We start from the raw sequence: 72,089 nt of genomic DNA on the forward strand, positions 1-72,089 counted from the left end.
TATTTCTTCAGCTAAAAATTTTCCCCCAGAGGAAACAAAAAGAGGTGATGGACTTTGCTATCAAGGTTAATAGAAAATTCTTTTCAAGTCAATGCAATGATTCAAAATAATTGTCTCCAATTATTAGTTATTTATGATTCTGTGTTGGTAACATCTGACACTATTGCTTCATGGTTCAAGAACTTTAAAAATAAGTCTAGCGTTGTTTCTGTGATTTTTTTTTTCCTGCAAATAGAGAAAAATTCATCTAAAAGAAGTATTTCTTGAAAGTATATGAAAATTTCTCAAAACCAGATTGTAATTGCCAGAATTATTTATCGTGATATGCTAGCCAATATTTGCAGAATATTTTTGTAGAATGGAAGAAATTCAGCTGGAACCATAATAGAGAATCATAACTGGATTGTAAAAATACAATGATTTCTATGGGACATGAAAAGTCCTTAGAATAAAACAATCTGAAAGCAATATAAATGTGCAAAAGGGAATCACAGTTCTGTATACTTTTGGCTATGTTCATACCTTTTCAGTAGATCCTAAACAACCATTGTAGGACAACCTCCATTTTGTTACACAGTTTCTCAAACATCTCAGTGCTACTACTTTTCATTAACCTCTGTTTACCATATTATCTGTATATAGGTGACAAAAAACTTTGCAGATACTTCTCATCTGAAAATTATATGTCATTATATATTTTGTCATTCAGCATGTTAGTGCTGAAAGAAATATGAAATATGTATAAAACTAAATCAGAAAATACTGAAGGGCTGTGAAAATGACAGATAAATCCCAAGAACTACTTTGTTTTCAGATGAGAACGTATGTCCAAAAGCAGCTAATGTGCTGTATAGTCCTGAGGTCATGATGTATGGTCCTGAGGTCATCACTAATACCTCAGAGATTTGATCACATTCAGCAGTCTTCAGCTAGTAAGATGTTTTTATAGATTCTGCTTGTATGTTAATTAGCTTACATTAATTGATGTATTTTCTACCCTATCTTCTGTTAAGCACCCTAGATAGATCTCCACAAGAATTTCAAAGGAGATTACACTTAATGACTCACCCAGGAAGTTAACAGAAGTATCTCTTCCTTTCCTGAATATTGCACTTCTAATCACTCTGCAAGGACTCTTTATTAAGTTCCTTGCAAAAGCTCTGTGCAAGAGAGAGCTTAAGAAGGTGAACAGGATACTTCAGCAACACAAAAACCTCTAGGAACAATTCTGCAGCCAGTCGGTATCCTGAAGAAATCTTTACTGTCCAGAAAATTATTTGATAAGATTTGCTTTCTGAACTAAGTAAATTGCTTTAAAACAGTTCAGCTACAGTACACCTATGTTCAACAGATTGTAAAACATGTAGAAAACCTTTCTGTTTCAGAGTATCAAATGGTTTTATGTTTTATTGTCAACACTGTGTGCAACTGTGGTAGCTGCTGATTAATCAGAATGTGAGGTTTAGGAGTATGTTCAATAATATGTATATGATTAAGATATTTCACTATCCATACTGGTGTCCTCTCACATTTTTTTTTCTATTCCCAGAAGCATCAGCACTGAAGTATAATGCTTGGGTTGGTGACATAGTGTCAGTTTTTTAAGGTCAGAGTCTCATAGTGCTGTTTAGAAGACTAGAAAAATGTTATACTTTCCTGTAGAATAAATCTGTTATGATCAGTTGTGAGAAATGAATACTCTTATTCATAAAGAGGTCTAGATAATTTTCTCAGTCATGATCTTACTAGTTCTGATTTATTGAAACTTCCTTTTCCACAGGATAATTTCTGAATCCAATGATGAAACAGCTTGTAGATAACAAAGTATTTCCTAAACCCTCAGGTTTAGTTCTCTTTTGTGAACTACATTTTGCCACAAAGTTAAGACTATTCATGGAAAAAAATCTACATATCTATATAAAACCACAGTTGTTATGATAGGTAATGACAATTGTAAAAAAAAAAAAAACCAACAACAAAACAACAAAAAACCCCACGTAATTGTATTTACTTCCTTTATAGAATAAAATAATGTTTGTTCTTTTTGGAACTGGCCTTTATTTTTAAAAGAAAAGTGAACTTTAAGATAAGGCTATATTTTCAAACATAAAAGGGTTTTCCTTATCTCGCTTCCTGACACTCTGTTTTAGTTGTCTTTTCTTTAAAAAAAAAATAAATAAAAAAAAATCATTTGACCTTTTAAATTACCAGAGTTGGAGATAAAACATTGTGGAGCTCTGTCGGGCTGACAGACAACTGATCAAATAATTTTCAGTTGTTCTATCTGTATCTTAACGTAGTGAGATGTACCAAAAAGCCACGTTTGAACTGTATCAGTCTGTCATTTACGTACAAAGTTTTCTGATGGTCAGAGAAATTCTTGGTAAAACTAACAGACTTGTAAATTATTTTTTTCCTAATTATTGTGCTTTCTGGTTTTGTTTGTTTCTGTTTTTCCCTTGGGATTTTCACGCTTATAATGCCATAAAAGCTATGCAAAACCTGGATCTTTTTTCAGAACGTTATTAAAAATCCCCAAAACAGAGCATGGGAACTTAGCTTATTAGCTTAGAAATTAGCTCAACCACAAATCAGTGTGCACCTGCTAAAATAATTGTCTCTTTCTGGTATTTCACATATAACACTCCCTTACTATGTAATACAGCATAGGTAAATCAGGTATCTTCTTGGTAGACCTGATGGCAATTAAACTTGATGAATAGCTGCTGTGATTCCAAGTTATTAGTCTTTGCTTCTTTTGACCTTGCTATTAATATGAATTTTCAGCCCAAACACAATGTTTTAAAATGTCATGGAATCTGAAGACAGCCAGAAGATGTTTAAGAAGACAAAATGAGAGTAAAGGTCATAGATATCCTTTAAAAAAGTTGAATAAGAATGAATTGAGGGCCAGGAAGAGCAGACAGAAGAGCTTCATCTTCTCTTTAACCAGAATTGGGGGTTAGTCTTTTTCAAGCAGTGATAAAAAGGATTAGATATCCTGGCAGTGTGGCCAAGATTATTCAGGTCTTCCTCCTGTGACAGATTCCTGGGATTTATGTTACATGCAAAATTTTTGTTCAGATAAACTTCATTAAAAACACAGCCTCACAGTTTAATCGTGCCAGAGATATGCAATATTGGTTAAAATGTATTGCAACAAAGAGCAGAGACCACTAGGGGTCTGAATGCTCAGTCAGTGGCCTGTTATTGTCCATCTACAGAACCTCCAAAGGAGTTTAAAGGAAACACCTTGAGACTTGTGTGGATTTTTATTAACCCTGCACTGTGAATTGATGGGGTGCTGGTGAAAAACAAACACAGGCAGAGAAAACATGAGGTCTGCTTCACACAAGAGCTCTTTATTGACAGTTTATGACATAGACTTGGAGTGGCCTGATATTGCTCCTATGACCTTCACCTCCCAAACCTTCCAGGCATTTTGAGACTTTGTTCACCCCGTGAGGGCCTGCCTGGCCTTGTCATTGCAACTTTCTCCTCGGTGTCATTCTAAGAATTAATTGTGAGCACTGGATACAACTACACAGGGTTTTGCCATCTCTTGACCTAAATTTCTGCCAGTGTCACTTTCCTAATCTACGCACAGACCTAGCTAAGGATTGTGCCAAACTACATATGGCAGAATAGTAATGGGATCTACAGATAACTGAAAGTCTGAGCTGGCACTGAAACTCCACACCCACATTGGCCCAAATTCAAAATGTGTTGCAAGAGAGGAAAGGACAGATTTAGCCTTTTTTTTTTTTTTTAATTCTTTTTTTACCCAAGGATGAGTATCATAAGCAATAAGGTTGCTAATTGTTACTTCTACAGCTCTTGAACTCCTTTGGTTTTCTGCTCTATGTTATCTTACCATTAAAAAATAAATTGAGAAGAATAACTAATCAATTAAAAGTCTGCATATACGTGTCTCTTAGTAGAGGGAACATAGAAGTTTTGTTGCCTATATTAGTATTAAATTTGTTAGTAAAGTTATGTCCCTTGATCCCAGTGCAACTTTCTATATTAAGTTCTGTCCATTTTTTTGCAGTATCTTTCTTTTTAATTTTTTTTTTCATCTTAAACATAACTTTCAAGAAAGAACACACAGAAAAAAATATTTTGGCTACATATGATAAAGCTAAGAGTAGGTAAAATGTAAAAGATCAAAATGAAAATTAAAATTGCTTCAAAAGAAATCTAACATTACTACTAGATTTCACATTATCTAACAGTACTCATTAAAACAAAGTTGAACAGAGCAGTAAAATAGATAATAAGTACACAGTAAGTTCTAGTGGTAATTTTTCTGAGTGATCAAGTTCTTCAAGAGCTTGCAGAGATTAAAGGCCTGCAGAAAAAGTCTATTTTCCTTACCAGAGTCCCACTAATGCATCTTGCCAAATCCGTCTTGAGAACTAGAACAGGAAATACCCTCCCAACAGCTGTATCTGGAGATTACTCAGCTTGGGCTTTTACTCACAATCCACATTATGCATTTCTGGGGCACGGTCACAGTTTTCCCTCTATTCAAAAAGTTCTCAAATACAGAAGTTTGACAATGGATCTAATGGAATCTAATTCGAAAGAGCCTATAACATACAGAATTTCGCCAAGTTGTTGAATATATACCAATCAAGGAAGGACAGTCAGAGGCAACTAGCATCTTTTGAATTATCAATTCCTGCTTAATAATAAGTCCACACAAACTGCTGCATTCTTCTTCCCCTTTGTTCTTGCCTTTCGCCTCCACATGACAATATTTTCAAACACTTAAAATTGGTGGCATTGTTGTTAGAACAACCAAAAATCACCTGTCAGATGATTCTGTGAAGTGCTGAAGTACAATAAAATAGTGCTAGGTAGACTACCTATGGTCCATGTAGTACACTACCTGGTCCCCAAAAGTGGCATGCATAGAAAAGATTATAAAAATGAAGGTAGCTTGAGAATTTTCTCATTTTTCAGTTGAGGGATTTTCTGAACCAGAAGTCATTTTTAATGCATAGTCACACCAAACAGTTTGTTCCTCCATGAACATATCAAACCTCTTCACAAACCATGGACGTTTTTAGCATTTACAAATCCTTTAACAAAAAGTTTCACAGCTGAACTACCAAACTGCACAAAGATTCTCTTCTCCTTTAGTTTGCTTTGATCTCCCTTAGTTCCAATATTCAAATAAATAGGAAATAACTGATGTCTTTTTAACTTCTCCATGCTAGTTATAATTTTATTGCCTTCTTTCTTGTTCTGCCTCTTCCATTCTGTTTCTTTTCTAAAATGTTATTTTCTCTCTTTCTAAGGAAGTCTCTCTTTGCTTTGATTCAATCCTGTCACCTGTCTCTTAATATTTTCCAGACCTACTCTATCTTTCTTTGAGATTCAAGGTACCAGTTGGATTTATTACAGTAGCATAATGAAGTAGAGGATGAACTGATCTGTGCAGAGCTATTTATTCATGGTGTCTTCTGAAATGTGGGAAAACTACACCACAATGCCGAGATCTTCCAAAAAGCTACAGTAGCAATATAGCAAACAAAACACTAAGTCCAGGTTTTCACTCGGGAAAACAGCAAAAAACAAACCTCAATAAGCATAGTTATTTCATTTGGAAGTACGAAATACCAAATATAAACAAACAACTTTGAAATACCAGTAACTGACTTTGAACCATTCTGTTTTGGACTTTGATAAGGTGCATACTTGAATGGTACTCAGGACAAGTCTGAAAAGAAATAATACGGTCATATGAGAGAATTATACAACTTCCACAACATTTCCACAGCACTTATATCTATTTTTTATATCATGCCATTAGCTTCTGAATGGTATAGTGAAACAAAATCGAACACCAGGCTCAGTTTCTCTTTTTGTAAGATGACAAGTTAGGAGTGCTTCAGCTAATAAGCGTCAAAATGTTCCAGGACCCCATAAACACAAATGCTTTGATTTTCACAGAATTTAAAACACAAGAAAAACCTTGCTTAGGGAACAGCCAGGCTCTCCAGACTGTTTAATACTGCTACTGCTCCTTTCTACTGCCTGCATACCTCAAAGGCAGCAAATTAATCTTATGTGTGAGCAGATAATGGCTGAGAGTCTACTAAAAAAAGAGCTTTCCAGAGCAGCCTGTGGGAAGAAGCAAAAACTCCACTACAGGAAGACAGAAACAGCAGTCACCACAGCAACAGCAGATGTGAAGAGGAAGTAATGAAAAAGTGAACTTGGAAACATGAGCAAAAGACTAGAACCCAGAGTACAGAGAAGGAAAATGTAATGGAGAACAGGAAGAATTTTAAAAGTAAGTTTAAAAGCAGAGATACAGAGTCAAGACATCAGAAGAGCTAGAAACTTGGCTATGCAGTAAAAAAGAAGGGAGATACCTAAGATGACAGAATGCCCAACTCCTGCCAAAAGTGAAAACCAAAACACGATGGATCTGCAGGAAGTGTCGGTGAAGGGCATGTGCTGGGCATAGAGATGTGAACTCAGAGGAATGATCAGGAGCCTGGGTGAGTTTCATTGCTCAGGCTACAGAATCAACATTCAGTTCCTGTGTCATCCCAGTCTGGTGAAGTCCTGAAAGGTTCTCTTAATTCCTTTGGAAATAAATAAGCATGGGAGGCCAGCTCTTTTGGAAGGGATGAAAGGTGATATACAACCCAATGATCTCCCTCCTGACATCTCCTTCTCTCCCCTATGTCATAACTGTCTCTTCTTCACAACTCTTGGAACAAATTGAAAACCATATGATTGACAAGGTGATTTTATAGTAAATGCCTCAACTTACTAAATACAGGGGTGAGTGAATATAAAAGAAACTCCCTTGCAACATAAAAACTCGTATTCCTTGTCAGAAGCTGTGAGAAGGTGACTTAGAAAGATAATACCTCTGTCAGCCTGTGTATACAGTGTAGATGCTAACTTTGCAGCAACGTCCAATTTCTCAGCACCTACTGTAGCTGAGCCACTATAGAGCACAGAAGATGCTTGGGGGACAGATGCCCATGCTGCTTTGTGCATGTAGGAGAGCTGATTATATTGCCTGCTAATGAACAGTTCTGTGCTGAAGAAAATGAGTGCTTGAGAAAAATTGCCTCACCACAGAAGTTGCACTGAAGATGGCACTTTGTCACAGTATTACTTGTCTTTGGCCAAGGTGGCCTTTATCTGATGACCTGTATGTGCACATAACAGTTACCACCTGAAACTTTTGAGATTTAAAGTGCCGGACAGTAGCTTTCTGCTGCACACTAAAACACGACCCCATATTTTGAAGGTGGAAGTTATTGAACCATGGAAAATACAGGAAACAGAAATCACTACCAACACAAAAGCACTACTTTCACATTATATAGAGAAATTTATTTGGATGTCACAAATCTTGAAGAAGTACCTTTTAAATGTCAAGCAGTCTACCAAATTTCAAGGCTAAAAATACTTTACATGACTCAGAAGTGTTGCAGAAATGCAACTGAATAATTTAGACATTGCAATTTCAAGTAGCTGGATAGCACAGATGGATGGACAGCACTACTGCTCTGCCAAATGGCTTTATTGAGTCATAATATATAATTTTAGGAATGACTATCACACAAGCTGTTAAACAAAGTTGATATAGACAACTCAGTTAGTTTTCCAAACATTGTGTTTAGTTGCCTAAATTGAATGTTTATAGCCTATCATCAGTTGCATACATTATATTGGCTTCTAAAAGGTCTGGAAGAACCTACTATAGCTACGTAGAATTTAATCATTAGGAAAGTATTTCAAGTCATTAAAAATATCATATGTGTCTTGGAAAACTTGATATGTTGAATTCTAGTGGAGGGAGGGGGGAAACAACAATATTTCACTCATTAAATAACTTCTCTGATGTTGTCTTCTGAACTGTGCATGGAGACAGAGCAGTTCACGGAAAACACATTTGCATCAGATTCCAGGAATTGAATTCTTTTTAGTATTCTTTGGTGGAAAATGAAGGCTTGGCTGCTTACCAGATTATTTGCTCTATGATAAATGTAAAAGTTTTACAAGCTCTGATGGATTGTGGACAATCATTCCTGAGAAATTTGATCATCACTGAGGCTATTGCAAAAACTGAACTGATGCTACCACCTCAGTAACTCATATAACTGAGATATCAATGTAGAAGTTGCATGAGAAGACTAATATTAAGCACATTTTAAAACAGTGAATAGGAATTGCATGCCTTCACGGCAATCAAGGCCTCTTGGAAATAACATGACAGTGGCATATTTTCAGGAGATCATTCACTTTTCAAGCTGAGCTATCAGTTGCCATGCTCAAAGTACACTACACAGACAGAGTCCCTACAGTTAATATGACTTCCAAAGTTTTATTTGCACCTCTCTTTCTGTCCCTGATATCTCAGTATTTCACAACAGGCTTAAATACCTTCTCTTGACATTAAAATAGGGAGGGATGCTAGCTTCATTATTTCCAGGTTTAATATTACTGAATGGTACCAATGTTTCCAGATCTCTGTGAAATGCTACATAAACTTGGCTGTTCATTCCAGAATCTGAATTATTTCATTCTCAGTTTATGCTGATTTCTATTACTACATGGCACACTTACTTCAGGGTGGCAATCTATGCACAATGATAGTGATATGGTCAGTATACACGTAGTTTGAATCTTCCTGACGGTTCTTGCATAAGTGGATATTCTGACAGCTCATGGTGAGAATCATTTTTCTCAGTGGGACTGATAAAAACTTTGTTTTCCTGCTTTCACAAAACTGGGAGGTATTTTACATCTCTGAGATCTTTCTCCCTCTGTAACATTTTGACTGAAACAGACAATATTGAAGAAGTAGAGGAAATAAGAGCTTTTTTGCTGACAGAGATACAGACAGAAAACAAGCTAATAAGACATTTCCTTAGGAAAATTCCAGCCCCTTTATCTCTCACTGAGTCACTTTTGCACAAGAATGTTTGTGTTTTCTCTATAAGCATTTAGGTTCTGTTATCCTCATATCTCTCCTGAAAAGATTTACTGTTGCAGTGGAAATTTATAGAGGAAATAGGCACCCTAGGAGGGAGAGCTTTCCAGTGGAGGCTGTGTGTCTTCAGATGAATGGTTTGCAAGATGGTGTCTTATCCTAGAAACACACAAAGTAATCAGTTCTTCTGCTGAGTCAGGATAGTAACACATGCTAGAACCCTGAACAGAGAAGGCAGTAAGGTGGTTTTTTTTTGGCTGTTGGGTTTTTTTTAAGTAAACTGAAGAGACAGATCCTAGATCCAACCAGAATTCAGGTGGGTTCGAAGTATCTTACTCTGGGTTTTAGTGGGTCTTACAGGAAAAAAAAATCCTGGACCAGTTGAATCAGGGGAGCTAGCATATATTAACACTTATTTTATAATTCTTGCAATTAGAATGTTCCAGTTTCCTTGTCACACCTGAAATGAATTCTAGCTACCCCCAGTGTTTCTGACACAGTTTCATTCTAGCCAAAGAAGGTAAAAGTATGTCTGGCATCCATGCAGCTTGGATTATCATCTTATGGCAGCATAGCTGACATAACTAAATTAATTTGACTCAAGAAATCAGAGAAGTCTTGAACTGTGGTCTTGTAGATGGCAAACCAGTGCCTTATCAGCCAGGCTACTCAGGTCCAGTCTACAGCACTCTTAAGTGTGATTTCATCTAAGTAATGTGTTGGTGAGTCTAACGTCAGATGAATCACTTTAAATCCTCTTCTAATTAAAGGAAAAGAAGAATAAATCCATATGAACAGTAATTTAAAGGCTATAGCAGATTAATATTCAGTATTTTCCTAACAATTTCAAAGTGACTTTATCATTATTCCTTTGAGTTGGAACAAATTTCTTTAAATAATTTTTTACAAGGTATATGAAGATAGGACAGACTACTTTTCTTTCTTGCAAAAATAAACTGCAGCTCAGCGTCTAAGTCTATCCATTCATTACACTGGTTCTGTTAGAAGATTAATGTCCAAATTGCACCAACTTAATCCCATGTAAAACCTTAGTATTTCCCATTGGCTGGCCACAGGCCAAGTTATACAGCATTCAGTCCATCTTAATTTGAGTCTTACCCATTAAACCTTTTGAATGTGGGTGAGTAATCCATACCATGAAAATTTCAGTATTTCTTTGAAACAGAATCTATTCCTCAAGTGTATTTTTACAGGAACCTAAAGAACTCATCTGAACAGTTTTCCTTGAAGATATACCCTTTGGATTTTCCATTTCGGATTTGTAAAGACTTTATCACTTGATGATGCCAGGTCCTGTGCTTTCAAGAAACATTGCCATGGAAATGCAGTACACCTCCTGAACTGCTGACTTCTGGTCATCCAGAAAAAGTTAGTGCTCTGACGCTATGGGTCAGACCATCATTTATCATCAGAATTAAATATTTCCTTGACCTAAAAAGGCTTGTGAAAACTATATGTAACCTACTCTTTGCTGAGTTTCACGTCTTTCCCATGCCAAATTCTTAACTTCTCTCTTTGATATTAAATATATATATATATATTTAAATTACCTAAATTATTTTTCCAAAGGGCTCTAGACACTGGAAATTACATTTCCCAATGGAAGTTACTGGAGTTTATGCTTCTCTTTCTCGTGTGACAGTGTAAACTGGGCTCCCAAAGCTCTTGAGCAGCCATCTAGCACCAGATATGAGAAGTTAATGCTTCCAGCTCTTGAGGAGTTGGGGGGTGGAAAGTGAGGGAGGGCATGTCTTAGTTATGTTAGTCCCTTAACAGCTCAAACCTTAATACATATATCAAGCATTATGGCATCCATGCAAGGAAAATAACCTACTGTATTCTAATTTTAAAAAGGAAAAACTGAACAAATCCAGCAGAAGTTCATTGTCCAAAACCAACATTAGAGCACAGGTTAATATCAGACTTTAGAAACAGAGCTGCCAAAAGAAAGTTTTTTGTCATCTCATTACATAAAGTAAATTACATTGTTTTTTTTTTTGTTTTGTTTTGTTTTTCACTTTAGCAGGCTAGTCAGTATGTTTTCTAAATCACTATATAAAGTACAAATCATTGTGGATTTTAAAAGCCAAAGTAGAAATAACGGAGCTCATCCTATCTCAGACAGATGTTGGAAATGTATCTTAGGGTGCCTGTTGAAAACAATTTGTTCCTTAGGTAACAAGAATTCATCAAGCCTTACATGTTTTTTTATAAAATAAAAATTTAGACCTAAACAGGGCTGATTGTTTCTTTACATATTCAAGACAGGCATTTATTCGCATACAAGACAGAGATTTATTTAATTGTTTTCTGCAAATACATGATCAACTACATTTCTTTTGTTCATGTTTTTTTCTTCTTTATTTTTTTTTAGTTCCTAGTCATATTCACATTTCCTCACGCAGAAAAAGTATCTTTATGTTTCGCTGAAATGATTGCATGTCTCATTCGAGTTCAGCACATCTTTAATTACTACCAGATCTTGAAATATTTTCAGAAGATTCCCATTAGAAAGATCATCATTTCTATCCTTGTTCTCCAAAGGAAACTTTGAGCAGACACTCTCACCCAATAGTAACATTGACACATTAACTTTCCTCAGCCACCTCGCTCAGACTACTTAGTCTGGCTCCACCATGGCTGGGAGCCTTAATCAGATATCATACTAACGAAAGCTATGTCAGTAATGATGTCAGATGAATGGTGGTCACATGGCAACAGTCTCATTTGAAGCAAACAGTGCCACACTTGTTTTTAGGCTACTTTATGAGTCGGCTGAAAAATGACTTTGTTCACAACGAAACACCACTAATGTATGAGCTGTTACCATAGGATTTTAGCACGTCTACTATTTTCTTAACATTCTTTTAATATACCTAGTTGGACAAACAGCGTAAATATCATTAAACTACACATATTATCAAACTCATCAATCAGCCTGTAAACTAACCAGATGAAAGCTTGGCAATCCTTTCTGGCGTTACAAATCCTCAAAGAAATGGTATTATGGAAAAAGTATAAAGAGGAAAACATTTTAATTTTGCACACTGATTTGGCTTATACCAAGTTTACACATACAGGAGAATAGGGAGACTCAGTCAGCTCTCCTGCTGGGTCCTAAAAGCATGTTTTTCCCTTCCCTGCTCAGGACTCCAGTGGGCTGGTGGGATATACAGAGGGCAGGAGGGAAACATTTGCCCTCTGGCTCTACTCACACTGCAACAAAACAGAACCTTTAGAGTCTCCTAGCATTTTATTTAAACACTCTTTCCTTCCCTGGCTTCTGAGGTAAAAAAATTTCCTTCCTCTTTCTCATATGCATCATTAGTGCTCTTACTCCCAGCATGAGATTACAGACAAGTGTGACTTTTTCAGTGCAAAGCACTGGAAAGACCACCAATTTCTCAGGGATCCTGGTGTGGCTTGGAAATAGGCAGTGGCAACACGGCAGTGCAGCTTTGCTAAAAAGCATAGTCTAAATGACTGGTCATTGACCCATAAGTAGAGAAGATAAATATCGAAGTCACCTACCAGAAATTACTGTAATGGAGAAAAATGGTAAACAGCCAGTCCTGAGGCAGGCAGCTACATTTTCCTATTACTGTTACTCAGCCTGCAGACTCATGATCAGCTTAAGATAAGAGGTTGCCACTGCTGTTGAAAAGTAAAATCCCCGTGCCTCTTCTTGGCTGTTCCTCCTCTGGTCCCTGCAGAGCAGGTAATGGGCATGACTGCCAGATGCTAGGCACGGGGTGGCACGGATTTGTGCCACCAGACTCAGCACAGGTGCCGGGACAGTGGATGGGAGCCACAGGAGAAGCGGGAAGAGCAGGAGTCCTTCTCACTGACATTATAGGTTTGTGCAGTTTAAATTCATCATGAAGTTGTGGTATTGGCTTGTAGTGAGAGCCTGAAATCCAGATGGGGTCACAGACTTCTCTGTTTGGTCTGTAGTGCTTCTTTCATTTCAACTTACTGATCAGGAAGGTGGTTAAAAATTTTTGTGTTTATCCAACCAGGGAGCAGGAATAATGGCAAAGACAGCAAAGAGAAGCTAACGGACAAAACCCCAAATCTGAAGCATTAAGTAGAGAGAAAAATAGGGGAGGGAGGGAAGTAAAAAAAGAAAAAAAAAAGTAAATCTGTATTATGGATGAATGTGTGGAAATCAAGAATTCTCAAACAGAACATAGGAAAAAATATTCAGATATTTGCTGAGAATTATTCAGTTATCTCTTTCTACTATTATTCCTAACTATTAGTATATGAACTACAAATGTCTACTATAGCATATTCTACCCATAAGGGAGAATTAGCAGAATTTTAACTAGTTCATGACCTAGAGCCATGCTGACCTAGTCTTTGGACTAATATAAAGGTCCAAAAAATCTATCTTTTAAACCCTTAAGTTCCGACTAACTGTAATAGATTCTGGACGCAAACTGTGTATCATTCATACAGCTAAGCCTTTAGCACTGCTATTATTTTCTCTTGCCTTCTGGCACCACTTAGCAAATTTCAAATGAATGAATTCTCTATCCATTGATACATACAGGGGGAGAGTTGGGACAGAAGAATGCAGACTCTCTGCACTGAAAAACAACATGCATGCTTCTTTTACCTTCCTCTCTTAGCTTCTCTGCAACATCAGTAGCCCTCAGAAAGATGCACTGATATCACAGTGCTGAGAAAAAAATTGCTATATTTCTACAAGGCATTTGTTTTTCATTTATGTTTTGCCCTCTTTTTTTTTACAGACTATTTGAAAATTTTTGAAGTCAGAAATGACCAGTCTTTCCCATGAAGCCAGTGCATAAGCTACTTTAACTAGATGCGTGTTTGGCTGAGTCCTGGTACACAGACTGAGTGTGTGGCACAAAAGAACAGGGTCCAAGTCAATTTTATTTATATTTTTTTGTTTGAGGAAAGAACTGTGGAAATCAGGAAAATAGATTTGAGCTAATAGAGATATCAATTGATAGATCACTCAGAAAAGCTTGAAGAAGGCCTAAGGATGGAACAAGTGCCATCCAAAACCCACCCAGAATGAGTGGGATCTGACCAAGTAATTCAAAACATTATAATATTATTAATCCATACAAGCTTTGAAAGATTGTGATCCTGCTGTAAGAAAAGGAAGATCACTTACAATTCTAATAAGATTTGTTTGGTGAATATTGTCACTAATGCCAACAGGAAACGAAACCCCAGTGACCTTTTGTTTGAAACTACATCATCATCATCATCTTCTCCTAGATAAAATACTTTTGTCATCAGTTTTGGATCTTAACTTCAATACCTAGTTCTATCCCGCAAAGTTAATGGAAGCAGCTGCTTTTAACAACAACAACAACAAAGAAAAAAAAAGGGCAAGAACAAACATATAAGGATCAAGAACAGTCACATCATGCCAGAGATTTAAACTAGCACAGTATATTGCCTTTGACAGCAGACAAGACAGTGAGAGATGTCTAGTAAAGAACATAAAAATAGCCATAAACATGATGTTGTCTTCCCAGAATATTTTTCCACCTTCCATTAAAGAGATTTATACATACAGTGGATATAGGATGGCAGAACTTCAGTGCAGTGATGCAGAAGGCAGTAGAAAAGGCTACCATGAATAGGCTTTATATTCATTGCTCTAGGGATACTTTCACATATCCTATTTGCACTTGCATAAGTAGCATTGCTAATGAAGGTTAGTGGAATTATATACTGTCTATACAGTGGCTTTTTTTTCCCTTTTAATGTGAGAAGCATATAGCAGACTTGAAATTAGGTTTATGCTTATGCAGTCAATATAATTCAATTAAAAATACATAAAGTATTACTGATTAACAAGAGCATTATTATATGTATGTTTTATGTGATCACTGGCTGTTCCTTTTGACCAGTACACCATATAAAAATCGTTTTTTAATGGAAGAATACTGTACAGAGACCAAAATAGAAACTGCTAAAACAAACAAGATAATTATCTAAATTTTATAATATCACTCATAAAACGTCTGCCTTTTCCCTTTACGAGCTTGATAGATTAAATTTAGGGCAGATGTTTCATATAATTTACTCAGAAAACAGGAAAATTATTTTTAAAAACTCATAAAACTACAAAAACACAAATGAAACTAATCTAAAACATATGCAGTCTACAGGTTTTAAGGAAAAGTTAGTTATTCCTGAAGCCATGAATGGGGATGCTTAAGAGATTAAACCATCTCCTCCACAAATTTCATAGTCTTAGATATTCTGAACTGCTTTGGACAAGCAGAGACTCATCTAAATTTAGGGTGCATGAGGTAGCTCTGGCTGCTTTCCCAAAGACAAAGAGAAACTTAGAGAAACACAAATACTGTTCCTCAGTGCACAGAAGCCACTCTGTGGTGTCTTAATTGAATTAGAGGGGTACCTGCTGTACTGTCAATATTGTGAAAGGATATTGGGTAGAAGTAGCACACATGATCTGTCTGTGCACCATAAAAGGAGGAATGGAAGTAGGCACAATGTCTTTAATGCTTCAAAGAAACACACTCTCCACTGTCAAGAGATACCAAAATAAAGTTGTTGGGGGTGTTTGTTTGTTTGATTGATTGATTGATTGTTTGTTTGTTTAAAGGAGACATTTATGGTCAGCAATGTGGAGACAATTTTCACAGAAATTTTGAAACATTTTGTTCTGAAGCCTCAAAAGTCTCCATGTCACAAAAGCCCCAATATTCAGGACACTTCTGCTGCAGAAACCCTAGGAAAAAAGGAAGGTATCATGCACCAGTGTGTTATACACTCTCCTAGCCCAAAGCTGTCTATTAGTCCAGAGAGTTTATTAAGCTCTGTGCTTTGAGATGCAGTTAGAAGAGCAGAATGTCTGGCAGTTCCACTGCAGAAGTTCTCTCAGTGCTGGCACATACCATCTTTAGTTCCTATGGGAATGGCACCTATTTGCTGTGCAAGGTGAAGGGCTCTAATTTTTGGAGCATGAGACTCTTGTCATGTAGGAGGCAACAGAGGTGTACCTGTGCTGTAAAAATTTCTCAGATTGTCTTGTTGTAGTGTTGGTTCCTGCACTTGATGAGAGCAGGAATAGGAACTGAATCCATACATTCAACAGAAGGTTCCTCAGTTATGCCCTTGGTTAGCAGTGGTAAATAAATTAACAAACAGAAAAAAATCCTAATAATAAATAACCCCAGTGTATTTTACTTGCAAGATTATCAGAAAGTATGAAAATAAGGAATCCACATACATATTACTCTTCACACATATGAATAAAAAACACCAAACCAAAGAATCTGTTTCATGCACAAACTGTGGGAACAAGGTCTAGACATAAAATAAATCCAGCTACTGTTTTGACAATAGTCATGTTTTTCAGGGTCACAAGACAAGGAATAAATATTTTAAGCTAAACTACATGCTTAAAAAATAACCAAAACAATAGGCCAAACATCAGCTTCACAGTCTCTGAAGTTCAGCGATAAGGTGAACCATGGTTCTTCTGCCTAAATGCCACCCTGCCTCAAAAACAGATCAGCTACAGAGCAAATTCTGCTGGATCTGAATACTTTTTATGTGGCAGCAAAGTTTTCCTTTCCAAGACTTTACTTCTTTGCACATTGTTCCCACTGGCAACACATCACAGCCTGGTTTTGTGAGTGTGATAAAGAGGATTTGGCATTGGAAATGCATACTGTGTGTGAGATACCAAACAAAAGTAGCAAAGGAATGGATGAAAGCTACGAAGTGTTGCTCAGCCATTCTGCATATGGCCTGAGAAACACCAGTCAGCTGCAAGCAGAACAGCACCCAAGTCTGTCTCAGGCTCTCGGGGTAGTAAAAATTAACTCAATGAACTAAAATGTGCTGTATGATTCCCTGTTATGGAGCAGAGTTCCTTCAAAGGCAAATATTCACCCTCCAGTGTTGAAGCAAATGTTTTCAACTGTGCACCATAATAAAAGCTGTGGACCAATTCCTCTTTCAGGACACGTCAGGTTACAACAATGCAGGGAGAAATGTGTAAACTGTTTATGATGGGTAGTATTAAAGCAGTGCAGGACAAACAAGCTCAAACACCTCATGGGAGGTAGGAGAAACAGTGAGTTCACTTTGGTGCAGCATAAACACATGATCTTGAATAGATGTGGCCAAGGCTCCAAAAGAAGCTTCAAAAATAGTTAGCCTGGTTCACATGTCATTTCTTCCACAGGCCATAAATAAGCTTCAAAGAGTTATAAAACCAGGCAGTAGACACCAAATGCATGCAATCTTGGAGCAGTCCTAGTAAAAGTACATCACCAGTTTTCTGCTGCACAGAAAAAATAGGCAAATAGTTTGTTCATACACAAGTGCACACACATACGCCCATTCACTTCAGAACATTTCTATAGTTTATTAGGTACTGCATTAAATACAGTTTTGCAAACATTTTCATTTCGTGATTGTTAGTGGTGAAGAGAATATTTGTGGTGCATGGTCACTAAGCAAACAGACTGAAAATACTTTTACAGTGAATATAAACAGTTTTATGGAGTATCAGAGAGCCAGGGGAAGCTGCAAATACAGAGCACCAGCAGCTGTTCTGGGGCAAGGCGGCTGCTCTGGATCCAGCCAGTAGCAAACTGTATTTTGGCAAACAGGTGGGTGTGGGACAGTAATGGAATACAGCAATTTCTGAAATGGCATAACTCATAAATGGATTGGAGGACTAATTTCTCTCTTTTTTTTTATTTTTTAACAGAAATTGGGAAAGTGGCTAAAAATGTTTCTGGATAATCACTTGAATAAAACACTGGATTTATTTCAGTATTATTGACACCCTTTCTCAATCAATTTTCCATGAATATTCAGTTTACTGGTAGAAAAGCTTGGAAAAACAGAAACTAAAGCCTGTGCAAGAATATATGGCATTTCCAGACTACATATTTATTATGAGATCCAAATTCTAAGAGACGAATTTGTTCTGCTACAAATAAATAATAAAAACACTAGAAAACTATGCAGTCAGGCAAATTTATTTAAGAACACTGAAGATATGTTTTCAGAAAGCTTTCAGCAAATACATGGGAAAGCAAATACATTGGACAGCAGCCATGATGGCTTGTGGGAAATTTATCATTTAAAAAAAATTAGATTATATTTGTCAAATTTCTTATTCAGCTTCAGCCTAACAAATATACTAGGCTGTTATGTGGCAGCCAGGGCCACTATCCCAGCAAGCAGTTGCTCCTTCCCTTGAGTTTGCTAGAGTGATTGGCACTGCCAACAGTATATTTTTGTGGTAACTAATGACTACATTTTGTTTTCATCCTCAGAAACACATTCGGCTGCAAAGCAGTGTGACCAGTCCCACTGTGTATGTTGTGGCATGTTGCTGTTCACCCTGAGCATCAGACAGTGTCTGTGTGTCCCCGTTCAGAGGGAAGGACTACAGCTGCTGGAAGCCTTTGGCTCTATGGTCCCTCCTCACCAGTGGGCTTCCATAAATGCTCCTATTTTGTCTATCAGCAGACTTCTTTCCGTGACAACCAGAAGTAAATGAGTTATATGTTCTCCAGGCAGCTGCTGTAATTTATTGGGGAAGACAAACCCAACAGTATTGAAGCTGCCGTATGAGTAATGCAACCATACTAACTGGAAGAAAAACTGGGTTTTAACTTCAGTTAACTGAAAGGAATGGTCACAACAGTGACTTTGTCTTTTTCCTGCAATGTACCCACACATTAGATAAGTTCAGCTGGCTGTTTGGGCTGGGGTGGAAGAAGAGGTGCAGCTCTCTCAGGCCAGCGTCTGCTCAGTACAGCTGACCCAGCTGACTCAATATGACTAGGAGAGAAAAACATGCCTTTGATCCATCTTCATTGCCAGATCTTCGTGAGCTGAGACTTTTATCCAGCTGGGGGTCTATCTTATTATATGACAACACAGAGAGAGGCTGGTTGGTGTGATTCATGGCTGCAGCCACTTTTGCAGCAAACCCACCTTCATCTCTTTCATTTATTTGCACTGTCAGTTATTCTACTCATGATTGTAACACACTGCACTTGTAATTGTGATAAATTATCTCCATGCATGAGATGGCTCTTTGGGGATTCCTTCAACACAATTTTCAAAAGAACTCAAGATTCATAACTGTCATCAACAAGAAGCAGAAATAGTCCCTACCATCATTTGTGCCTCTGAACCATGTATAACAAATGGCCGGCACACTCCACTGCTGATACTCCTGAATACCAGCCAAATTTCTGCCAAACTTCACATTGTTATCCTTGGCCTACTGGCCTAATGATACTAAGCTCAAACATTTCAGTATGGTTCCTACTGTATTACAGTCTGGAAAATGGTTACTTTTTCCCCCTATTTCTCATCAGAAAGAATAGATTGGCTGTGGGCATAATTAACAGTACCAAAGAAACTGCAGCCTGGGCTTCCTTGACTAAAGCGTTCATTACTGTCTTTCTCTTAATCACCTGTCTCTCAGTAACCACCAGTATTCCTGTTTATACTCGATCAGTATGGAGTAACACCAAACAAAGACTTACAGAGAACACTAATCATCCTATACCGAACCAGCACCACATAAACATCCTCATGCCATACTTTTATAATTGTCTTTTACTCTTGTTTAAAAGAGCATAACTATCAATAGTGCTCTGCTCAGTATATGTGCATATAATAATGTATATGAGGCCATTATTGTGGTATTCACTGTGGAAATAATGCAGTCATACAAAAGACACATTGCTCAAAATAAAACCTAAGATAAATAAAGGAAGCTATAAAATGCTCTGTTGGGCTTGCTTCTGGACCTATTTAAAGTCAATGGCAAAGTTCCCACTGACCTCAAGCAGGAACTAGCTTCTTTTTCTCTTTCTAGTTTTGTTTAGAAAGAAATATAATGACAGACTTGAAAGGTAAGATGAAATATTTGGGGAGAGGGAGAGAAATAAAGGAAAAAGAAATCAGAAGGGGATGAGGGAAAACAAAGAGCTGTATTTTTAACATTTTGCATAGAATGTAGAGAATTTCTTAGGTTTTGGGTTGGATTTTTTTTCAGATTTTTCTGCATTCTGGTTTTGCCAAAACACCAGTATTTTAATGTTCACAGTTCTCTCCCAGCTCTTCCCAGCCTCTTCTTTTGGGGCACTTCTACTGGCCCCAAAAGGCATGTGGTGCTTCTCAAAACTAAAAATGTGTTTGCCATTAAATATAATGTGTAAAATCTTACAATACTTTCAGAAAAATAATGTTCACCTCCAAAATGAGGGGAAAATGGTACATAATCATACATATAATTCACAACATTTATTTCGCCAGTAATTAATGTTGTCAGATTTTTCTTACGTTGAATAGTTGTACCTGAGGTGCCTGGTGTTGAAGGGCACATTCGCTGCTGACATAAACGTTAACTACAGCCACTTCGGTGAAGTTATCTCCAATTAAGCCAGCTATTACCTTTGCTTCAAGGTATGCAATGCATTTTAAATGATAGAAACAAGTCTAGGAAATGCCGAGTATTTCTACGAACCCTCTTTCATGCATATGTCCTCCCCAGACCTGGACCCCCTCCCCTAAACTGCCCGTTTTGTGCTAAGTGCCGCCAGAGCAGAGTACGGGGAGGGCCAGGGCTGAGCGTCCTGTTCACCCTCGCAATTAACCAAGCGGCGTTCAGCGAGACACACCAAAGAGTCTGTTGCACTTAAAGGGCCAAGGAGAGGTGATAACAGCCCTCGCTCCGTTAAGGCTGGCTGCCCAGCTTTACTGAAAATGTAGTGACAGATAAAACATAAATCAACATCCTTATCATCCCGGCTTCCTTGCCTGCCAAATGGGGGTTTAGTTTATCAGCGACCCACGGGCCCGCTGGCGGCCTTTACACTTACAGCTGGTCAGCGGGGTGGGATGGGGTGGAAGCTAAATGGCTGCTCTAAAACGCCTTGGTGTAAACAACCCAGGGAAGGACTTCCTTGAACTGCCAGTTACCTGAGTGTGATCCATCTCACTAAAGCGCCTGCCCCCAAGAGGGGCAGTATTCCCAGGAAAGAAAACAAAAGACGCGCAGCACGTCCCAGCACAGGTACAGGCTGGGGAACACCATCCCCTCGAGGGGGTGAGGAGCCCTCAGCAAGAAGAGATCCTTACAGCAGGGCTTGGGAAGTGGACGACCGCCTTGGAAAGAAAGGGACTTTGTTGGCAGTGCAGGTGCACCCGCCTGCCTCCCTCATACCATGACTGGGCTGTACAGCATTTATATATGCAGATATATACATGTATATGTGCAACATTTGCTCAGACTCCCTGCCACTCCATCAAAGATGCAGTGAGGATGAGCCTTTCAAAGGCTCCAGTATCACCCAAAGCTCAGAGGACTATATTGAGAGCATATTTATCCCTCATTGCAAGCCAGTGGACTTCTTTCCCTGTGCTGCAGATCAGTTGCTAGACACATAAGGCTTTCAAAAGTATTTGTCCTGATTCATGTCATCACAGTTAGATTTTTACATTAATCTTAGCTTGGAAAATCCTGTTAAATTAGGCCTTGCTCATGGAGAGGATGGGAGTTCAGATATGGGAGCACCCCAGATTTTCCTCATATGGGAAGGCACTGGCATAATCACCCTCGTGTAAACACTTAGTGACGATTAAATTAGCATTTGGATTTATGGTTTATTTCTGCACTGAGATCTACTGTGGCAAATAACTTCTTGGGAATTTCAAGGGAGGCAACTGTAACAGTGGTTTTATGTCACTGTCAAAAACAGCGTCAAATGCAGGCAGGTCTGACAGATACTTGCTAAATACTTTTTTTTTTTTTTAACTAAACTGGAATTCATTTTAAAAGTGTTCATTTTTTCCTGTCACAGTCACACATGGTTATAGGAAAGTAGAAGTCAAGCTACAACGTTTTATTTAGACAACAAACTACTCTGTATTTCTTTGGTTTTAGAAAGCCCCAGCTTCTGGCAACAACTCCATGGAAAAAGATGGGCAGAGCACAGGCACGTCGTAGGTGGAAAGTGAAGACGCCATGTCACACTCATATTGTTGTACAAGAAAATGCAAAACGTACAGACAATACACTGTTATATATATCAGAGCCAAACCTCTGGCAAAAGAAGATGCATTTTATGATGAGATTTTTGCTTAATGAGTCTTCTTCACAAATAAATGTTTTCTAAAAGTGCTTGAAATACATGGGATATATAATCAAGAAGCATCTATTCCCTGCCGCATGTTCAGACTTGCATGTTTTAGGAAGCCATTTGCAAGGTATCACATACATGCAGAGCTCATCTCTTTGTCTTTCCAGTAGATAAATACATGCCACAGATGGAATTGTTAGAACCAGGTAGCAAGGACAAGAGTCTCCCATCGCAAACTTTGCCTGTAGCATTCCTAAACTTGCCTACTCAGCTATTTTTTTTTTCCTATGGCAGGTATCCCCTTCCAGCTCTCTCTTTTTGTGTCCTTGTTTGCTTGACAGTGTGTTTTGGCAAGGTCACCCAAGCAACCACAGCACACTTGCACCCATATTTAATCCAAAGTGTCCACTAAAGTTCCTATTATACATGCTCAGAGTGTACACACATTAATTAGTTACTCCCCCAGAAGTCTGTCAAAAGCTCATGTTTCAATTTAGAGCTATAAGGAGCTGAACAAAATTTTTCTTGAGGGAACAGATAACAAGAGCGTGGTGTCTGAAAAGAATGGAGGATATAGCAAAGCCCTTCCACTCTGAGTGCACTCCAGGCAGAGAGGCAATGGAGAAGGACTAGCCTGCAGAGCAGGAGAAGTAGAAGGCATATTTGGAGGTGCAGCAAGTTTATAGGAGCTGGAAAGAAGAAAGAGGGCAGGAAATATGAAACCAAAGGCAAAGTCAGAGGAGAAAGGCCAGAGCCAGGGTGTATGAAAGGATGAATGCAAGAAGCAAGCAGAGGCAGAGGCAAAGAGTTGCCGAGGAGCAGAAATGTGTAAATGTCACTGAGTGTTCTACTCTAGTCCAAAGTTTCCAAATGCCTCTGCTATAAGCTGTGAAATGCTCTTACAGAAATGACTAGCTGTCCTCTAGCTGCTGAAAATAGCCTAAAAAAGGCAAATCACCTACTACTACAGCTACCAATTGCTATGTAGCCAAATGTTTGTTTGTTCAAACAAAGTGCAAATTAGGTTTTGAGAACAAACAACTTCCTATGATATTCACTGGTGCCTTACACAGTTACACGTGACAGAACAGACTCTGAGATGGGGTTCTTAATAAACAAAGCACAAAAAGTGGAATTACATTTCAGAAGTGACCTCCCAATGTTATGAATCTTTAGCTTTCAGATGGTCCAGGTGACTTTAATTCCTCTCATTCAAATGTTTTGTGAGAATGGGTCCCCATTGTTTTTGGTTTTGTTTGTTTTTTGTTTTTTTTTATCTCATTCATACATGTGCAAGGTCTAATGTAGGACCCTGTTGTGTTCCAGGTGCTATGGGTCACACAGTTTGGAAGAGGCTGTGGTGTTGCACAGTGGCCAGAGGATGTCATCCCTAATGGAGCCCTCCAGAGAACAGGATCTGCTGCAGACCACAGGCCAGCCAAGTACCACTGAAGATGGCCCACTAGACTGGAATGCAGACCACAGTTTGAAAAACACTGGATTATGAAATAAACACAATAATCTTCTAATCTATACTGCCAAACATGCAAAGGAGAGCTTTTCTTGGAGGATTGTCAGGGCTGAGTGAGAGATAGATTCTTGTCTACAGCATTGCCACAGAAGCTGGGTGGAAATACAGTGAACTGCATGAAGGCAAAATATGGTCTTCCAGAAATCAATACAAACATAGATAACACAAAGAGAATGGATTTTTTTTTCATCTAGAAAACCTGTAGAGGTCATTCAGGTGTTAACATCAGAACTCTCAAATCTTGCATCATCCAAACCTTCATTAAAAACAGAAATGTACATCTAGGCATGGGAACCAGCAGCATAAACTGTGATTCTACTTCACGTATGAAGATATCCCCTGCATGTGTCACAGCCATGACCTGTACTAAGTCAAAACTTATCATACAGCTAAGTGTGAGAAACAAATGCCAAATAATTCAATATCCTGAGTTTGGACTTTCACATGTGAACAAATAATTTATAATTACTTGGCCCACTAAAACTTTTTTATGTAAAAGGTAATGAAAGAAAAGGTTATTTTAGAAAATGGACACATTGCCTGAGAAATCCAGAGTTACACAATTTTGAAAGATAATATTTAACCTTTGGAAAGGCCAAAATTCTTTGGACTGACGCAGAAGTTACAAAGATAGATCTTGCCAAATGTAGAGTAATTTTTGAAGAATTACTCTTTTTCACAATACTAATACAAAAATTCTTGGACATGAAACTGAGAACTCTGGAACAGGAAGGAGAAATGATAGATGCTTTAAAGAACGAGTCTATTTAGAAACAGTTTGTCTGAATTCTGTAACGTATGCTGACAATAATATATTTTCGTGTTTGACTGTATTTTAGTAGTTCACTTCTTCTTGCTCAGAAAGCAGTCTATTTAGCCCATGGCATTTCAAAAGTGCATGGTCCTTGGTTACTTCTACATTTTATGAAAGAAAGGAAAAGGGACACTACATGAAAGAGAATGTAAACATATATAAACCTATTCATACACTTACGCTGAAGTTGATAAACGGAGTCTTGAGGAACTGAATTAACAATGGATATTCACCTTTTATGCAACCTTCCATATCTTTGGTACAAGGAACTCCATAAATTTTTACTTCTGCATGTGGTAAATGCACTTCCTCTGAAACAGAGCCCATATATAGAATTTCTGTTTAAGAGAATTTGTTCACAAATAATCTTCTTATTCAACTCAATAATTTCTTTCTTTAGCTCTTCAATGCTAAAGCACTACACAGTTGTAACATGATATCAAATTCTGTACTATATGCTCCATAAACCTGAGACTTCCTAAGATGCTTAGGTTCTGGTCATTAGCTCTAGGATCAATAGCAGTTGCATCAAAAACTTCTGCAGCATGCTTTTGAACTTTGCCACAATTTGCAAAGATTAGGAAGATTTCTAAGTCATTTCTCAAATTAGTAAAGTACATGACTGAAGATGGTATTTTACTCTATCCTTTTTTGTACATACTAATTTCACTCCACCTCAGAAAAGCTATATTTCCAAGCTGTTTCTATTTCAGAATATGTTGAGGAAAATTCCACCCAAATGAAAAATATCATAACAGCAACGAAAGAAAAAAAAAAAGGGAGGAAGGAAACAGCAAATACTGGGAATAGAGAATACATCATCTGTAAAATGCACCAACAATTCCAAGTTTGCAATGGGCTGTCACTGCACACGCAAAGAGGAAATTTCATTTAAAAGTTACAAAAATGACCTTGCTCTGAACCAAGTGAATGTGATTACTTCTGAACTGAACGGAAAGCTAAGAAGTTTGGATTAAATGTTTTAGCAGTGCCAATGTCTCAGAACTTTCTTTGGCTCTATAGTCTCCTTTCCTATGTTTGTCAGCTGAATTTAATGTTCTCTTCTTTTTGTCTTCTGGTCTCTTTGACCTTAATGTGACATTTTAGTTGGGTGATTAATTACTATTAAATGGCACTGCATTTATTAAATGGAGTCCTTGTCTGCATAAGAGCACAGTTACAATGCGACGATTCAGTTTGATAAGCTTAAATATACACAGTTAGATGTGGTAATATCTAATTTGTCGAGGGCCTTATGGCTAGCTTTTCTGCCACACAGCTAGAAAGGAGATGTGGTTGCACAAAAAGCTTAATATTCTGAGCTTAAATGTCTACAGTAAACTCATCTTCTCCATCATGTAATCTTATTTTACAGTGTGCAGGAGACAGTAAAGTTCCACACAAGCCTAAGTTGCCTTAATACTGGGCCTGAGGGTTCCTGACCATAAAAATAAAAGCTATGTGACAAGATTTGTGTGTCTCCTTTCTACAGACAACAGCTGACTTGCCTTGCCAGAAGCTTTCTTTCTGGGTTAATTGAATAAAAAGAAGAATAATTGTCAATAAAAGGATGAAAGGGTCATTGAGAAAGAAAAGATCCATCTATAGTTCGAACACCGAAGTGAGAAAGAGATCATGAATATCTCGTTTAGTAAGTGAAACACCAGCAGCTGACATTGTAATCAACCAGGTTTCTATTCTGACTATTCTGTCAATTATATTCTTCCAACACTGCTTTAATCTTTATTTATCTAAGCTGATTTGGAAGCTTTTTTTTTTTTTTTTTTTTTCCCCAGGCTATGCTGAATCATCAAAACAAAACTTGCAAGCAAAAGGCTAATTTCAACTGAACATCTACTGGGAAAACATTCAGGCCCAAAGTGGATGACCTGGATAAAATCAAAATAAAAGGGAGACTTTCACAAGAACCTCAGTGGTTTGGGTACTCACGGGACAGACAGCAGTTGAATACAACCCCTGCCTGGTTCTTAGGTCTGTTCTCAGGTTGCAGTCTCATTCCTTGTGTCTTCCACTGCGAAAACATGTATCCAAGCTCCTACATCCACAGAGTCTGTGTCTGTCTTTACAGCCCTCTGCCGCTCTGCATAAAACAATAAGAAAATAAAATAAAAATACAAGATAGGTCCGGTTAATGAGAAGTAAGAAGCCTACAGTTTTATCTCAAATCTGCAGGTAGTTTTTGACAGTGCAAACTGTAGTAGTGCTGTAGGAGGTATGTATCTCATCTGAATTTAGGTGTTTACAGGGATCATCTTGTAGAGATATTGTAGAGACATGGATAATGTTTGGGCATGCATCCTCAGACCTACTTTAGATGTTAGAGAAATACCTACCTATCGACCACAGTGTGAATTCAGATGCAAACCTCCACTAGAGGGACATTGACAAGTGACCAAGTGTCCTCATTTCAGCTGGAATAGAGTGAACTTTCTTCCTAGTAACTGATATAGTGCTGTGTTTCGGATTTAGTAGTAAAGTGAATCTAAATGAACCAAGAGAGGCCATAATCCTGACTACCTCTATAATGGTGATGACAGTCTAATGATAAAATTGCATAACAAAAACATTCTTACAATTCTCATTAAGGATTAAGTCACCACACTTCCAGTTGCTCCTGAATAGGTTTGTTCACCTCCACCTCTGATGAGGATCAACACAAAAAGAGGCACATTCGTATTGCCCAGAATCCTATGGGCTCAGGATTATGGGTAGGAAGATGCATCAGATGTATGCTTTGGCAGATTAAAAATGTTCATGTTTTGAAAATGCTGGACACTGGACATATGTCAGGCACTTCTTCCTGAAAATTTTGTAGAGATTAAATTCAACTACAGAAACTGCATTTTAGTCTGGGGATAAGTTTTTTCCAAAAAAGCACTTGTTCCCTACCTTCATTGCAGAATAGAAATAGTTTTTTGTTGGTACAATTTTCTATTTTTAGGATTCAAAACAAAGGCACAGTTGACTGTTTGTCCTCATGATCTTCAGAACAAATATCTAGAAAGGTTTGGGCAACTTTGCAAATGTAGTTACTACCTTGATCTCAAAAGTAGTGGAAATATTTTCAAGTGTCAGAATGTTCTATTTCTACAGCCACTTTAGATGTACTTTATAAAAATTATTAAAAACTAGTCAGCATCAACACATTTCATATCTCTCTAAACCAATTGTTTTGGTTGATCCAAAGGAAGATTTTACTTCTAGAAAGTACTGGAAATATTCTTAAAAATTTTACAGGTCACAAAATGCATTTCCAAACCAAGTCTAAACATTAGTTTTGGCAGATGACAAAATACTATAATGTTACTTCAATAGCGTTTGTGAGTTTTCAAACTGTAGACAGGACACAGGCAGAGAATTTACTTTTTGTGAAAGGTATGGTAGGCTAACAGTTTTGATCATTCAAAATGTAAGAACAAGTTCCTGTCATTCAAATCACAAGAGAGCTGTAGAAAATAAAATAAACCCACCATCTAATATACATTTTTCTGTATACAGAGAAAAAATTGAAAAGACAAGTAAATAATACAGGTTCATAATAGGGACTGCTGATCAATATAGTAATTTACAAGTAATATTTCAATGTTCTCCAGTCTGCCTAGGTAAGTGATCAGCAAAATAACTGAAAGTCTGTAAAATGGAGTAGTATAATATTATATGACAACACATGAGTAATAGTTTCAAATTACAAGCAAAGCTGGACAGGGAAAAAAATATTTAAGAGTCTTCTCCCCTTTCCCCCAAATACACACACAATTTCCTCTAGAAGCATACACAAGAGAAATATATTGCTCACTCTTTCTCAGAGGTATATCAAATGCTGATTAATTCTAAATCTTCTGAATTGTAAGGTGACTGTCAGAGCAAAACTCAGCCTTACAATGCTTTCCTGTAACTCAAAGGGCTGTACAGAAGTGACTGTGTTGAAAGAATTATAGCCAAGGACACAACTGTAATGAAGTATTATCACAGACATATAATATTATCAAAATATCAAACTCTACACGTGTCAACAGTCACCCAACATGATTCGAGGCAGATCTGGTTTTCAGTTTAGGTAAATGTAGGCAGTTGTTTACATTGGCAGATCACAGAGGGAAGGGAGGAAACAAAATGCCCCAGTACAGGGTGCCATGGCCCCACTGCTGCTTTTGTGGACCCTGAGAGAAAGACAGGCAGGGAGAGGAGCTGCACCCCATCATCAGATCAGGTTAATGCTTCCCTGCCTACCAGTTCCTAGTAAATCTCCTCCCTCCCAATAAATCCCCCCTTTGTTTCTCCAGTCCTCCACATTTACCAGGGATAGGGTGGAAGAAACAAAACAAACCTGCCCTCTAGCACCTCCAAATCCCTGGTGGCTCCCTGGAGCCCACAGCCAGTTCCTTTCAATCCCCTTCCACAACTGCTGCCCTCAACCCAGACAAGGTTTACAGCAGGTCCTCAAACCTGGCCAATCGCTCCCAGGTCTGTGTCTTCTTTCAGAAGCTATCGCAGTGCTTTCAGGCTTAACCTAACAATTATTCCTTTATCCTTTGCCCCAGAGGCTTCCCCTTGCAAGACTTTGTCTACAAGGCTGGGTGCCGATTCACCAAGCAGACACGCATGTATTAAATCCAAACATACAAAGCATTAAGCACAGCCAAAGGTGAGCATGTAAAGAGAAGGCAGCGTCTGCTGTCAGATTTCACTCCTTTTGAACTGCAGCATTATACAACCATCCTCTGTGCTTGTTGTTAATGAGGTGAACTGAGGATATGACAGCCTCATCTGCTGATGTGACAGAAGACTACTTCGTTCACTTTGAACCTTGCAGAAACATGGAAAACTTTCTTGCGCTCCTTTCAGCATAACCCCGCTCCAAGAACCATATTGACTTGTAATAGCTTCTGTTTATGCAGTGCAACAAGCTGAGGTCAGTGGGAAAGTGTCAGCTGCAGTGTATGACTTTGCTTTCACTGCATCATGGAACTTGGCACGGCCTCACAATGACAGATAACAAACTGCATTCTATAGCTTTCAAAACCCTCAAAGGACATGTGGCTGGGAAAGGCTTGCAAATGCCTTCTCTTGATTAATAGTCATAAAACTAAAGTGATCATAACTTAGTCCCAGCAAAGAGATGTACTTATTTGTAACAGCAATAAAGACAGACACGAAAGCCCACAAACCTACACAATATACAGAAATCATCTTTAAAGAAATTCACAGTCATCATGCCAGACACTAAATGAATTATTTCTCTCATTTCTTGTCTCACCACAGCTTCCTCCCACTTGGACACACATGTTAGGCATTCAGTTAACCTCAAGCATAGCTCTCCTGGCCCTATCACTGTATCTGCACTCCCCATCACAAGGGTATGCTAGACTGCATTTTTGCAATGTAAAAAGAGTGACATCATTTTTTTCTTAAAGTAGCTTGTCTGTAAGAACACTTCAAATATACCCAGCTCGGCTCAGGCCCAGGATATGCATGTTCCTATGCACTTTCCCATCCTGTGCTTAGCACACTGCTCAGAGCTGCTCCTGCTCACAGCTCTGTGCTACATACCCCATTCTGAACCTCTCATTTTCTATCTACAGCAGCTGCGTTTGCTTCCCCATCTATAACTTTCACCGACCCCTGCTCTTGCACTGCACTTCCTGGGAAGTGTTTTGTTCATGGACCCAGTGGAGGAATATGTTATGACAATGGAGTTTTAAGGAAAGCTTTTTGGTTTGTTGTGTCATGCACTTTATCCATCCCGTTTTGTCATCTGGTGGTTTTCCTCTCTTGTTCTAGCACATATTTCATGCCTAAAGCTATTTCACAGGCAGCCTTGGAAGTCAATCCTTTTTCAGATAACAACTTTTTTCAGCTGATCCACCTTCCTATCTACTTACAAATCCATCAGAGAGCACTTTATTTGGCTACAGTCCTGCAACATATACTGGAATATTTATAGAATGAGTTACAATGCCATGACATTCACCAGTCTGAGGTGAAGCACAGAATTATTTCTTTTAGTGAGCTGCTTCACAATCAGGAAATTCAGCTTAGGATAGTTACACAGAACTTCACTGTCTGTGGTGAAATGCAAAGGAAAAAAATCCTGCAACATACACATAGGACCTTAATTTGGGGAACAGTTAACTTTTTTTCTTCAGGAAGAATTTAATTTTTAGTTGTTTAATGGCTTTTTAAATCTAGTAAGCAGCTGTTCCTGGTGTTTTATACCTTCAGAAGAATATGTTGTGAAACTAAATAAAGGATTAATTATCTTTACAGAGCCCTCAATCACCTTCTGGAATATTATGCTGTGAAGTGCTGTCACCCTGATTTCATGGACTCTCATCTATACTTCACAACTTCCCCTATTTATTGTCTGTTTGGTCACTTTCTCTTCACTGGACTGCCTTGAACAGTGAAATTCCTATTCAGTCCTGTATCCTGATAACTTATACAAGTAACATGTGGCAGAAAGTCCAGAAAAAGTTATGAACTAAAACTGAGTGTTAGAATTACACTATCTTTGGGTTTCCTTATATTTCCTGACATTTTGTGTCCAATTCACAACGACAAAAAAAAAGTTGTTGAGAGCACAAAATTTGCTTTTAATGGTATCTTGTAAATACCATGAAACATAAATAATATGTCTTGTTGCTTACTGTAAAAGTACTGCTATGGCTGTGTAGTTTTAGGATAGTAACTGTAGGAATGGGAAATGTGTATACTTTAAAAGATATCTCTGATTATGGAATTACTGTTGAAGTACAGTAAAATTAATACTATGGATATTGTTCTTTTTTTTTTCCTCTTTTTCTGAATCAGGTCTTTTGTAACACGGTCTTTGTTTTATCAGAAAGCACAAGATGCTCTTCTTAACACAAGGAAACACAGCAAAATCCTGAAACTAAGTTACATAATCTAGTGTGCCATATTTGTCTTCTGATAGCCCTCACCAACAACATCTAAAACTAGTCATTTGACTTTTAATGACAGCCACTATTCATGTTATCTCTACAAATTTCCTTCTTGAAAGAGCTGGTCCTCCTGCTGTTTAGATACCACTGCTTCTACATTTGCAAGAACAGAGGGGGTGTAGTTGGCCTTGATTCAGTTCTTACATAGTGCCTGCAAAGATTTAAACACATCAAAGTGTCAGCTAGATTGAATGAGTCAGAATCTATTTTAGAGTAATTGAAAGTTTGATTTCCATTTGCCCAAGAACTCTATCTACTAATTTTAACTTCACTAAAATTCCCTCAGCATTACAAAACTAATTGCAGTCCTGTTATCATTCCCTCATTCACACCCTCAGTGCCGGCAGTCTCCGAAACGTGTCTTACAAAAATCTCAAACCTCATATAGGTGGTTTTTTACAATGAAACAGTGGGAGTATCTTAGATGGTACTGCCTGTTATTCCATATTCAAATGGTGCGTGCCTATTTTTTCCTCAACATTCGGTAGTAAAAGGGAAGCCAAGAGGAATACCTCTCACAGGAACCTCTGAACTAACTAAAAATCAAATCACATTTAATTGAAGTAATTTAAGAAAACCTTCCATTGTACTATTTTGATCCTACCATACATTTCCAGGCCTATGACATCACCTGAAGAGCTTTCATTCATTAAAAGCCTCATCAAACCTGAGATGAGCTTTACCTCTGCCGAGATTGAGAGATCACAAGGCTGATCCAGACTCTGTTTCTATTCTTTTCTACCAGAAAAGGATTTAAAGCCCAAAGAGACACTTTAGCAGCATCTCACTGCTCAGGTGTTGCTCTTGTTATTCTTGTTATTCGCCCGTCACTTCCAATGCTGTATTAGCACCTCTGTTAAGAACACGTGCACCCAACAGGATATTTCTGTAAAATCTTTTGAAAGGCAGTGCTGCACTCACTTCATTTCTACAAAGAGGAGAGAAAATGAGTGGATCTTTATTTGATTATTCTTAATTTAGGGAGTACACAGAAAGAGACACTTGTAACTAGGAGACTGACTGAAGGCTGGCCCCTGTGTGAAGGTTGAAATTGTCTTTCTTACTCTCACAGGCAAAGGGCTAGTGACATTTTTAACACTTCACTTAACAGTTATCATATTCAGGAGGAGCTACATTTATATTTATTCTAAAAATATTTTATATTTCAACAGCAAATTTATGCTTTGCCTGCCTTCAAGGTCCCTCAGACTCACAAAAATATACAACCTTCCCATCTTCTTCAACACTTTCAGCTAGACAAGTCTTAGAAACACCATGCCAGTGGTTCAAATTCTTGGGTTTTTTTGAAGAAAATTTCACACAAGAGTAGAAGATATAAGATGCTGTCCCCAAAATCCACTGACTAATTAATAAGCCCATCTCCACCCCCTCTAAAAAGTCAGTAATATTAAAAACATATAAAGTCATAACATTTGCAACTTCACCAAAAGTCTTCCCTTATTCCCAAGGGTTGAGAACTATGTTTTTTACACTGGCTTGAGGATATTTACACACCAGCCTCAATTCTGTCCCATTAAAGTCATAGGGCCTCTAACAAGCCCATTAATGTGTCATCAGGGCATGAGCAAATATGTCCAGAAGTAAACATTCATTCTAAAAAAATTACCTTCTTCTCCACCATGCTTTACATGGCCCAGAATGTATCTGTAAAAAGAATTTTGTAGAAAAGGAAGCCCAAATTTTAATATTTTTAATGGAAAACCGTGAGAAAATACAGGACGTTTTAACTCCTCCAGGCCGGTTCCTTTCTCTGCTCTCTCAAAGTCTCTTCAGGAAAAACTTACAGTAGAAAATGTCCTTCTTGAAGTTTGCTTCTAATAACATGAAAAATATTAATCTCTCCTACAACTTGTGCTAAGGATCTCTTTTGGGAAGCCATGACATCTTTGTATTATTAACAGTTGATTCAATCTGGCTTGCTGTAGTAACAGCTTTTGCCAGTGTGAGATTAGGTTCAATTAATAGCCTTATGAATTTAAGCACGTCTTTATCTAGCGAGGTATTACAGCACAGTGTGCTTCTGTGCCCAAGAAATGTAGCCAAACAGAAACCAAGCCTCCCTGGTATCATCAGTCATGAGCAGGCAATTCTCATCTACACTTATCCACATTTTTTAAGGAATTATTTTTGACTCTCAATGGGAAAGACTGAAATAAGAGGGCAAATGCCTTCATGATTCTTCCTTATTTTATTCTTTGTTATTTATTCAAATATCTTCAAGTGTCTCTTTCCCTCCCTCTTGGCAGAGAATATTTCTCCCTGACTTTTTTTGCAGTGTATTTTTCACTCTTTCTCCAACTTTGTTTTATGTTTCCTTTGAGAGTGCCTCTTTGCTATCCATACTTCCACCCACTTTTAATTTCCCATCCATGCTATAAGAATGCCTATAATACTACTGAATAGATGTTAGGACCTCTTTAATAGATTTCTAATACTGCAAGGGGCAGGACTGGCAGATTGACATTTTGACCTCTCATTTACTGCCAGATGAGCTATTGGGTGTTCTGGATACATTGGTTCTCCTTTTCCTGTCAGAGCAGACCATTCTTTTGCAGGTATTATCTCATCAGTCTTTCAGACAAGTGAGCACACTAAGCTGGTCTGGTTCATGAGTGAGGATTTTTCCACTTTCGTTCGTCTTCTTCATTGAAGAAGTTTAGGTGATACAAAAGGGACTAAATTAAGAGATTGAGGATGAGGGGGATTGACGCAAAAGAGAGAAAAGAAAAAAAATATTCTCTTTATTCAGCTCCCTTAAGTTGTTGATGTGAAAGTCTCTTTCAGAAGGAGGGCAATGGTTTTCACCGATGCATTCTTTCACACAAGACTCAGTTTAAAAGTGGACTTATGGAGTAAGCTAATACTGACTAAAATGTACAAAAATATTTTCTTTGTTTTCATTAGAAGTGTGAAAGAAAATTGATACTTTCAGAATGTTGAGGCATGCCATTGAGGAGTATAATAATTTTTTTTCAACCGGTAGCAATTGAGAGGGGAAATTTACAGTGAAAATCTTCCCATTTTTCCACAAAGAGTGGATTAAATTGTAGATACAAAGCAAACTGGAAATTCTGCTCAAAAAACTTGACTGAAAAGCATTTTGGAATACATTGTGTTTTACCACCTGGAATACTGACTTGAATCTACAGAACATTTCCAACATTATCCACACTAAGGAGAATTTCTGAGAAGGCTTAGGACACAGCTGGGAAGAAACTGAGAAATAAAAGTAGCAGACAAATAGAAACTGGATACAACAGGAGTTGTTGGAACTGTTTTTTCCTGCTCTAAGCCTTATCGTTTTTATTCCTGACACGTTGCTTAATCTTAGATGTACATAAATTTTGTAATTTTATTTTCTTGCCTTTAAGAGGAATTTTATCTGTTTTAGAAAACTTTACAAGGGTTCCCTCCCTTAAAGCAAGAAAATAATTTCCTGAGACTCGAAAGAGAAGGAAATACAGGATGGTATAGGATGGATCTTAAAGCAATACCATGGTCATAGTCATCTCCTCAGAGAGTGAGCAGGATACAGATTATAGTGGCAAGAAAAACAATGAGCATCTGCTGAGAAGCCCAGTTGAAAATCAGTCTGGCTAAATTCAGACCAATGACATAAAGGTGAAAATGTTTGCATCACTCCAGCAAATCTGAACTATGCAGTTTCATTTGACTTTTTTTTTTTTTGAATTCCAACTATTTGTAGCTGATATGTCAATCTCATCTTTTCAAAATTAACAGATTTTTGGTAAAGGCAGAAACTCAGAGGAAAGATCCCAAGACAGTGTCTTTTCCCCTATTTTTACATTAGCTTCACAACAAAGATGAATCTGAAGAACTTTTTTGGTTTTGCTCAGTTAAAATTGTGTGTATCTCACAGGAAAATACATGGAAACATTGAAAGTATGTTTAAAAGATCAGGGGAGATTATATTATAAAATAATATTTATACTTTTCACATACGCCAACATAGAAAATTATTATAACCATGTTTCAGGTTTCATAGTAAGCCCTTTTTTGGGAGAAATGAATTATTGTAGGCCTAAGAGTGATGTGGCTGCTGAAAGACTACCAACCAATGATGGTCCCTCCCTCCAGATGAGTGCTATCAAAAACATGGTAAGACCTTAATATTGAGCTGTAAAACTCAAGGGAGAATATATTCACATGAAGTGATTATCTCTTATGTTTTTGGACATTTTAAAGATACATTACATTCTCCTAATAATACTTGCCTTCTTTTTGATATGATGTTTTGGAAGAACAGCTTGCACTTATAATCAGTACAATTTATCACCTATCCCCAAAGTACCCTGCCGTTGAAATGCCTGACATATATATTAGGTGTTGTGGATTTAGCAAAAATTGAATTATAAATTGCCTTGCCAGCTTTTGCCTCTGGAAATAATGAAAAAGTGAGCTAAAGAAATGTTCTCCTGAAGGATTTATTTTTAGTGGCTACAGAGAAAGAAACAACAAACATGGATTGACCAGATTTTATCATTTTAAGTGCTGAACAGCTTGGTCTCAAGAAAAGTTTTCATTCTTTAACTTTTTTTTTTTTTCAAAGAAAAAAAGATTACACAGAGTGCTTGAACGTCCCTGAAAACAACTCAATTGAGAAAGGAAGAAAAAATAGAGAAAGAGAAAGAATACACTAACAGAAAATTAATTTGTACTTAGTAAGCCCATATGAGAATTTCAAGGTCTCGTGCCCTAATGAAGTCAAGTTAAATGTCATCCAAAATACTTTCTTTTCTCTTCTCTGCTAAGTATTGTCTCTCAATGAATGAAATTATTCGCAATGGCCTTTTGGAATTTAACATTATCCAACTCTTCAAAATAATAAGGCCTTTAATAAGTTATCTAAATTGGCAAAGCTATGCAGAAGCCATTTCTAACAAGTATTTCAGCATCAAATATGCATAGTTAACCTAAATGTTGATTACAAACGTATCCAGAAACACAATAAGCTTTGGTAGTACTGATTTTAAACCAACAGCTAACATTTTTTCATTATCTTTGTACTTGTCTCTTAATAAGTTCCTGCATAGAAAAAAGCAACTTGTGTTCTACTGATTCTACAATATGACTGTCAGATTACAGTCACATGAAATTCACTCAGCAGTTTGACTGCACAGGTTAATAAAATATAACTGTCTACACCACACAGAGAGGAGTGCAGACAAATGGAACCAGACAAATTTGTCCCTAAATCTGGTTGAGAAATATGAATAATATTAACATTCTCTCGGTTCAGCTTACAAAATTACTGCCATTCTTGAGGAAGTGATGTAAAGAAACTACCAACAGAACAGCAAGGAAAGCCATCACTTTTGAGAAGGTGAATCCTTAACAACCACCGTGAGTAGTATCCTTAACCGTCAAGTGAGAAGGCAAGAATGTCCAACATCTTGAGTGAATGACATTGGTAAAGTGGAAAACAGACACATTAATAGGAAGATCTAAATAAATTACTTAGCATGAAAGTAAGATCTCTATGGAAAGCAGCGGATGAGTTTATAGAAGACCCATAAAAATGCCTGCAGAAGTGAAGTAAACAAGTCTTCATCCTTTTCAATACTGTAAGCAGTACCAGGATTTGGAAAAATATAAATAGTCAGTTAAACAAAAGAACACACAATAGGAGGAAGGATGAGTTTTCCTGGTAGCTGTATTTACATTTTGTTACATACTTGCTAGAGGGTAAACTTTTAGTGTCTTGCCATTTATTTTTCTCTTTTGCATGGCTGTGTACCTGTTTTATTGTTCACTGTGGGTGACTGATCTTGAGGAAAGAAATAAAAAAATATATGCAAGAGGTCATAATTTACTTGCATTATATAAAATACATATAAAGGCTTACAAGTTGGGAAACATGCTGAAGAAATGTGTTGTCATCATATAATCACAAAATATCCTGCAGATTAATTCTATGGTGGCCCTCTACGACACCTGTAGTATATGTGGGCATTAGGTCAAAATATTAACTGGAACTAATGATGGGCCCATTATAACCCTCCTTAGTGCTCATTACTTAGGGGACCTTTTGAAGGTACTCTGTATCATTCTCTGGCTGACAGGCTATTCAGTGAAGGTTAGCAACTCCCTCTGAAGTCCTGTTTCTCTGTTGCGGTTAACAACCTAGTTGGGGTCATGGAAGGCACACATGGATCCTTCACCTAAATGACAGAAATAGTATAGGAAATAATTAACATCTGCATGTGGTACAAAGATTTCGAAGGAAAGTAAATTTACTGTTTTTCAAGGTTAATTTTTTTCTGCATTGAGCATAATCACCACAACAATGAATCACTGTTGCTAGCATTGCACTCAGATCAGTGCAGACATGAGTGTGCATGATGTGTTCAGAAGCCCAGTGGATGAATTCTACAGAAATGTTCATGGCAAAGCCAAGGGGTTTAAATAATATTCCTGTAATCCTAGCTTATACTATTGATGAACAATAGAGTTCTTCACCAATAGCCTCTACACTTCAGAGCACCTTTACCTTAGATTGGTCTTGCAGCCATGTCGTTTTAAGTTTCCATTGCAATATCACTGCAATTCATTTATATTCAGCTTTTCAGCTTTAATCACTGTACATTTGATCCACAATAAACATGATGGATGTAAGCTACAATTTACTGCAAGTATGGAATATCCCTGTTCAGCTTAAAGACTGCATGGATAACCCACAAGTACAATCAATTGTGCATTTCCCACTTACTTCCTATTTATTATGTATCTTATTGCATGAAAAATAAAAAAAACAACACCTAACTTTTGAAATTTGCTCACTTATCTTCCAGCTCCTGCAGTGACCCTAATGTCAAAGAAACAAACATATTCAGGGCTGTGGGCCTGAAAGCTCAGTATTTTCTCACTCCTGTTTTGAATCTGACTTTACCTTTCCCCAGCTTATATACCAGTTCCTATCAGATCTCAAAACTAACTTTAAAGCTGTCATACTTACCTTTCCCAAGGCCTTGTGGTTTCATCCAACTTACTGACTGATTATTTGGTGCAGTGGAAGGCATATTTATTTCAACAACTTCTTTAAATCCTCTGAAAAACAGAGACAAAATCATATTCACTTGCATTAGATACTCTCCCTTTATAAGTAAAGCACATTTGGTGAAATCTATGTTTGTACTTTTTTCTCGAAGAAAAATGATCTAGTAGCATATGTACCTTTTTCCCCCTAACACTTACAAGCAGACAGCAAGAGACATAAGTATGCTAAGACACAATGTAGCTGTGAACAAGAAAGCATGAACAACAGTGCTGTGAAAATATTGTACCTCAAAACCTGAAGACTGGGCAGCAGAAAATACATCCCAAACTACGGAGCTGAAGCTAACCATACAGGACTGCTGAATACTTACTGATTTCCCAACATGTAGATGGACAGATTTCTCCAAAACGTGCATTGAAATCTCCAAAACAGTAATCGTTGTACATGTGCTTGAGCACAATGTGTGAGTTTTAATAATATCAGTTTTATCAAAACAGTACTTAAAAAAAACCTTCGAAAGTTTGAAGCTGTTATCTGCCCAGTTTTAGTACAGTGTAACATGCAGCATCAAGAAAGACACTAATTTGATTCATGAATTATTCAGGTAACTGAAAAAAGACAACAAAATTTAGGAAAGTTTACAACATTGGAGTCTAGGTACATTTATTGTTCAAGAAAATTAAGAAACAAAAGCAAAAATAAATAAGTCCTCCACTATGTCATTAGAAAATATGGAAGTTGTTCCTTTATAAAGGAATTCACCATTAAAAGCTCTGAGTTGTGTTCTGGGGAAAAGAAAGATTCCTTGAATACTGATCAGTAGCAAAGAAAAGCATAAAGAGGTACCTATTTTCTGAAAAACAAGAGGAAATTCCCCCAAAATAACACTTCTCCAATGTGAGGATTCTGAGTGCCATTTGCAGCACAGAAGCTGAGGTCCTGAAGCAGCTCTTGCCTCCTTAGCATGTGACCAGAGGGGCTGGAAGGTAGCTATGGGGTAGCATTGCGGATGGGAAGATGAGACAAGAGTTTGTCTGTATTACATGCCTGAAGGTACAAAAATATCTATCAACAGCTAAGAATCAAACCCAAGTCACCTCAGTTTGAGTGTAGTTATATCTAATAGATGGGAATAAAAAGGTCAATATAGAGGAGCACACTGAAGTGTCCAAGCACTCAAGAAAATCTGAGTTTTAACGGCCAAAGTCTTGACAATATTTTGTAAAAGGTGTGTATTGTTATCATGATAGAACTTGTTGCAAAGTTACAACAAATTGATACACTTTTACATTCTTTTTTTTTTTTTTTTTTACTGTATTACCCCTTCATTAGCCTAGAGTCCCAGAACCCTCCTCATTTACATTATTTTAAATAGAGTATGGTGGTGGGGAAACATTTTGGTCAGCTCTTCAATGTTCAAAATTTAAAAGGTGATTTATTCCTCCCTCAAGTCAAGCAATCTCCAATAAAGGAAATCATCTGTTTCTAGCCTGAGACAAAATTTGGCAGAGTAAATATTCGTGAAAAAGTCATAAGCCTTTGAAAAAAAGAGTTTTCCACTAGAAATGCTGACAGGTCCTTAAGCACAGTGGTGTGAACAGCACTGCTGTAATAAGCAGTAATTTAAAAGCTGTGCACTAGTTAACTATTAGTGCTAGTAAACAAGTGACCCTGATGGGATTTCAAATTAGAACTTCAAGCAAACCATTTGATATTTAACCCTCTTGCTTTTCCACCCTATGGCAACGGAAACATTATATATCATAGCAAAATATTATTGTAGCTCACTCACTCAATAGGGACAGAAACCAGATAAAAGCAGATAAAACATTTGTGATGGTAAGAAACTCATGCTTCAACAAATGCAGCCGTCTAACATTTTTCTATTCGTAATTACATCTACAGCTTTTCAGTAGCCTGTGTTGGATATGGCATCTGGAAATGAGAAAACAGTGTGCTAAGTATACATCCTATTCTGTCAATCAGCAATAATGTATGAAGACCAACTTAAAAGTAATCATCTCTTCCTGAGTCTCAGTCATTTTATACAGACCCAAGACAGATAGTGGATTAGATTTTCTTCACAGGTAGACCACTAAGCAAATTCTCAGGAAAAGCAACTGGTAAAGAATCCCAGAGGGGAAAAAAAAACAAAAACAAAAACAAAAACAAACCCACACAAGCAAACAAACAAGCAAGCAAACAAACAAGCAAACAAAACACTGCGTAAAGCTGGCTAATCTACAGTTTCATAGGACTGGGTCCTATGCATCACCTCCCTCAGAAAACTGAGAGGAGGGGAGACACACCAACTCAAAGGGGCTCTCCAAGAAAGTGCTGCATCCCCACATGATGGGGCTTGGCTGGACATACAGACAAGTTCTGAGTGTCAGTTCAATTAAACTGCATATCAGGATGACCATGGAGCTCCTGTGCTAACGCAGCCTCACTACAGGTGTTACACAGGATTTAGATAAGGGAAAGTCAGTTTACTCAGAAGATGTACACAGTTCAAATGGACCACTGTTGGGCCCCATGATCTCCATTAAAAATTAACCTCTCTTTCCCTAAAATTACAAATGAGCAGAAAATAAGATATACAGGATAAGCTAATAACAGTTTAAATATGCATTGTGTTTTGAAGGTGGACCTGTGTCACAAAACACACCAGTCTCACCATGTCATTGCTCCGTGCTCCCTGGATAGAGCAGAAGTGTTCACACTGCCCAGAAAAAAAAATTGCTGCTTCCTCTTAACCCGAAACCAAGGAGCCCCAACCTACTCTTCAGGGAATGCCAGTGACATGTTTAGAGTATAGAAGAGCATTTGATTTATAGCCTTTAAATCAAGAACTTTTCTAGTTCCTAAACAGAAGAAAACATTTGAACATGCATTTATACTACCCCAGAACATCAGAGAGATCTTGTGTCATATCCTCATTCACACATGCTGTGGTGTTGTACTACATGAGCTGTAAACAGCCCAGAAAAATCAAGGAGAGAATTTCATCACCATCACTTACATTGACCTCCTGCAGGTAGAGAAAGAAACCACATCCCCTCCTCCTTCTGTTTCTCATAGTCAACTGAAATAACTTCTCACAGAGAGATTACCCATTTGATCACAGCCCTGTCCAGCTCCCTTAGTGCCTTCTTTAACCTCTGAAAAATGGTAAGATGGAAGGGTTTTCACAGCAACTCTGTATTTCCCCTTCTATCTGCTCCTTAGATATCATGTCCATCTTAGTTGCCTTTGAACTACAAAATGGTGAAAAAGCCATGATTTTTCTTATTTTCCACAAAACTTACGGACAATAGTTTTGCACATGGTGCAAATGCTGTTCACATAGCTCTCTCTAAATATAACAATCTGCTATCAATAGAAAATTCAATGCCTATAAAATTTAAGACACAAAATACACATAATTATCTCAAGAGCAACTATAAGAAATAGTGAAGAGATAATGAAACTCTTCAAAACAAAATATTTCTATTCCATGCTGCTAATATTAATCAGGTGTTCAATTCCCAATAGTATTTTACAGGAAAACTCTTACAATACATTTTGGTCTCTATACTTTCTTTCACAACAGTATCAAGTTAGCTGTTATGCAAGTCATTTTCAGCTTACAAGCAAATTTGTTGAGACTACAGAGTGGGGAGGAAATCAATGAAGCACATAATCTCTAAAGCAGCAGTAATCTTATCTCCCTTTAATTAGAAAAGGATGAAAAAAGAAAAAGGAAGAGCAAAGGAACAGAATTCCTTTGCATGGTCAAAGTGTGTTTGCATTTTACAAGCAGGCACCGATATGTCTTTATAATAAAAAATGAAGAAGTACTAGCATGACTCTCCCAAATTTCATACAACAGACAAAATGAGTTTGTGATGGGCCCCCTAATTGTTAGCCAACAGTCATTTGTGCACTAGAATCTTGTTGCAGCTTACCATGATATTTTTATTTTGCACTTGATTTCACTTTACTATGCTATTTATGGTTCTTTATTCTCTTTTTCATTGGTTTATTGTTAGAGTATGCCCTTCTTCAAGGCAATATTCTTGCAAGCATTACTATAGATTTGGCATTTTCAATTGACTTTAACTCTTTGCAATTAAGTATACTTCAACTAGAATGTATGGTATGTTTCAGTACTCCTAAGGCTCCAGTATGTTGCAAGGTGGAAGAAATCACCCTCCTACATTTCCTTACAACACCAAATTACTTCTGCAATAATATTAAAACAACTCCTCCTGTTCTCTTTCAACTAAAAAGATTCAGAAAACTTGTTAGCCTCTTTATTTCCCTCAAAATCATTTTTCCTGGTACCACGTAACAATGAAATGACAGGAAAGTGCTGGTATGGCACATCAAACAAAAAATGAAATACGTTTCCATTCCAGTTCATCAAAAGGTAGAATAATTTCTCTTGGAAGTTGACTAAGGCACTTTCTCATAAAGTCAGGTACTATTTCACATCTTTTTTCTTCAAAAAATAACACGTTTTCCTATAACATGGTGCAGTGTCATTTACTCTAAAACTGATGAGTTCTAGCTGATACATCATGTCATTATAGCGCCAAGTCAGCATCACTGCAACTAGATACAATTCCACCGACTTCAGCCCTGTAGCACATGGAAGTCTGAATTTGCTTCATAAAGTTCAGGTATATACTTCTAAGAATGCGGGAAATGCATTCTTAGTTTTACACTGAACTACTAATTGCTCACAGACATACATAGCAAGCAGCTCAATATTCCCTACATATTTGCAGTAAAGCTAATCTCCAGCACAAGCAAGTCAAACCAGCTGTACATTTGTATTGCTCAATAGGGTTTGATTTGTTCTAAGGAGACAACACAGTCTGATAAGCAGGACAAAGAGGGTGTCTGATATAAGCTGTAGGATTACTCATTTGGTCAGACACTTTGATCCAGTCATTTGGGAGCTGCAGCTTCCCAGCAGTAAGACACAGATCTCTCTGCATACCAACCTCTGCAATACATTTGGTCAGATACTGTGGAAAACCACTACCTGCTCCAATGACTGTCATTTTAATCAGTGTCTGTGATTATTTTGTGTAACATGCATTTTAAATTAAAGTGGGCAAATGATTTGCCTGTCTTTTGCTTTTTCCTGGTCCTACCAGAGCTAGTTCTGTTCATCTTCCTGCTGATTCCAGATATCTGTTGTGTGATCCTATTCCTGCTATTCTGGTACACCGTTGCTCCCTCATCTCCAGAAACTCCTAGTTTCATTACCGAATAAATATACTTAGCAAAATCAGTCAAGCAGTGCACCTAAAGCATTTGTTTACTTTAAAAGCACATTTGAGACAGTTTACAGTTGGAGTCAGGTGCATTAGATCAGGACACAGCAAAAGATTTGGCACTGAAACAGATTTCTTTTACTGGATTGTCTGATTAACCTGAAAGTAAAATATTTCCCTTTTAAAACCGCTTAGAATAATAATCCAAGAACTTCCATAACCTATAAAAACTGGGTTTGCTTCTCCTTCTTCAGTCACTTCTTTTTGGTACTAAGCTTAGGGGCTAATTCCATGAGGTACCAATCAGAATTGAATGTCATTAATACAATAGTCATTAAATATATTCAGGCCCTCATTGGATATGGTCTTTTTTGGATGGAGGAAAAAAAACAAACAAACAAAACCAACAACAACAAAAACCCAACAACAACAAAAAAAAAACACCAAAAAAATTTTAAAAAATAATAAAAAAACCACAACACAAAATGCCACACACAACCACACCTACAAAAGGAAAAAAAAAAATCAGAATCAACACACTCTGGTTCTTTACATTAACAGTTGAATATCTGTTTCATTCCATCAGACAGAACAGGATTATTTTTTTTTTACCTTGCAGTGTTTATAATAAAATCTCCATATTCCTCTCTACACTTCCTTAATATTTTCCCAAGTTTTCTCAGCCTGTGTTCTGAAACACAAGGGAAGGTATCATTCATCAAAACACACCTTGCAGAATGAAGTACCCATTTACAGGATAAAGGTGTTCACTAGTCTCTTGTTTATGAATATAAAAAATAAGCATCTGCTCATTTGAAAGTATAATTTAAAAAAATGAGCTATCGCAACATGACATATAATGTTCTTTGGTTATTCAGCTTGTGGCGTATTTACCTTTCTGTCAGACAAGTTTGTCTTCAACATATGCTTTCTGTACAGCCTACTGGTGTAAAAAATAATTCTAATGTTTATTAAATTAAAATAATGAGGTTTATATGAACTTGCAATAATGCAGACAGACAGACTATAACTGTAAACCACATGCTATATACTTTGGACTTTTACGGCTTTTAATTTATCAAAGGAAATAATTAGCACACTTTGTGGCAGCCAGTGATGGAATTTATTCATTTGGAAGCCATGGGTTTCCTGTCATTAAAACTACATCATGTCCTTCCTTTTCTATTAAACTTCAACTGAGGGCAGTAAGAAGTCACTAAAAGGAAATGAAGAGTTTTTTTGGCAACATTCACATGCAATGATTTAATACTGCTAAAAGATAGCAACCCATAATGTATGCCAATAAGGGATGAGGGTTCCAATTACCACATTATTTCCTTTATTTGCTGCTTTGTTTGTGGCTCAATTAACTGTGATTTGCAAGATCACTTCAATAAATTTATTTTCTCTTCATTGGCTTACTGCAATTTTGGTTCCTAATTATGAGAGATTCTTTTGTGGCAAATAAAATTATTTAGATCTTTAACCAATACATTTAGATTTATATGTCATAGGATATTACTTTTTTCCCTTCAAAGTGATCAATCACATCTCATTAACTAAAGACTCACTTTGGCTAATATTAATGCCTCTACTTTTCTTAGTCATTTTTTTAAATATAAGTAGCAAAATATCTGGGTTTTCTTTAAGTGGAAAGAAACAAAAATACCAATAAAAGCTTTCCTTCTCCTGCACACATATGCACACAAATCACCCTCTGCCTTATGCCCACAGCTAAAAATGGCTTCTGCAAACCAAAACTTGCATCACAGAAGTAGCTCAGGCTGAAACTGACTGAAGGATATACATACTTTTTCTTCAAATGAGGTCTAAAATCAAATTAGCATAGAGACAGACTTACTCTCTCTTTTACAGGAGTGGGTGGTCCCTCCAGGTCATGACCAAGGTACACCAACAGCAGCAGCAGAATGCTGCAGCTTCAAATATTTTATTAAGTGATGCCAGGAAATGTGAAGGAGTAGATGATATGGGGTACTGTAAGGTTGTCAGGTTTTTATACATATTTGACTGCTTCCCAGAATTATATATTTCTAGTATCTATGTTTGCTGAGCTCAATTCAGAAAAAAATCAGCACAATTAATTTATTGTTTGAATCTTCCAGCTGCATATTTGACTTCTATATCTAGGATCTAACAGACAGTTTAACTGAGACAGGCATTAGATATCCAGGATATTTATTATCAAAACCTATTAAATTAGTGGGGAAGAGCTCTTTAAAGCAATGTGCAGACAATTGTAAAAAAAGGGCCTTTACTGCAGGTCAATGGAAAATTGTTTAAATTCAAAAATATTTCCTCATATCCACTAAAGTTGGGCACTGATATTGCTGCTGGGTTTGCAAATTAAGATGTAAGATCAGAGCTAGCTAAGATTGTCATATTGTCTCCTCTAATTTGGAAAAGTGGAACTAGTCTAGAGAGAAACCCATAAAAGAGACTTTATGACTCTCTTCAAGGTTGACATAGAAGCCAATGCTCCAATCCCTTTTCCCAGCCTCTTGCAATTACATTTCCGCAGGAAGAAAGAAAAGGAATTAGAAACAGGATAATGTAGCTTTAAATCATTTCTCAGAGCCTTTGCCTTCTAGTGAGAGCCCTGAGTTTTTTTAACATGCTGCTTATATTTAGTGTCACACAACAAAAGGCACAACTTGTTTGACCCTTCCTCAATAAAAAAATCATTTTGTTCTGACATCCTATAAAATCTGTGCATGATCCTACTAAGCCATAGTGTCTCCTCCAATTGACAAGGAGCAAGCACTGTAAACACATACAGTAAAGATCCCTTACAGGCATGTCTAGGGCAATTCTGATAATACGTGTCATTAATGTACCATGGTAACAGACTCGCATGTGCTGCTATTAAAAACAGTGACATTTCCAAAGCTGAGAGTTATGTCATCATCAAATTTTAAAGCTCCTGAGTCACTTGGGCTGTCTTGGGTGGGTCATGCTGCTTGCATATGAGCAGGTATGACATTGCCCATAAATTCACAGGGACACAATGTGATTGTGCAATCCTAGCCTGGGAGTGCATCAGCATCCACAGATTAGTATCCTAAAGAAGAGTAGTTTGTAAATATTTCTGACCTGACAGAAATAAACTAAAAATGGATGACTGTAGATGGTGAGAATACTTCTTCCTCTCCACCATCACCTTGAAAACAGTGAAATCCAGGTATAAGCTTGCTAAAGGTCACTCTTATCATCAGCAAATACTGTGGTGTTGTATATGTGAAGAACAATTGCATTCTGGTACAAGAAGCATGTTGAAAACTTTGTTTATGCTTTCTAAAAAGAGATTCCCTGAATAAAGATGCCGTACAATGTTTTCAGAAGTAGTACTTGTACTCTATTTACTATGCTCTTACAGCAAACCCTAATCCAAACCCTAATGTCTGCAGTATGAAATCAAAGTTTTAGTAAATTAAATACCTACATAGATCCCAACCAACATCCTGTTTAATTCCATAATTATGATCCTCCAGCAATCTTATTTGAACACAATCCTATTTTTGCAATAGTTTTTCAGTTTATACTGCAATATAACATATTTTAACATTAATTTGATTTCACAACTCTTCTTTGTGGTGACGTTCTATTATTATGTCTATTGTTAAGACCAGTAACATGGAAAGACTAAGAAAAAAACTGCTTCATTAATTTTGGATGTCTAGTGTGAGTTATCTAGGACCACTTTCAGACTTCATAGCATTAAAGCTATTTAGGGAAATTAAACAGTGGAAAATTTCAACTTCAAAAGTAAACAAAATCTGAAATATTTTGGCTCACAATTAAAATACTTCAGCAATGAAATACTACCATACTACCTCAAGCATCTGCAGTTCATAATCTTAATATTCCGCTCTTCCTCTGTAGCACAGGCTTTCTGAGCAAAACAACAGCAGTAAAAAGAGGTTGCTTTATCATACAGGCTCTGATTATAGTGTTGAAGAACATGTAGCCTGGCTGGAGAGCTCAGCCCATTAACAGATGTTAAGTGAGAGGGAAAAAAAATCAAAATACAGTTCCTTTAAGATATTGTGGCTAGCTATTTAAGATATTTTGATTCTCAGGTGCTTGGTTTTAAGAAAAATGGATAGAGAGCTTCTGTACATAAGAAAAATCTAGCTGAAGTTTTCACCATTGCTCAAGGTAAGAAAAGTAACATTCACTGAAGCTTGCACATTCAAAGACAAACTCCCATCAGCTTTAGGAACAGCCATGAGCACTTACCACTTCAACCAAGGGAACCTCAGAGACTTGGGTCAGGTGTCTAGAAAATGAGAGTACATGGTGAAAGCTGGGATCAGGCAGAGGTAAAGAACCCCTTCCTCACCATGGTGCACAGCCCTTCAGACCTCTCTCAGGAGATTGCACTACTTCTCACACTGCCTGCCTTCAATTAACACCTCCATCCCCAGTCTTCTGTCTCTTAAGGGCAGAAAGCCTGTGTTTTCTGCTCCCTTTTTGACCCCAGGTTTCAGGAGGAATTTTAGGCATTTTAACACTCAGATGAATAGGAGGACATGGGAATGGGGTGCTTTCTTCTCCTGCTATTGAAGTAAAGCTTTCAAGCTTTTTTTTCCCCTTACAATGAAGACAGAGGGTTTGAAGTAGCATGAGCCATCATAGTGGACAAAGGGAAGTGCCCATTCTTCCTCACAGGAGAGGATTCCCAACCCTGCCAGAGCTCTCCTCACTTCCTATGTTAGAGGTAGTCTGAAGTCAACTTGCACAAACTGCGTGCACCTTAAATATCTCGATCATCATCTCCATTCCTGTTTGATTCTACTACTTGCTAACCTGAACATGGCCCAAGAGGGCCAAGCCTCTCCACAAAAGTTGACAGGGGACTGACGGTGCCTTGAGTAATTTGTGAGAGATCAGTGAGTTGAGAAAAGCCAGCTGCTTGACAACAGGATTAAAGTTGTTAACCAGGTCTGTCTGTACAACCCATGGAAAATGTTTAGCAAATCAAAACAAGACTGAGAAGCACCAAAAGCAAGTGAGCATATAGTGTCAGTGCTCCTACTTCAATTTCCCAAATTCTGTGAAGATTTTCATAATTTATGGGGACCTAGGGTGGGAAAGGAGAAAATTAAAGAAAAGGGCACAATGACTGGATAAAAATGGGGAAGAAGGGAGGAAAAAAAAGTGGGAAAATAACTACAGGAGCTGGAAATTTGGTGTAGTTGAGAAGGCAGCGGGGCAAGGAGCAAGAGAAAAGAGGAAGAATTTCCTGGCTGGGGTGGTTGGATGAGTCCTGGCTGTCAGTCCATGCCTTGATGTTCCCCTGGGATCCCCCAGCCCATGCAGTGCCCTGACAACAATCCTTCCCACTTCCAGCCCAGCTACCAATTCTGGCGCGAAATGTGGGGGTCTGGCTACTCAGCTCCTCTACTTTCCCTGTGTTCCTGAACTCCCCTCCCATACCCATAAGACTTCTGCTTCATTTGCTACAGAAAGTGGGGGTGGGAAAGACTGCGTAGACTACACGGGAAAAATATTTTGTAGATAAGGTGAATAAAATGCCTATCTTTTAGCAGTTCTTTTTTCATCCTTCCTGCTGAAAAATCTCACTTGCACTTTGCAGTGGGTTGTCCCCAGCCACCCGATATGTAACCATGGCAAGAATGCACCTATGGAGGTAATAGTGGGTGTCTTCCACTCCATTGCTAACTTGGTGGCTGTAGTTATGGGTGGAGGTGTAGCCTAAACTGCATTGTCTTTGGTAGACAGATTAAAATAGTTATGATTGCAAAAGGAGAAACCTCCCTGAAGTCACTACATGTGATATAAGTGAGAGGCATGCTTTTGTACCTCCACATGGACATTGGCTGAGCAGGATGTAGGAAAAATCTCTAGGATTAGAAGAGAGGTTTGTGAATCAAATACAAGTTCACAGTGTACCATTAGCCAATTTCTTCATGAAATGTGGGTCCTCTGCTCAACTAGGCAAATAATCCACAATTCATTCCTTATAATGGGCAGATTCACACTAATGTGTGAGATTGATCATCAGAAAACTACATTAAAAAATGAGTAAGAAACAGAATGATCAATCTGATGATATTCAGGACTTGCCAGGAGTTGTTTAGAAGTGTTTCAGAAACTACAACAGATACTTAAAGAAAAATGAGAGACGAAGAAGCTTCAAAGGAATGCATTGAATACACGTATGTAATTTGCCACTTCATTTAGTAACCATTGCAAGATTTTCATGAACAGAAGCGTGTAAAAGAAGTTGCAGGATTCAACTATACATAGTCCTGAGACTTCTGAAGTAAACTACAGCGCTTGAGATTTTTCTGTTTAAACCTTGTCGAAATGCCTCTAATAGTGTTATTTAAAAAAAAAAATTAAAAAATAATAATAATAAAAAAAACTTAATCACGTTGAATATTTTCAGGCCCAAACATTGTGCTTGATTTATACGCTGTTATCCAGTTTTTGTCTAGTAACTGACAAACACTGAATGCTCTATCAATCTGGCACTGATGACAGTTTTGCCACAGGGCTTCCCAGACTTGGGAAGACTTAGAAGCTTGCTCTGCTTAGCTGCATGAAAGATGTAAGTGATCATGATTAGGTGGAAATGTTAACCTTCTTCGTGCCAGATCAATTAAACGACTGATCAGAAGAATCAGCCTACATTACATGTATGAATGCTTTAGCAAAATTCACACCAAAACTGACTTTTAACTTCATTATGCATTCTTTACCCTTTCCAAGTAATGGGATATCTTTTGTCCTGCTGCAGTAGGATGTACTACCATCACAGGATGGTAGTCCAATATTATATACTGGCCACACAGAAGGGAAGACAAGCTCCATGTAGGAGAGGAATACAATGCTGCTACCTATTCACATAGATTTCACAGTTCTCTGTACTGCAACCAAGTAATGTTAGGGATGAACAAACTTCTAGGAGTAAAACTAGACCCAGTCTAACTTCCCTTAAAAGGACTTTAAAAACTCCTGAGGTTGCACATGAAGTAAACTTTTTTCCCTTTCCAGTTGTGACATGCCTTTGTACTTTCAAACTGTGAAATGTCAAAACTACTTGTGAAAACTTAATTTTGAATTAGCTCCAAACTGTTCAAATTCACTTTCTAATCTAACAAAACTTTGTCTAACAAAAATTTTTCTCATTTATAAGTAATGAAGTTTAGAAAACATCCTATGTATAGATTATCAAACTAAACAGTGCTTTAGTCTACAGATAAAGTACTTTGAATCGCTGGCTTTTCTCTTTTTGTGTTTATACCAAAATTAAAAATGGATTATTATCTCAAAAGTTCACTAAAAGATATATTTTATAACAATATAGCAAAAATTGCATGGAATAATTTTTTGGTGAAAACTTGGATTTCCCCTCTATTACAAATTTTAAATCTTTTGAACTGAGCTGCTTGGTGAGCTACAAATGACTGAGAAAGTACTTGGAGGAAATATCACCCAGACTTGTCCATTTTCATACTCTTTCCAGGGTTCTGGTTTTGGTCACAGTTGGAGGCAGAATACGGCCTTACATGGATCTTGTTTTGATCTAGTAGGGCTGTTTTTTCCAATCTTAGAGTATTGTACTGCTTGGTGATTCTAGTACAGTGTGATCCTTTCCAGTTTTAGTGCGAGTGGGTATCTCCTAGAGTTTAAAAAATAGAAGCAACAGCATTTGACATTTTTTTCTTCTTCCTTTTTTTTTTTTTTTTCTGAAAGAAGAACAGGTGTACTCACTCAATGGAAATCCAGCAGGAATGTGTACAGAAAGGGTGCTCATTTGTATAAATGGTGTCCTCTCAGCCTAGTCATGTTAATGTATTTTATGCTGTCAAAATAATGACAAAGAAAGTATGATCACATGTATAGGAAGAACGAGTAGTAGGGAGATGTAGATCTGAAGTGTCAGAGTAATGCTAGTAAGAAAATAAAACAAACCAAACCAGAAAGTAAGAAGAAAGCTAATAAAACAAAAGGAAACTTGTATTCCTGGAATTACACAAAATATTACAATGATATAATGACAGTAAGACATAGAAGCATCTCTGCTGACCGGAAGAAGAACTACTGGAAGAAGCTAAGAAAACTAAATAAAGAGTTCATGGTACTGATGCCAGGGAAAAAAAAAAAAAAAAAAAAAAGAAGAAGAAACCTCCAAGAAAATACCATTGCATTTGGATTAGCAAATAAGAAATCAGAAAAATCCAAACACTAACAAAATTCAATTACTATAAGCAACCTACCTACACTTTGGTTGGTAGAGAGGGAAGAAGATAGTCCTATTTTTCAATCCATATTTTATGTTTGTACACACAAAACATAATGCAGTGTGCATGGCAAATGTATTACAATGTGATTGGGAAGCCTCTCTCAAGGCAGAAGTAACTTTTTAAACAGGGTTCTACACTGTGCATTGGGGAGCTGTTTTAAGTTCTGAAAAAAAAAAAATGAGCAGTTGCTTATCAGCCAGGTTGTTCTCAGATGCAAAAGCACTGAATTGTAACAACTGGAGTAACGTGATACTCCATCAAAAACACTGCAGTTGCTCCACAATACATGCTGATGTAGTTTTGCATTTGAAGTAAAATCACATTAGATGGAATGTCACAGGATGGTGATGCAACATAAATAAGATTATGCATTATCTTCAAGACTTCATTAAAATCATAATGTCATGAGGACCATGCAGATTATATTCACATAAGCAGTTTATTTGATTTTTATATCTCTGTTAATCCTTGTAGAAAATCTATTCAGCTAATCTTAAGGGAGGATGCGAATAAAATACAACCATAAACTACAACAGAGTCAAAACTATTTCAGAGAAATCTAAATACTTGTGACATTTGAAATTGTTCTGAGAGTCTGAATAACCACTGTTGATGGAGGAACAAGTCTTGGGAAACTCTTTTTTCCCCCTGTTGTAGTACAATATCATTTGGTATGTGCTACAAGTAAGAACTCAAGCACAAATCTGTAGGCTCTGGACTCCATGTTCACCTACAAGGCACTGAAGCACTCAGCACAATACAGTATGAAAGGCCAGATAAGCTTTTAATTTTTTTTAATTTTCTTTTTGGTCAAATTTGCCCCCAGCTTGCCATACAGATTTAAATAAACACTCCAAATAGAAGCTCAAGTTCAGGTCTTTCACTGAACTTAAGAACCTTAAGCGTGCAGTGTTCATGCAGATTCAAATTCAAAGCCTGACATATATTCAATCTTAGTTAAGACCTAGTTATTTTTGTTGGCAGCAGAATTGGTGCTAAAATCATAACACATTCCAGTTTTCTCTTTCTATTCCAGTTTAGTTTATGGATTATCTAAAAGGATGTCCATATACAGTTCAATGAAAGTTAACGGGTCAAGCTACAAGGTCCCTGAAACTTCACTAGTCAGATCTCAAAACTGTGTTTCCAACTAACTTCAGTGAATGCCTGAAAAATTGAGACACTAGTTTATTTGTTTAGGCAATAATTGTCCTTTGCCTCCAGAAAAGCGCTATAATTGCTTCTATGTTTAGAATCAAGATTGGTCTGTTAAGGCTGCTTGTCACAAAGTTTCACCTCTTTTTAGAACTGTTTATTCCCAGTACTCTATTTCCCAATTTAGTCCATTATGGAGTTTGATTGATGCATCTGCCTGACACGATATAGCAAGAACACTAGAATTCTTTATCAGATGCCTCAGGCAGTATAATTACTATATAAGGTTACAGTGACATTGTTTGTTAAAGGTTTATTGCCTGCCTTTCTGAGCAAACATTTTTATTTGTAACTATTGGGTTTTTCACTGTCTCAGTTTTGGGGGAAAAGACTATGTGAAAGTACATTAATGTAAAAAATACTTAGAGACCCACTCTTGTCCCTCGGCAGACACGATGTTCTGCTGGAAATTACTGCTGTTAGTGGGATTCATGTACACAGACGAAATTAAAAAAATAGTTTCTGGGTTTTTTTCATTGGCTAGAATAAGGCTCTGCGGTGACAGAAAATTTTGTGCTATTGCTTTATAGCCAGTACTCCAACAGATACTGTCTGTACAAGGAATGAGACAGGGCCATTACAGCTGCAGAAAAATAGACTGGGAAAGGGACTTAAAAATCATCTGGTCTTTCTCTTGCCCCAGGATATGATCAGCTCTAGTCGTGTTATTCCTGAAAACGTTTGTTGAGCTTGTACCTAAAGACCCTCCAGAGCTGGGATAACCGAAACTTCACCAGACAATCTTTTTTGGTGATTTACTGCCCCAAACTCACTACTTAGTGACTGAGAATGAATCTTCCTGGCTTCATTTCAGGTCTATTCTTTCTGGCCACAGCCAGCATGGGCGTGGAGGTCAGATAATTACTTTCCTCTTTGCTGCTCTTCATTCAAAAGCAGTGACACTGTAACTCTTTTGGGAGACCTGGTTGCACTCTCTCTCCTTAGCACCTGGAACTGGTTGTAAGGGACTAATCCACAGTTTAGGAAATACCGTTTAGAAATGGCCATGGTGGAATGGAAAAGGAGCAGGAGAGGAGATAAAATCTTCTTTGTGACTGAACTCGTTCCATTAGTTCTCTTCATCTCGCTCATTTTATCCCTTTCAAGTTTACAATGACTTATTCCTGTAGATAACTTCATACCTAAACATCTGGCTACAAGAGCTGCAAGAACATTTAAATCTCATTTAAAGTAAAACCGTGGCTTTTGCAAATATTGAACTCAACAGCCAAAATAACAAATAAATTCACAGGTGTATGCATATAAAACACAAAGCTGGTTTTACCAGCATTTTGTTTTTTCTAGACACTCTTTAAATATCTGCAAGTGTCCATTAATTTTCACAATAGTTTCTGGGAGTACCAACATTTTTATTATCCATTAAACAATGTGTTAACAATCATATTCCGTTGGTGCATTTATAATTTAACAGTTATAACCTGACAGACTTCATAGTAGGTTTCACAGCATTTACCAGCAGCCACCTGATATTTTTTATCCATTACTTTAAGTATATTGGCAACAAGAAAACACAAGTCTGCATTTCATTGCAAATTATTTAAATTTATGCTCACTAAACTGTGGCCCACTCTCAGGGACTATCAATACTAGCATAGCAAAAGAAAAGGCTGTTTGCCTTGCTGTAGAATAGTCCTAGAAAGGCTTTCTTAAAAAAACAAGAACAGTAAGTTAGGCAAGAACACCTTTTTTTCCAGGCAGTCAAAATCTACCTCAGCTCCTATGCCGCTGTCTGGTGCTCTTCTGTTGGTTTGGTCTGGGTTTCAGTGTTTGTGACAAAACATAACAATTTCCTCATTGTGGCTATTTTAAATTAAAACATCTTTGTTCCTATTAGCAGTTTTTTCAGATCTTGTGTGAATTACCTGTTCTAACATATCTTGGCTTGAAATTTCTCCTACTCTAACTCCCTCCTTCCTCACTGACTTCAGAAACTGTTGCTCAGTTCCCGTTTCCTCTCCCTGTCCCTCCCACTTGACAGCACCCTACCTCACATGCTCTCCCCAGTGTCACTTTATCTCCATAGTAAGGTTTGCGCTTTGGCCTTAAACTTCATTGCCATATTCTGTATTTTCATCCTTTTTCACATCCGTCAGAAATGTTCCAGTTCTTCATGGCGGTGTATAGCTCCTGAAATTTGTGTCCTACAATTTCGTAACTATCATTCTTTACTGAAATAACTGAAAAGATGTTAAAACATCAAGCTGTTTAGAGTCAGATATTAAACTTTGTGTCCATATTTCTTGAGGCTTTCAAGTCGATAGGAGTTCACCAGCATTTCATATGGGTCTTGTTGATTGCTTGGGTTTTCCCATTTGGTACCTGTTGTAGCCAAACAATCCAACAGAGGTCTGCCTCTTTCAGTATGTCATCTGGTCTGCCCAGCACAAATAGACATAAGGCTATGCTCAGAAAATTAATTTGGCCCTTGCTAAAACCTCTCAAAATTGCCTCCCTTCCCCCACTAGAACTAAACACTCAGTGGACATAAGGAAAAACACGAACTTACTGTATATGCACAATTTGCAGAAATAAAAGTGTTCTGTTGACTAACGTAAATCAGCATGGTTTGTTCAGAGGTGGTAGAGCCTCTTTAAGGTGATATCAATAGCAGCTAAAGAGTTGTCTCTGCATTTGTAAGATACTTTTCGAATCAAAACCACTGGATCCAAAAGTCTGCAGTGCCTTTTCTGTTCTTGTCTTAATCTTTTTCTTGCCATCTGATAATTCCACAGTCACTGTGAGTAGCCTCCCAGCTGCAAACACTGAGATCAAAGGATGTGGTATTGCCGAAAGTTGTTTGTTTAACAAAACATTAAGACATTTTACTCTGCAGTTCCAGCTCTAGGTGGCTGAAACTTTTAATACCTTCCAAGAAGCCTAAATTTCTATTTAAAATAATGGAAACAACTCACCTTTAGCAGAGCTCTCCTAGATCGCCCAGTGTCTCTGTTCATAGCTAAAACAAAAGGTGTGTTTTTAACAAGAGGGCCTTGATTGCTTTTTACTGACACTGTGACTTGTAGAAAATGACACCATTGCTGAGTAATGTGAGTCAGAATTTACGAGATTCAATCTCTATAAGCAAAGCTACTAGAAACAACAGAAGCAAACTATGCAAAAGATGAACAGTATGTCTGTTATCTGCACTAAATGTTATGCAAATTCATTTATCTTTGTGGGCTTATTCCTGGAATACTATGCCAAATATTTAGAGTCAAGTTTTTATCAGGAAACTCCTTCAAATTCAATGTGCCCACTTTATAAGGTTTCTCAGCTGATTTTATGTTGAGTTCTGCCTAACAAAACCTAGCTGTTTTCTTAGGAATGTGTAAAAGTATACACACAAATTGATTTATGCATCAAAGTTAAAATGGAAATTCTGTCTAATTTACAATAGAATATTTCAGTGTAAATTCCAAAATCACAGCAGTTCTAACGGCACTACAATCACGTTGTATATAAAACTGCCCTGTTATGTGTAGTTCATTGTTCTAACACTATTTCAATTCGTAATATTGCAAGACTTTCAACATATAGCTCACAATGAAATTCTGTGTCTTGAGAATATTTTCTTTTAATCTTGAAGTAAAGCTTATAAAGCTACTGTACAGTCTTCTGCATTCTACAAGTGCTTGTTTTCTAGTTCAGATTTATTTGTTGTAGATACTGAACATATGTAAATATATTCATTGTCTAAACTTTGGTAATTATAAAACCTCATGCAAATTTAAACTGATGCAAAAGCATGTCAGTTATGATCTGGAAAAATATTCTAGAGAAATCAAAATAGTTTTGTCTTCTGCTGGCAAGATAAGCCTAACAACACTAAGTTTAGGTCAGCTACTGGAGGTATGACACGGACAGCTTTTTAGATAAGGACTTTGATGTTTCTTTGTATCTCCAGGAAGAGCTGGTAGATATCTACCTGCAATTGTATGAACTTCTGAAAGACTTCACATAGATAAATGCGGAGTTTAGATTCCTGATGTACCATTTAGAGCCTTTACGGATTCAGTTTGTGATCCCTAAGCTCATTGTCAGCTGTTCATCCCTTCATAAGCACCTGTCTTCAAAGGACTATGTTTTGAAAAAAGGATTATTTGACTTTGTGTTCTGCTTCTGTTCAAGGGGATGGGTCATCCTACAACTTTGCCCACATTTTAGCAAAACTCTGGTCTGAGAGATAATAAACACATCCTGCTAAGAACACCTCATTTTTTTTTGCTTGAAGTAAAGAACATGTTAATACTGTTTCACTTTGTAAAGTTTTTCTTTCATTTCAACTGCCATTCATCAATGTCCTCAAAGTACTACAATTCAATTTATTTGTGGTATTAGGATGCCTTTCCTGTAGATTAGGATAATAAATTTTAGATGATCTGCTTTCTGAAGCAGAGATATTACTGCCTAAATCTAACAGGGAGGAGAACCCTTGTAGAGAGGAGGAACTCTTGTTTTTAAAGGTCCTTTGTTTTAAGTACTGGCATAGTTATTAAAAATGTTGAATTTATGTTCTTCTAATTTCCTTAGCTATATTAGAACTTTGTAAATGAGGTTCAACGTGTTTCCAGGCGTCCATGTATTTGTTTATTAAGGCTCTTGCATAGTATTCAGCCAAGAAAGCACTATTTCATGTGTAGCTATCAATATGCTTCTGCTTTCTGCATTCGTAGAAGATTTGAAAATGGTTTGCTTTGTTTTGTTTTGTTTTAATTATTTTAGGTAAGATTAATTTGTGTGTGTCTGTTAGCATGGTAGCAATTGTATTAATTCTATAGTTGTCGAAGCTGTTATTACCTAGTACAATAGAATATTGAACTACAGTTAATGTACATATAGCCACTGTGAGATTCAATTTTTAGTTCTAAACCATTCTTAACCCTTAAGTTAAATCAAACTTCGTGCCCTTGAAAAATTATCCCTGCAACAGTAAAAATTTCTTGGCAGAATGTCTTGCCATGGGAAAAATGTACAAAGGTGATTGTTCTCTTAACTAATCATTGCTTTTCTAAAGAGGAAAACATAGTATTTTTAGCAGAATTGTGAGGAGTGGAAAACAGTTCCTGACATTTGTCTGACTCTCTTTTAGGTCCAGGGGAAGTCTGCTTCACTGCCATGCTGGATAAAATAAAGGTAAAGGAGTCTGAAATAAAAGTGTCAGTTGGTGCTTGGCAAGAAAATTGAAGGTTACAATGTTCCTGCTGGTGGGACTAGTATATGAGGTATATTAATAGAAAGACCCCAAGTTTCACTGCCTTCTGGGACAGTTTATGTCTACTGATTCCTTTTCCCTTTCAAGAAACAAAGGGGAAGGGGTATTACCGTGAGCTCTACCTTAAAGCTGCAGACACATTGCTTGATCAAAATGTCTTCTCAGTCTTTGGAAATCAGGAAACTTCATCTAGCATTTGAACAATTTTCAGAAAATAGCTCTCATACCCAAACTTTTTTTTAGTTGTACATCAGTGTTGCTTTCATTATGGTTGAAATTAAGTGGCAATCAGAGATAGGCCCTTGCTCAAGCTACACACACTAGCCAGACACACACGTATATATATATATAATTATTTTCCTCTTTAAGGCCCATGGAGATGTTTCCTTATATGTATTATTTCCCTGCCTTCTTTGTAGCCTATTAAAAAGCAATGGATTACCTTGACAACAGCCACCTGAACTGGTAAGCTTTTCCTTGTAATTTGTTCTTTTTTGGTTCAAAATTACAGGTTAGGGTCAAGCCATTCTGGGGCCAGAATAGACTGTAAAGAACACCCCAATGGATTAGTCCTAATTTATTTGACCCAGGTGTTTCTGTAATTGTGACACGCTGAAAAATTTCGCAATGCTTTAATGGCCCTTAAACTTACATTTCCACCTGCTCTTTCTGGCAGTGTGGCATTGCTCACGTTCCTTGTGTTCCTTTGTTTATTTAGGTGTGTTTCTTTGTTTCTGTATCTAATTTAGCACATTTTAAAAAAGAGGGGATAGTAAAATTTAAAAGGCCGGTAGTGAGAGTTTCTCACATTACCACCACATGCACTACTAACACACAGGTGTACACCAGAGGAACAGGTAAAGTGTGGTGTGAATGATATTCATAATGAATGTTTCCCCAGATGCAATTAAACATCTGTTATATACACTGTCTAGCTCATTTCTTTCCTGCATCACTATCCTAATAGGTTAAAATTGAAACCTCCAGGGACTGCCCTAAAACTTGCATATATCCACCCATGTCCTTCGCTAAAGACAGCCTCATTTGGCTAAACAATCTGATAATATATCTCTGAACTTCAGTAGTAAGACCTTTAGATATCTAATGCCAGAACCTGCTTAGAGTAATTTTGTGGTCTATACTCCAAAGGAGACCAGTTCTGCCACATTTTGAAGATTGTCCAAGCACTTCGTAATGCAGTTGATGTGAAAAATGACACTTTTGTGGGGAAAGCAGGGAAAGAAACCAGGCATGAAGAAAATTTGGGAGCAAAAAGAGGGAAAGCTGGCAAGCTGAAGCCTAAAACACCCACATTGGGCTAGAAAGCTTTTCCATAAAGACTGGAAGAAGTCTGTCCATCTGTGTCTTACTGAACAATGTTGCATAAAATAAGTCTCTCTGTTGTCTAACAACTGCTTATAATTGGCAAATTCTAGAATCTGCTTATCTGTAATGCCCTGCACCTGTTATTTCCCCAAAATGGTAAAAAACATCAAGAATCAAGACTATCGTCTTACAGAGTTTCAAATTCATACCAACTTATCCATGAAATTAATTATGTCTTTTAAAAATATAGCATTCTGTCAGATCTTTGAAGTATTGCTGATCATTCTTGTAAAAGACTATTTCTTCTGTTAAACCCATATTGGACATGGCACTTTATTATAAATCCCAGTAGAACTGGTGTTGATTTTTGTTTCAAACTGACCTTGGCTGTGCTTATATATGCTTTTGGTTTGCATTCTACTCTCTCTGTTTTCAGCAGTATCTCACCATCATGTCATTTTCAGGTGTAACCAGCCCTGTATAATGACTTTTAAATCCCATTCCCATTGTACCACCCTAAAGCATTCCATTCTACATCTTTCATCTTTTAGAAAGCTCTTTTTCCCTCTTCCTTGAGCCTTCTCTAATGCAGCTGCTCACAGTTCATGAGGAGTCACTGGCATTTGATGCTACTAGAAGCATGTAAGAATTTGCTTATAGCTTCGCGATGGCTGCATTTCAACACTGTAACTGTAACTTTACCAAGATTCATCTGCTTTGTCATCTTGGCATTTGTGAGTCTGAATCAACCTATGTCCAATGTAGTGAAGGGTACCATCATTTATTCAAGTATGCCTGACACTCGTACAGTGTTATCAGTGGGCTAAAGAGTTCAACGCTAGATCATCCAAAGTCATGTCCTCCAATTCATCTAACCAGCTTGGTATCCAGTTTAAGAATGTGCTGAAAAGTGAACGTGATATCAGGCCTTCTTGTTTCATACCAAAGCCTGACCTGAAGCATTTGCTTAATTTGCTTCAGGTTTTGTAACACAGTACACATAACTTTTATAAATGCTGTTTTTCTCTGAGTGTTATTGATGCTTTTTCTATTATCCATCATAGGCTCCTCCTAAGGGAGTCTTTGTAAAATTAATGAGAAAATGTCTTAGTCCTATTTTCTTTATTCTCTCTCTTCTCCTTATTTTTTGCTGAAGTATGACAGTCTGCCTTGAAGCCAGAAATTCACATGCATTTTTCCAACAAATTCATATCAGTTTGGGCTTTCAATCTCATAAATTTCTGAACGATGTAGTGGAAAAATCACTGAATAAGACAAAACACATGTAGAGAACTGCAAGCAAAAAATATTACAAGTTTATTTTGGAAATCCCTGTTTATGGTTACTTCCTATTAACATAACTTCTGCCATCACCTACACTTATGGAAATGGAAGTGCAGTAGAGCTGAATCTATGTGGCTAAAGGAAAAAAATACGAACAGCAGTTGGGTACACGATAGAACAAAGTACATGCTCATACTTCTTTTAGTACCAGCAATGGTTGACTTTTTTTCTCTTGTTTTGCAGTTAGCTAACGTAGACTCATATGATAACCAATAACAGATATTAAGAAACTCATCACATAGCAGGGAGCATGTGATGTCTTCAAATTGCATGCTTGCAGACCAATCCGTAAATTTTTTTATCAAGGAAAAATGTTGGCAGGAGGGAAATCTGAAAACTACAAGATTGCATTAAACACCAATCCTGTTCTCTGCTTCTTTGGACAAATTTTGATTCTAGTGCTGAGCAGAAAGGCAGCAGAGGTGCATTTAGGAGATACTATCTGGGGAGTAATTATCATTCCCTTTTAAGAGATGAAGTTTGGGTAACTTAGCAAGTAGCACAACTGGAGCAGATCTGTAGAGTACAAGAGTTCTACTGAGTGTTTAATGCAAGTAATATATGCATTTCAGGATTTTCTACTACTTTATATGCGCTCAGGGCTGGTCTTGTCCTCTGACTACCCATTTGGAGCTAGTCCATCTTCTAGAATTCATTTTACCTCAAAGGAACCTGGTTCATGCTGCAATGAGACCCCCTTGCAAAGACAGACAGACCTCATCCTAGGGGGAGGTTCTGGAGAGTTACGCTGTAGCACCCCCCTGATCCAGCCTGTAGTATTGGTATGGACACCTCCAGAGAAAAGTGAAAAAGACCCATAATAGAAATAGGAACAGAAGGGCAAAATATAAAGACATTGACTCAGGGCAAAAGAAGGACAAGACTGACCACAAGGCTACGAACCTAAGTATTTCAGCTAGTAAAAATTAACAAGGGGTTTTTTTTGTTTCTTTTCTTTTTGTTTTGTTTTGTTTTGTTGTTGTTTGTTTTTTTTAATGAGAAAGTTATATCCTCCATATAATTAGATGTCTTGTGAAAGTTTTCTGCGTCCTCCTCCTATTTTTGTAAGAAAAGCATGCATAAACTATGCAACAGACATGGAAGGGAAAAATCATTTTTAACTGTTGCATTTTCCCCTTTTGTGAGAATTTTTTTATTTCCTCTCTTGAGCCTGTGTTCCATGGCAAAAATAGAAAAATGTGAAGGAGGGAGAAAAAAATAGTAAGCAGAAAATTAAAAATACAAATTTATTTTGAGAGGAATATAAACAAAACTTGTAAATTTCTCTAGAATGAAACAAAGATGTTTCCCTTTGAAAATGGTAGCTCCTGTTCCTCTGTTGAAACAACTGTTTTCATGTTTTAACCAGCTTGGATTCCTCAGGTTTCTAGAGTGGGTGTGTTTGTTTGAGCTGGGTGATGAGAGAGGGGAAGGTTACATTTTGCTGCCATTCTTTTACATGTCAGTGTATTTTTTAATCCCCATAAGAAAGTACTCATAGAGCTACTTTCTATTGAAGATATTTTGTATAAATAAATGACTTGCTAGAAACCTGAATGAACTTGAATTATAGATTCAGCAGGAACTCTATACCAACTGGGCCCTCATTCACATAATTAAACTTTTTTAATGTTTTCTCAGTCAAGCTGTCAGATACCATAGTGCCTAAAGCCTCAGATTTTTGTCCTTCAAAGAGTACTATCTTCTCTGAGATATCATATTTTATTATTTAAATGCATATGAACCATTTGGTGATTCATAGTCTCAGGGGACAGAGTTAGGGAAATATTTACAATTTTACTATTGTATTCACCAACCTCTGTATGTTTAACACTGTAATAATCTTGACAATCCATTTGGTTTTGCTTTAGAATAGCTACATATTCTCATATGTGAATAAATAGGTATCAGTTTATACGATATGTGCTACATGGTGTACTCACAATGTTGGCCTTGTATCTCTGACTGCTGCACTTGCCATCTCCCTGCTATAATATCCCTTTAGGGCTGATGGGATTGAATAACTTCAGAAAATTTTCTTACCCCCTTGAAAAATGGAATTTTATCTCCTTGTCTCTCTCTTTCTCTCAAAATTATGCTGGGTTAATGCTCAGATGTCCAACGTTCAGGCCTAGATTAGTAAGATTTTAAAATCAGGTATCTCACAATATTGTTGAATTGAAAATTAAGACTTCATGGCTAATGAGGAAAATAAAACTCAATCTCACAATTTCCAAGGAGCACTAGTACTCCTAGAGTTTTAATAATAACGTTCCTAAGCATATAAAAGTTATCTAAGGTCACTTTTGCAGTGTGTTAAATATATGTTCTCCCTGCAAGCCTCATCAAATCAAATGTATGCTGCTAAAGAAGTCTGGCTGTAAGAATGAGGCAATACAGAAAAGAGTGCCAACAGAAAAAAAAGAAGCTAAACATCTTCAGTTTCTAAAGCTTTGATATTCTTGCATAACAATCTGTTATAAATTCCCTGTGCTTGTATAATAGAGGTTTAGCAGCACTAGTTGCAAATTTAGACCAAAGAGCTCTATCGCCTCACAAATTATTATCCATATGTATAATTTGCTTGTACTTGTATCCGGGAAAGCTATTATGATATGTGCTTTTTACTTTGTAACTCAAACAAAGAAAAGAGAAGCTCACAGTCCATGCACCCGTACAGTTACAGAGCTTGGCAGAAATTGCCATTATCCTGCCCCATGTATAGAGCTTTCACTGAGAGCTCCCTTCATCCACTAAATGAAGATGAATGCTTATTAGGAAAAAAAAGGCTTGCTGTGATCAACTTCCCAAAAATAATCAGAGTGAGGCACGCAACCTGAACATTAGGGCTCTTAATGGCTGCTTTGGAGTGAACTGAGGAAGGCTGGGGATCCTTGGCTGCTTGCACTGAGTCATAACTTTTTAAACAAGGCCCTAAGTCAGAGCTATCAGTCCTGTGGTGCTGTTTTCCTGGCTCATGATAAGCCTGTCTCTTTCTATCCCAGGCTTGGGCCTGCGATTTAACATAGCAATGACAGCAATTGCTAGCCCCAAAAACATCCTTAACAACTCTCTTCTAATACAAATCACTTATTCTTTGTGAAAGATGAGTGAGTCATGCAAGTAACAGATGGCACATTAAGAGTACATTGTTAAAGTGTGCTTTAATTAGTTATGTGGCATATAATGATGTGGGGTCAAATAATAATTTAATTTTTGTACACTACTCTTTTTTTGTACATTATTAGTGGACCACCCTCTATGATGAAGGATCTCCCAATAACACACAGGATAATTTCTGGAGAACATGAGGAAATTCATTATTTCTTTTCCACAATAGCTCTTTACCTATTTTTAAAGTCTTTTTTGTGTTATATAAGTGACTTTGAAAGCTGTGGCCCAAACCTTTGTAAAATATCGTTGGAAAAAAGAAAACAGATGCAAACCTCATGCCATAAAATTAAATGAGCTATTTTAGACAAAGTGTAACATACCACTTAGCTATTAATTTTTACTTCAACATCATAAAAGCCTGAGGCTATCCCTTTATATATCTCTAAGCATAGTGAAGTTGGTTCCTGGAAGAAAAACCTTCGGTTTATTTTTGTTATATCAAGTAATGTAATAGTGCCCTAAGTTTAAAAAAAAAAAAAAAAAAAAAAGTGATTCCATATATATGATGGATTTTCTTTGAACAGTTAGTATAGCAGCACCTAAGGAAAAGTGTTTTGCAAAAAATAAAAATATCTCCCTCACAAAATAAACGTGTAAACCGAAAAGTTGGCAATAAACCCTGAAGTTTAGCTCCTCAGATTCTGTGCTGGAGCCCTCTTCTAGGACAGGAGATTATTACCTTATAATCAGATCAGAATTAAGGATCAACCCACTGAAATCAGGGGGTTATATCTTTGATGCCAACAGGATTGTATTTTTTATACAGCAATTATTCTGCTCTTTGCATTCACTTTATTTACAGCACTTTAACAGGCTGAAGAATAATGACACAAGAACTTGGAGATAAACCTGCAAATGTGTTGATTTCAGCTTCTCTATTAGATGAAGTTGAATCTACCCGCATATGTGTACACACTATTCCCTCAGGCTCTAGAGCTTTGTACAGTACTGTACCCATCCTTCCTAGGACAGTCATGCAGGTGACATCCCTGTGACCCTGCAGAGAACTGCTGGCTTGAGCAGAAGCCTGTAAAGATACAAGGAGTCACTCCCTGTAGAGCCAATTACCAGAACTACATCCTAGTCAAAATGGAAAAAATATTATTAATAATAATTATTATTAATGTTGTTGTTGTTATCGTTGTTATTATTATATCTCCTTAGGAAATGAAGACTCACATTTGGTTATTCTCATCAGTGGTCTTCAGTGTCAGTGGTGTGACTGTGTGGAGACTGACAAGGTGTTCTTGTAAGGGTTCTAGAAGAAGGAAATCAAGAAATTGTAACACTTGTGTGGTATTGGGAGCTTTCTTACCCCAAGGAACATAGCACACTTAGCTTCTTTCCAAAGAAATTTTTATGGAACACATTTATTTTTCTTCTCATTCTACCCTTTGTGAGCTGTCTCTTTGATAGATGTCTGCATCTGAATGACTCTCCAACATTTAGACCCAGGACAGTGATGATGAAAAGATGAATACTGATCCTGTCAACATGGAAATCCAACTCCTGCCATAGTAATCCTCACATATATTCCTCTCATGTGCAGAGTTTGCCATTGTATTCTACACCCTTTTCATTCTGGTAGACAATCTAGAGTTGAATTTCTTTATAAATCAGCTTGGATTCTCAAACTGTCACCCTATGTATCTTAATATGTGAAAGCAATAAGGAAGCTTCTTACCTCCTACACACTACTCTGTAATTGTTGCCACTGTGCCAACAGATCCATTTCTGAGTATTAGTCTTGACACACAGATCACTTCGTAATCTAAGCTGTAATTATTTGATTGATTGCTCCTTGTGTTTCTCCCTAAATGTGATGCCATTGGGATCTGGTGATAGGAATTCTCTCTTCACAGGAACTATGGACTTAGGACCAAGACTGTCACATGCTGAACTTTTTCTTTCAGTCCTCAAGATAATTCCCAGAACAGTCATTGAGGGAGACCCAGATATGTAATTAAAGCACATATATCTGGTACCAGCTCACCAAAACTTATGAGTTTGTTCTTTTAAAAACTAAGAATGATAATATCATCAAGGTTTCTGAAAACCTTACTCAGCTTCTAGGTATCTATCCCAACTAAACATTCATCATTTCATTTTTATTATTTTACTTTCCCTCTTGGTCTAACTCTACGGTTGGTATCTGAGGATCAACAGGGCTGTTTTGCAGTGTGTACAATACTTGAGTTAGAACTCTAAAAGTTCAGCATTTCAGCATCATCATTAATGTTGTTTTTTATCATTGCTGACATGAACTAATGAAGTACTAAACTAGACTTGTACTAATTCATATTAATCAAATTGTCAGTTTGGAGTGCTTATTCTCTCTCCCATTTGACTTATAGGTCTCATAATTTTCTCCATCCACAAATTAAGACATATCAGTAGCATATTACAACAGAGTTGAAAGTCAACTGGATAAATTCATTAAAGTACTTCTTGTCATGACATATTTTGTAGTTTTAGTTAAAGAAAAGCCATCTTAAAAGTCTCACTATGAACAGTCAAAACTGAGGAATTGGTTTAAATGTTAAGATCATGTTAAGGAGGCTCAGTCCTTCCTCCATCCAGGTCTTGCCTTGCTGGTATTAGGTAAAAAAAACAAAAACAAAACAGACCCCTGTCCATTGAAGCAAGTGAGGCAGGTAATATGGTCTTGCATACACATTAATGGAAAGTAAATATCATTTAAATGTTCTTAATATTTTGCATGAGATATAGTTAGAAGACCGGAATAAAGATTAAGGTTGATGTTCACACTAGTAACTAACAATGGGTAATGACCCTCTTTTTTATTTGCAGATGGGCATAGTATTTTTCCAGATAGTCATTCAAAGCATAAGCCTAATTTATTGACCCACAGTTAAATTTTGAAAGAGCCTAACTCTGTCCTCTGAGTATAAGGGAGACCGGTCTCTTAAACTGAACATTTCAAAACAGAATGTCCCTGTTATATGAAATACTAGATTGATTGAGGATGACCACATAACAGAGAATAAGATACCTGATACACGGTAAGGATATTGACACTTAAAAATCCCATGAAGTTTAAATCCACAGATGAATAAGGACTCTGGTTGTGCAGCCGGGGATCTTCTACACTTACTATTAATAAATAATACATTACTTTAACATGATATAAACACAGTATTGGTTCTCAACAAGACTGTTCTGAATACATTTCCAAAGTATGTGATGAGGCCAGTGGCACAACTTCAAGTCAATACATCACTCAGGAGTACTGAAAGAGACCTCTTATTCTATTATTACTCTCAAATTACACTACTCTGAAAGTTAGCTAATTAGCAGCCAAGTATGACAGTTTCATCCTGTGATGGTTTCCTGTCTGTGAAAGGATATCAGTTAAAGTACTGGTTGCTATGATTTAGTATTGTATATCACAGAAGTGGGCTTCAAGACACTTGCAGATGGTCTTCTTGAGGACTCTAAGTGTTTTGCTGAATATGTTCCAAAGAGCCTGACTTTTCAAAAAATGTGGATACTGACTTGGCTTTAACAGATGCAGCACTTTTTGTATCTTCATGATAATTATTTATATTGGTAAGAGAAAAGACGGATGACTAAATTCAATGTAAACTAAAAACTGACACAAGAACAAAGCACAAGCAAAATCCAAGATAGTCTACTTTTTTAGGCTGGAAATTCTATGCATGTTGTAATGAAGGAGAAAGAGCAAAGGATGGTAGAATGAAAGAAGGCTTTGAGGAAGAATGCAGAAAAAGTAGATTGAATTATTTTAGAGAAAGAGCTGAATGAGAGAAATGGAAATTGGCTGGCAAGAAATACAGCCTAGAAAAGATAATAATAAGACAAGGTACATATTTGAGGAAACTTCCAAGTAGTAGTGCTGATTGTCTACCTGGCTTGATTGGAAAGATGACTGCACTGACATTTGATACTGAGTGACAGCTTTTGAACTTTGTCAACAACAACAAAAAAGTTCTGTTTCTATGTTGATTACTGCCAGAAAAAGACAGTTACTAAAAACAAATCAAGTGATTTTACTGTGAATAAAATCTTGTTAAGTACACCAAGTAACAACAGTGAGTTACTATTGAGTTTAATAACAATTACCAAGTTTCTTTTGATAGTAAATTTGGAAAATGGAATTAACTTTTTAAAAAAGGAGCACCTAAACATACGTTATACCTCTTTCCTGACTTCTCATCACAGACGAACCTCCCTGTATTTCACTAATTGAACTAGGTTATTTGCATTTCCAGAAAATTTCATCACAAATTGTGTTCTTTATATAATCAATTGGGTTTTATAATGGTGGTTTAGGCCTGATTTTACAATACTCAGGTTATATAATAAAATAGCTATTTTGTGACATTTTTAAAAGAAGTAATTAACTGCAAGAATGGATGGACTTGAAAACATCATTTATTTCAGATACATGAATTCTAATAGCTTGAGTTTTTATGGATATTCCTGAAAAAAACCTCTTTTTTCTTTACTTGACTTTATACAGTTTCTAAGCTGTCTTAGAGCCAAAAGTGAAGCTTTGCCAGTGTTATCAATTTCCTTCCAACTTTGCCTCAAAGCCACTAAATATCACAATTTCTGTACAACCTCATAACTTCTGCTAGATTTAGTTTTATTTGTCCAGGAATCTTGATTCATTTGGTTTACATTAATAAACTATTATCTAATCTAACCACACGATTCAGTCCAAATAGAAGTGACCTAATACACCGAATTTTGAAATCTTGGTACAGTCTTTTCTGTGCTGTGTTTTATCATTTGTTTTCCAACAAATAGTTCATCCTCAGCTTAATACCAGTCCCCAAAAAACAGAGAATTCAAAAAGGCAGACACGAACATGGTACTAAAAAAGTGGAGCTTTCCCCGTTGTTTATTGGTGAATATTAAAAACAATTTACTGAGTTTTCACTAATTCATTTATTTGTGAAAATTCATTTACTTTTGCATCTTTTTACAGGTAACACAAATCTTTGGGGTCCTTGCTTGATGGCTATCAGAGCTGGAAGCTCTGTTTACCTGCATCTTATCATCTGATCATCCTAAAATTGTATTGCTGTTCTTTCAGTTGTTTCCCTCAAAACTTAAATTTTCTAAAGCTGCTTTTGTAATAACTGTCATTTAATACCATAGCATATATCTTGCCTCTTGTCTTTTATAATGCAGCTTGTCCAAAAAAACATCCCTCTAGTTGTCTATGCTAGGATGCAGATAAGGCTTGACAAATAGAGGTTGCCAACAATCCTTTGAGTAGGTTTAGCTCTGATCAAATCTCCAAGTACAATTATTTCTAAGGTAATCAAATGGGAGTTCAACTGTGCAACACGAGTGAACAGGACTGAATAGTGGTCTCCCCATGTGCAGTCAGGCCTGATAGTAAGGGTAGATTCAAAACCGGTAAGCCTGATGCGTCCACATTGCACAGAGCAGTTTTTCATGTTGCATACACAAATCAATTATGTAGCTCCATTCACATTTATCTAAGACTGCTGAATATCTGGAAGCCCATCCAATTCAGCTTGTATAATTAATATTCTTTATTTTTCCAGCCTTTAAGCATTTAAGTTTCCTTGAATCTAGTTGAAGCCAGCTGACATGCTTACTAGCTGAGACCGGTTTTTGCCTGTCCAAGTTTTTAGGCTATTTTGAGGCCATAGTACAATAATAAATATAAGTAGTAAAAATCATTAGTGATGCATCAATCAGTAGCGGCTTGAAGAGTAAACCAACAAAATTTGTTGCTCCTGACACCTTTGATTTTTTTCTGCAGATACCGTTTTTAAAATATGCCATTCTTCAAGCTGCTGGATAGTTCCAATTAAAGAAGCATTCAGATAAGCTAGAGACCCTGTTACTTAATGTCTACAAAGCCTACCAAAAGCAAGAGGCTTTCATTATTTCCAATAGAGACTGAAAGTTACAGGATTAAAGAAATTGATTCCAATTATTTAGGATCCCATTCCAAGTGCATATAATAAATCAAACCATAAGTGGCATCAGCAATCTCACCTTTACCACAGCAGAATATGTGCTTAGCCCTTGGCAATTTCTTTCTTTAGAGGGAATTTCAGGTATTTGATGGAATTCCAGCTACTTGTAGAAAGTCCAGCCACATGGTCATAAATAGCATTTTGTGGCATGTAAACTTTGGATGACTAAGATTTGGTTATAAAATAACATAACACTCTATATTGGGAAATCTTTTTAAAGTTCAGTGGTTCTTTTTATTCTCTATATATCAGCTTCCTAATGGCTTTTCAACAGTTTGAGCCGTTTTCTAAAATTGCCACAGCTGCTTCACATTAGTTATGGGGTTTTGTTGCTAAGAGACCTTCTGCTTGCTAAGTCTTACTAGATCCTTAAACAAGACTTTTTTGTTGTTGTTGGTTGCATATTCACAGCAAAATGCTATTATGAAACGAGAGCTGGTATAACTTTTCACTCCAAACTGTTTCAAAGGGTTCAGAAACTTTCAAACTGCTAAGAGTAGTGTTGTCTCAGGTGATGCTGCCTCAGTCCTATTAACTAAGCAAATCACTTTTCTGAAGCCTCCAGTATTCTTTGTACTTTGCCTCTCTATTTTCATTGCACATCCAACAGGACTATATTTTGTATTTGTTTTACATTTTTTATTAAAATCATTATTTCATTAACAAGCATATTTAGAAACAGAATCTAGGAAGTTCACAAGAAATTAGATGTAGTTTCCACAAGGAGGGAGCAGTGCGTACCTGAGAGCAGGAAGATTTGGTGGGCTTAGTTCACTCCCATTCTGTTCGCTGAGCAGTCACGTTCATCAAAGGGATCTATATGATGTGTTTGGTGCTATCATGTAGGTCTGACAGCTAGTTTCAGTGTTTGGACCATGAATAAACAAGATAAAAAATCAACAACAACCAGGTCCCAGAAGGAGAAATTAAACAGTAGAGTCTGGCTAGAATAAGGGTGATAGAAAGTGAAGAGAGAGAAGTCTGTGACAGATGGAAATGAGTAAGGATTTGCAGGTAACCTTGCATCAGGAATATAATCAGGAGTAGACCAGTCCTGAAAGAGGGAGTTTATCAAAGTATGTACCTGAGCAGCTCACGAATGTCAAACTGATGTTTTCTTTCATGGCACTCCAGTGTCTCCACCTCAGCTGGGCAAGAGCAGTGATTTTTGGACGAAAAATTGAATGGTGTGTGAGACAGAGATACTGAGCTTCCAGTTCTCAGTTCAGGAGACAGAAAGCAGATGAGACAGGTGACCTATGGGAAGATTTGCAGAATTACTCCCAGGACAGGAAAAGAAACAGCACATCGGGCTTCTCTGGATAATGTTTACCCCTAGAAAGAGAAATTTCTTGGCAAAATTACAATTATTGTAATATTGGGGCTTTTTTGTTGTTAGTTTTTACATCACACCACTGAAGACTTGGCATTGTGGTTTCAGAGTCACAGCACAAAGCACATCTCCTTCCCTTGTTTCTTTTCTTTGCCGTTGGGTGCTCCTTAACTAATTGATTGATAACAGGGGCTTAGTTGTCAAGTAGCTCTGGAGCAGGAGCACCAACAGGGTACTTGAGAGGAATGTCTAGCTGGTACCAGTAGCCAGAGCAGGATGAAAAAGCTAATGTAATTCAGAATAATGTTATGTAAGAGTAATTTGAGATAATAATGTGATTAGGTTTGAGCGGTGGAGGAACACGCAGGTCGACTCAATATGAGTGATAAAGCATAGT

General features: G+C 37.2%; 1 long non-coding RNA gene across 1 annotated transcript; it reads right to left on the reverse strand.

Moving 5' to 3' along the window:
- Window positions 1-24,322: 24,322 nt before the first annotated feature.
- Window positions 24,323-56,328, reverse strand: LOC139827914 (uncharacterized). Its single transcript, XR_011739046.1, has 4 exons — window positions 56,211-56,328; window positions 38,460-38,551; window positions 26,430-26,580; window positions 24,323-24,790 (listed from the first exon to the last, which is right to left on the reverse strand). It is a non-coding gene; the product is annotated as an uncharacterized lncRNA (long non-coding RNA).
- Between the last annotated feature and the right edge of the window lie 15,761 nt (window positions 56,329-72,089).

This window comes from Patagioenas fasciata, chromosome 4 (genome assembly GCF_037038585.1).
Source record: "Patagioenas fasciata isolate bPatFas1 chromosome 4, bPatFas1.hap1, whole genome shotgun sequence".
NCBI lineage: Eukaryota > Metazoa > Chordata > Aves > Columbiformes > Columbidae > Patagioenas > Patagioenas fasciata.